This window comes from Cynocephalus volans, chromosome 12 (genome assembly GCF_027409185.1).
Source record: "Cynocephalus volans isolate mCynVol1 chromosome 12, mCynVol1.pri, whole genome shotgun sequence".
In the NCBI taxonomy this organism is placed as follows: domain Eukaryota; kingdom Metazoa; phylum Chordata; class Mammalia; order Dermoptera; family Cynocephalidae; genus Cynocephalus; species Cynocephalus volans.
Genome location: NC_084471.1, coordinates 110,997,944 through 111,069,726, shown reverse-complemented (window position 1 = coordinate 111,069,726; position 71,783 = coordinate 110,997,944).

Here is a 71,783-nt window from a genome sequence, read left to right as displayed (position 1 = left end):
TCAATCCGGTTTTATCCGGTTTAAACCGGTTTAAGCCGGTTCAATCCGGTTTTATCCAGTTTAAACCGGTTCTATCCGGTTCTATCCGGTTGAAACCAGTTTAAACCGGTTCAATCCAGTTTTATCCGGTTTAAACCGGTTTAAGCTGGTTCAATCCGGTTTTATCCGGTTTAAACCGGTTCAATCTTGTTTTATCCGGTTTAAACCGGTTGAAACCAGTTCAATCCGGTTTTATCTGGTTTAGACCAGTTCAAACCGGTTCAATCCGGTTTTATCCAGTTTAAACCGGTTCTATCCGGATCTATCCGGTTGAAACCAGTTTAAACCGGTTCAATCCGGTTTTATCCGGTTTAAACCGGTTTTATCCGGTTTAGACCAGTTTAAACCTGTTCAATCCGGTTTTAATCAGCTTAAACCGGTTCAATCTGGTTTTATCCAGTTTAAACCGCTTTAAAACGGTTTTATCCGGTTTTATCCGGTTTAAACGAGTTTGAACCGGTTCAATCCGGTTTTATCCGGTTTCAACCGGTTCAATCCGGTTTAAACCGGTTTAAGCCGGTTCAATCCTGTTTTATCCAGTTTAAACCGGTTCTATCCGGTCCTATCTGGTTGAAACCAGTTTAAACCGGTTCAATCCGGTTTTATCCGGTTTAAACCGGTTCAATCCGGTTTTATCCGGTTTAAACCGGTTCAATCCGGTTTTATCCGGTTTAAACCGGTTCATTCCGGTTTTATCCGGTTAAAACCGGTTTGAAACGGTTCGATCCGGTTTTATCCGGTTTAAACTGGTTCAGTCCGATTTTATCCGGTTTAAACCAGTTCCTTCCAGTTTTATCCGGTTTAAACTGGTTTGAACCGGTTCAATCCAGTTTTATCCGGTTTAAACCAGTTCACTCCGGTTTTATCCGGTTTAAACCGGTTTGTACCGTTTCAATCCGGTTTTATCCGGTTTAAACCGGTTTAAGCTGGTTCAATCCGGTTTTATCCAGTTTAAACCGGTTCTATCCAGTTCTATCTGGTTGAAACCAGTTTAAACCAGTTCACTCCGGCTTTATCCGGTTTAAAACGGTTTGTACCGTTTCAATCCGGTTTTATCCGGTTTAAACCGGTTTTAAACCGGTTCAATCGGTTTTATCCAGTTTAAACCAGTTCTATCCGGTTTAAACCAGTTTAATCCAGTTCAATCCGGTTTTATCCGGTTTAAACCGGTCCTATCGGGTTTAAACAGGTTTAGGCCGGTTCATTCCGGTTTTATCAGTTTTAAACCGGTTTAAACTGCTTCAATCCGTTTATATTCGGTTTAAACCGGTTACAACCGGTTCAATCCGGTTTTCTCCGGTTTAAACTGGTTTAAGCCGGTTCCACCCGGTTTTCTCCGGTTTTAACCGGCTTTAACCGGTTCAATCCGCTTTTATCCAGTTTAAACCGGTTCTATCTGGTTCTATCCGGTTGAAACCGGTTTAAACCGGTTCAATCCGGTTTTATACGGTTTAAACCGGTTCATTCCGGTTTCATCCGGTTTGAACCGGTTTAATCCGGTTTAAACCAGTTCAATCCGGTTTTAAACGGTTTAAACCGGTTCTATCCGGTTCAATCTGGTTTAAACCGGTTTAAACCGGTTCTATCCGTTTTTATCCGGTTTAAACCGGTACAATCCGTTTTTTCCAGTTTAAACCGGTTTAAACCAGTTCATTCCAGTTTTATCCGGTTTAAACCGGTTCAATCCGGTTTAAACCGTTTCAATCTGGTTTTATCCGGTTTGAACCGGTTTAAACCGCTTCAATCCGTTTTTATCCGGTTTAAACCGGTTCTATCCGGTTCTTTCCGGTTGAAACCAGTTTCAACCGGTTCAATCGGTTTTATCCAGTTTAAACCGGTTCAATCCGCTTTTCCAGTTTAAACCGGTTTAAACCAGTTCATTCCGCTTTTATCCGGTTTAAACCGGTTCAATCCGGTTTTAACCGTTTCAATCTGGTTTTATCCAGTTTGAACCGGTTTAAACCGCTTCAATCCGTTTTTATCCGGTTTAAACCGGTTCTATCCGGATCTATCCGGTTGAAACTGGTTTAAACCGGTTCAATCTGGTTTTATCCAGTTTAAACCGGTTTTAACTGATTCAATCCGGTTTATCCAGTATAAACTGGTTTAATCCGGTTCAATCCGGTTTTATCCGCTTTAAACCGGTTTAAACCGGTTCAATCGGTTTTTATCTGGTTTAAACCGGAATAAACCGGTTCTATCCGATTTTATCCATTTTAAACCGGTTCAATCCGTTTTTTCCGGTTTAAACCAGTTTAAACCAGTTCATTCTGGTTTTATCCGGTTTTAGCCGGATCAATCCGGTTTAAACCGTTTCAATCTGATTTTATCCGGTTTTAACCGTTTTAAACCGCTTCAATCCTGTTTTATCCGGTTTAAACCGGTTCTGTCCAGTTCTATCCAGTTGAAACCGGTTTAAACCGGTTCAATCCGGTTTTATCCAGTTTAAACCAGTTCAATCCGGTTTTATCCGGTTTAAACCGGTTTAAACCGGTTCAATCCGGTTTTATCCAGTTTAAACCGGTTCAATCCGGTTTTATCCAGTTTAAACCGGTTCAATCCGTTTTTCCAGTTTAAACCGGTTTAAACCAGTTCATTCCGCTTTTATCCGGTTTAAACCGGTTCAATCCGGTTTAAACCGTTTCAATCTGGTTTTATCCGGTTTGAACCGGTTTAAACCGCTTCAATCCGTTTTTATCCGGTTTCAACCGGTTCTATCCGGTTCTATCCGGTTGAAACCGGTTTAAACCGGTTCAATCTGCTTTTATCCAGTTTAAAGCGGTTTTAACCGATTCAATCCGGTTTATCCAGTATAAACTGGTTTAATCCGGTTCAATCCGGTTTTATCCGCTTTAAACCGGTTTAAACCGGTTCAATCGGTTTTTATCTGGTTTAAACCGGAATAAACCGGTTCTATCCGGTTTTATCCATTTTAAACCGGTTCAATCCGTTTTTTCCGGTTTAAACCAGTTTAAACCAGTTCATTCCGGTTTTATCCGGTTTTAGCCAGATCAATCCGGTTTAAACCGTTTCAATCTGATTTTATCCGGTTTTAACCGTTTTAAACCGCTTCAATCCGGTTTTATCCGGTTTAAACCGATTCTATCCAGTTCTATCCAGTTGAAACCGGTTTAAACCGGTTCAATCCGGTTTTATCCGGTTTAAACCAGTTCAATCCGGTTTTATCCGGTTTAAACCGGTTTAAACCGGTTCAATCCGGTTTTATCCAGTTTAAACCGGTTCTATCCGGTTCTATCCGGTTGAAACCAGTTTAAACCGGTTCAATCCGATTTTATCCGGTTTAAACCGGTTCAATCCGATTTTATCCGGTTTAAACCGGTTCATTCCGGTTTTATCCGTTTAAAACCGGTTTGAAACGGTTCAATCCGGTTTTATCCGGTTTAAACCGGTTCAATCCGTTTTTATCCGGTTTAAACCAGTTCACTCCGGTTTTATCCGGTTTAAACCGGTTTGAACCGATTCAATCCGGTTTTATCTGTTTTAAACCGGTTCAATCTGGTTTTATCCTGTTGAAACCGGTTTTATCCGGTTTAGACCGGTTTAAACCAGTTCAAACCGGTTTTAATCGGCTTAAACCAGTTCAATCCCGTTTTATCCTGTTTAAACCGGTTTAAACCCTTTCAATCCGTTTTTATCCGGTTTCAACCGGTTTACAGCAGTTCAATCCGGATTTATCCGGTTTATACCGTTTCTATCCGGTTCTATCCGTTTTAAACCGCTTTAAACCAGTTCATTCCGGTTTTATCCGGATTAAACCTGTTTGAACCGGTTCAATCCGGTCTTATCCGGTTTAAACCGGTTTAAGCCGGTTCAATTCGGTTTTATCCGGTTTAAACTGGTTCAATCAGGTTTTATCCGGTTAAAACCGGTTTAAGCCGGTTCAATCCGGTTTTATCCCGTTTAAACCGGTTCTATCCGGTTCTATCCGGTTGAAACCATTTTAAACCGGTTCAATCCGGTTTTATCCTGTTTAAACCGGTTTAAGCTGGTTCAATCCAGTTTTATCCGGTTTAAACCGGTTCAATCTTGTTATATCCGGTTTAAACCGTTTGAAACCAGTTCAATCCGGTTTTATCTGGTTTAGACCAGTTCAAACCGGTTCAATCCAGTTTTATCCAGTTTAAACCAGTTCTATCCATTTCTATCTGGTTTAAACCGGTTTAAACTGGTTCAATCCGGTTTTATCCGGTTTAAACTGGTTCTATCCGTTTTAAACCGGTTTAAAACAGTTCATTCCGGTTTTATCCGGTTTTAACTGGTTTAAGCTGGTTCAATCCGGTTTTATCCGGTTTAAACCGGTTTAAGCCGGTTCAATCCGGTTTTATCTGGTTTAAACCGGTTTAAGCCGGTTCAATCCGGTTTTATCCGGTTTAAACTGGTTCTATTCGTTTCCATCTGGTTTAAAAGGGTTTAAACTGGTTCAATCCGGTTTTATACGTTTTAAACCAGTTCAATCTGATTTTATCCGGTTTAAACTGGTTTAATTTGGTTTTATCCGGTTTCAACCGGTTTGAACCGGTTCAATCCGGTTTTATCCGGTCTAAACCGGTTTAAACCGGGTCAATCCGGTTTTATCCGGTTTAAACCTCTTCAATCCGGTTTTCTCCAGTTTAAACCGGTTTATACCAGTTCAATCCGGTTTTATCCGCTTTAAACCGGTTTAAACCGGTTCAATCGGTTTTTATCTGGTTTAAACCGGATTAAACCGGTTCTATCCGGTTTTATCCATTTTAAACCGGTTCAATCCGTTTTTTCCGGTTTAAACCGGTTTAAACCAGTTCATTCCGGTTTTATCCGGTTTAAGCCGGATCAATCCGGTTTAATCCGTTTCAATCTGGTTTTATCCGGTTTTAACCGGTTTAAACCGCTTCAATCCGGTTTTATCCGGTTTAAACCGCTTCTATCCAGTTCTATCCGGTTGAAACTGGTTTAAACCGGTTCAATCCGGTTTTATCCGGTTTAAACCAGTTCAATCCTGTTTTATCCGGTTTAAACCGGTTTAAACCGGTTCAATCCGGTTTTATCCGGTTTAAACCGGTTCTATCCGGTTCTATCCGGTTCTATCCGGTTTGAACCGGTTCAATCCAGTTTTATCCGGTTTAAACCGGTTTAAGCATGTTCAATCCGGTTTTATCCAGTTTAAACCGGTTCTATCCGGTTCTATCCGGTTGAAAGCAGTTTAAACCGGTTCAATCTGGTTTTATCCGGTTTAAACCGGTTCAATCCGATTTTATCCGGTTTAAACCGGTTCATTCCGGTTTTATCCGGTTAAGACCAGTTTGAAACGGTTCAATCCAGTTTTATCCGGTTTAAACCGGTTCATTCCGGTTTTATCCGTTTAAAACCGGTTTGAAACGGTTCAATCCGGTTTTATCCGGTTTAAACCGGTTCAATCCGGTTTTATCCGGTTTAAACGGGTTCAATCCGGTTTAAACCGGTTCAATCAGGTTTTATCCGGTTTGAACCGGTTTAAACCGCTTCAATCCGTTTTTATCCAGTTTAAACCGGTTCTATCCGTTTCTATCCGGTTGAAACCGGTTTAAACCGGTTCAATCTCTTTTTATCCAGTTTAAACCGGTTTTAACCGATTCAATCCGGTTTATCCAGTATAAACTGGTTTAATCCGGTTCAATCCGGTTTTATCCGCTTTAAACCGGTTTAAACCGGTTCAATCGGTTTTTATCTGGTTTAAACCGGATTAAACCGGTTCTATCCGGTTTTATCCATTTTAAACCGGTTCAATCCGTTTTATCCGGTTTAAACCGGTTTCAACCAGTTCATTCCGGTTTTATCCGGTTTAAGCCGGATCAATCCGGTTTAAACCGTTTCAATCTGATTTTATCCTGTTTAAACCGGTTTAAACCGCTTCAATCCGGTTTTATCTGGTTTAAACCGGTTCTATCCAGTTCTATCCGGTTGAAACCGGTTTAAACCGGTTCAATCCGGTTTTATCCGGTTTAAACCAGTTCAATCCGATTTTATCCGGTTTAAACCGGTTCAATCCGGTTTTATCCGGTTTAAACCGGTTCAATCCGATTTTATCCGGTTTAAACCGGTTCATTCCGGTTTTATCCGGTTAAAACCGGTTTGAAACGTTTCAATCCGGTTTTATCAGGTTTAAACCGGTTTAAACCGGTTCAATCCGGTTTTATCTCGTTTAAACCGGTTCTATCCGTTTCTATCCTGTTTAAATCAGTTTAAACCGGTTCTATCCTTTTCTATCCTGTTTTAACCGGTTAAACCAGTTCAATCCGGTTTTATCCAGTTTAAACCGGTTCTATTCGTTTCCATCTGGTGTAAAAGGGTTTAAAATGGTTCAATCCGGTTTTATCCGGTTTCAACCTCTTCAATCCGGTTTTCTCCAGTTTAAACCGGTTTATACCAGTTCAATCCAGTTTTATCCGCTTTAAACCGGTTCTATCCGGTTCTATCCGGTTTAAACCAGTTCTATCCGGTTCTATCTGGTTTAATCCGGTTTAAAGCGGTTCAATCCGGTTTTATCCGGTTTAAACCGGATAAATCCGGTTTTATCCGGTTTAAACCGGTTTTATCCGTTTTAAACCGGTTTAATCCAGTTCAATCCGGTTTTATCCGGTTTAAACCGTTTCTATCCGGTTCTATCCGTTTTAAACCGGTTTAAACCAGTTCATTCTGGTTTTATCAGGTTTAAACCGGTTTGAACCGGTTTGAACCGGTTCAATCCGGTTTAAACCAGTTTAAGCCGGTTCAATCCTGTTTTATCTGGTTTAAACCGGTTCAATATGATTTTATGCGGTTTAAACCAGTTTGAACCGGTTCAATCCGGTTTAATCCGGTTTAAACCGGTTTAAGCCAGTTCAATCCAGTTTTATCCAGTTTAAACCGGTTCTATCCGGTTCTATCCGGTTGAAACCAGTTTAAACCAGTTCAATCCGGTTTTATCCGGTTTAAACCAGTTCAATCCTGTTTTATCCGGTTTAAACCGTTTCTATCCTGTTCTATAGAGTTGAAACCGGTTTAAACCGGTTCATTCCGGTTTTATCCTGTTTGAACCGGTTCAGTCTGGTTTTATCCGGTTTAAACCGGTTTAAAACGGTTCAATCCGATTTTATCCGGTTTAAACCGGTTCTATGCTGTTTATACCAGTTTAAGCCTGTTCAATCGGGTTTTATCCAGTTTAGACCTGTTTAAGCTGGTTCATTCCGGTTTTATCCAGTTTAAACCGGTTCTATCCGGTTCTACCCGGTTGAAACCAGTTTAAACTGGTTCAATCCGGTTTTATCCAGTTTAAACCTGTTTGAACCGGTTCAATCCGGTTTTATCCGGTTTAAACCGGTTTAAGCCGGTTCAATCCGGTTTTATCCAGTTTAAACCGGTTCTATCCGGTTCTATCCGGTTGAAACCAGTTTAAACCGGTTCAATCCAGTTTTATCCGGTTTAAACCGGTTTAAGCTGGTTCAATCCGGTTTTATCCGGTTTAAACCGGTTCAATCTTGTTTTATCCGGTTTAAACCGGTTGAAACCAGTTCAATCCGGTTTTATCTGGTTTAGACCAGTTCAAACCGGTTCAATCCGGTTTTATCCAGTTTAAACCGGTTCTATCCGGATCTATCCGGTTGAAACCAGTTTAAACCGGTTCAATCCGGTTTTATCCGGTTTAAACCGGTTTTATCCGGTTTAGACCAGTTTAAACCTGTTCAATCCGGTTTTAATCAGCTTAAACCGGTTCAATCTGGTTTTATCCAGTTTAAACCGCTTTAAAACGGTTTTATCCGGTTTTATCCGGTTTAAACGAGTTTGAACCGGTTCAATCCGGTTTTATCCGGTTTCAACCGGTTCAATCCGGTTTAAACCGGTTTAAGCCGGTTCAATCCTGTTTTATCCAGTTTAAACCGGTTCTATCCGGTCCTATCTGGTTGAAACCAGTTTAAACCGGTTCAATCCGGTTTTATCCGGTTTAAACCGGTTCAATCCGGTTTTATCCGGTTTAAACCGGTTCAATCCGGTTTTATCCGGTTTAAACCGGTTCATTCCGGTTTTATCCGGTTAAAACCGGTTTGAAACGGTTCGATCCGGTTTTATCCGGTTTAAACTGGTTCAGTCCGATTTTATCCGGTTTAAACCAGTTCCTTCCAGTTTTATCCGGTTTAAACTGGTTTGAACCGGTTCAATCCAGTTTTATCCGGTTTAAACCAGTTCACTCCGGTTTTATCCGGTTTAAACCGGTTTGTACCGTTTCAATCCGGTTTTATCCGGTTTAAACCGGTTTAAGCTGGTTCAATCCGGTTTTATCCAGTTTAAACCGGTTCTATCCAGTTCTATCTGGTTGAAACCAGTTTAAACCAGTTCACTCCGGCTTTATCCGGTTTAAAACGGTTTGTACCGTTTCAATCCGGTTTTATCCGGTTTAAACCGGTTTAAACCGGTTCAATCGGTTTTATCCAGTTTAAACCAGTTCTATCCGGTTTAAACCAGTTTAATCCAGTTCAATCCGGTTTTATCCGGTTTAAACCGGTCCTATCGGGTTTAAACAGGTTTAGGCCGGTTCATTCCGGTTTTATCAGTTTTAAACCGGTTTAAACTGCTTCAATCCGTTTATATTCGGTTTAAACCGGTTACAACCGGTTCAATCCGGTTTTCTCCGGTTTAAACTGGTTTAAGCCGGTTCCACCCGGTTTTCTCCGGTTTTAACCGGCTTTAACCGGTTCAATCCGCTTTTATCCAGTTTAAACCGGTTCTATCTGGTTCTATCCGGTTGAAACCGGTTTAAACCGGTTCAATCCGGTTTTATACGGTTTAAACCGGTTCATTCCGGTTTCATCCGGTTTGAACCGGTTTAATCCGGTTTAAACCAGTTCAATCCGGTTTTAAACGGTTTAAACCGGTTCTATCCGGTTCAATCTGGTTTAAACCGGTTTAAACCGGTTCTATCCGTTTTTATCCGGTTTAAACCGGTACAATCCGTTTTTTCCAGTTTAAACCGGTTTAAACCAGTTCATTCCAGTTTTATCCGGTTTAAACCGGTTCAATCCGGTTTAAACCGTTTCAATCTGGTTTTATCCGGTTTGAACCGGTTTAAACCGCTTCAATCCGTTTTTATCCGGTTTAAACCGGTTCTATCCGGTTCTTTCCGGTTGAAACCAGTTTCAACCGGTTCAATCGGTTTTATCCAGTTTAAACCGGTTCAATCCGCTTTTCCAGTTTAAACCGGTTTAAACCAGTTCATTCCGCTTTTATCCGGTTTAAACCGGTTCAATCCGGTTTTAACCGTTTCAATCTGGTTTTATCCAGTTTGAACCGGTTTAAACCGCTTCAATCCGTTTTTATCCGGTTTAAACCGGTTCTATCCGGATCTATCCGGTTGAAACCGGTTTAAACCGGTTCAATCTGGTTTTATCCAGTTTAAACCGGTTTTAACTGATTCAATCCGGTTTATCCAGTATAAACTGGTTTAATCCGGTTCAATCCGGTTTTATCCGCTTTAAACCGGTTTAAACCGGTTCAATCGGTTTTTATCTGGTTTAAACCGGAATAAACCGGTTCTATCCGATTTTATCCATTTTAAACCGGTTCAATCCGTTTTTTCCGGTTTAAACCAGTTTAAACCAGTTCATTCTGGTTTTATCCGGTTTTAGCCGGATCAATCCGGTTTAAACCGTTTCAATCTGATTTTATCCGGTTTTAACCGTTTTAAACCGCTTCAATCCTGTTTTATCCGGTTTAAACCGGTTCTGTCCAGTTCTATCCAGTTGAAACCGGTTTAAACCGGTTCAATCCGGTTTTATCCAGTTTAAACCAGTTCAATCCGGTTTTATCCGGTTTAAACCGGTTTAAACCGGTTCAATCCGGTTTTATCCAGTTTAAACCGGTTCTATCCGGTTCTATCCGGTTGAAACCAGTTTAAACCGGTTCAATCCGATTTTATCCGGTTTAAACCGGTTCAATCCGATTTTATCCTGTTTAAACCGGTTCATTCCGGTTTTATTCGTTTAAAACCGGTTTGAAACGGTTCAATCCGGTTTTATCCGGTTTAAACCGGTTCAATCCGTTTTTATCCGGTTTAAACCAGTTCACTCCGGTTTTCTCCGGTTTAAACCGGTTTGAACCGGTTCAATCCGGTTTTATCTGTTTTAAAACCGGTTCAATCTGGTTTTATCCTGTTGAAACCGGTTTTATCCGGTTTAGACCGGTTTAAACCAGTTCAAACCGGTTTTAATCGGCTTAAACCAGTTCAATCCGTTTTTATCCTGTTTAAACCGGTTTAAACCCTTTCAATCCGTTTTTATCCGGTTTCAACCGGTTTACAGCAGTTCAATCCGGTTTTATCCGGTTTATACCGTTTCTATCCGGTTCTATCCGTTTTAAACCGCTTTAAACCAGTTCATTCCGGTTTTATCCGGATTAAACCTGTTTGAACCGGTTCAATCCGGTCTTATCCGGTTTAAACCGGTTTAAGCCGGTTCAATTCGGTTTTATCCGGTTTAAACTGGTTCAATCAGGTTTTATCCTGTTTAAACCGGTTTAAGCCGGTTCAATCCGGTTTTATCCAGTTTAAACTGGTTCTATCCGGTTCTATCCAGTTGAAACCATTTTAAACCGGTTCAATCCGGTTTTATCCGGTTTAACCGGTTTAAGCTGGTTCAATCCAGTTTTATCCGGTTTAAACCGGTTCAATCTTGTTATATCCGGTTTAAACCGTTTGAAACCAGTTCAATCCGGTTTTATCTAGTTTAGACCAGTTCAAACCGGTTCAATCCGGTTTTATCCAGTTTAAACCAGTTCTATCCATTTCTATCTGGTTTAAACCGGTTTAAACTGGTTCAATCCGGTTTTATCCGGTTTAAACTGGTTCTATCCGTTTTAAACCGGTTTAAAACAGTTCATTCCGGTTTTACCCGGTTTAAACCGGTTTAAGCCGGTTCAATCCGGTTTTATCTGGTTTAAACCGGTTTAAGCCGGTTCAATCCGGTTTTATCTGGTTTAAACCGGTTTAAACCGGGTCAATCCGGTTTTATCCGGTTTAAACCTCTTCAATCCGGTTTTCTCCAGTTTAAACCGGTTTATACCAGTTCAATACGGTTTTATCCGCTTTAAACCGGTTTAAACCGGTTCAATCGTTTTTTATCTGGTTTAAACCGGATTAAACCGGTTCTATCCAGTTTTATCCATTTTAAACCGGTTCAATCTGTTTTTTCCGGTTTAAACCGGTTTAAACCAGTTCATTCCGGTTTTATCCGGTTTAAGCCGGATCAATACGGTTTAAACCGTTTCAATCCGGTTTTATCCGGTTTAAACCGGTTCTATCCAGTTCTATCCGGTTGAAACTTTTTTAAACCGGTTCAATCCGGTTTTATCCGGTTTAAACCAGTTCAATCCTGTTTTATCCGGTTTAAACCGGTTTAAACCGGTTCAATCCGGTTTTATCCGGTTTAAACCGGTTCTATCCGGTTCTATCCGGTTCTATCCTGTTTGAACCGGTTCAATCCGGTTTTATCCGGTTTAAACCAGTTTAAGCCGGTTCAATCCTGTTTTATCCAGTTTAAACCGGTTCTATCCGGTTCTATCCGGTTGAAAGCAGTTTAAACCGGTTCAATCTGGTTTTATCCGGTTTAAACCGGTTCAATCCGATTTTATCCGGTTTAAACCGGTTCATTCCGGTTTTATCCGGTTAAGACCGGTTTGAAACGGTTCAATCCTGTTTTATCCGGTTTAAACCGGTTCATTCCGGTTTTATCCGTTTAAAACCGGGTTGAAACGGTTCAATCCGGTTTTATCCGATTTAAACCGGTTCAATCCGTTTTTATCCGGTTTAAACCAGTTCACTCCGGTTTTCTCCGGTTTAAACCGGTTTGAACCGGTTCAATCCAGTTTTATCTGGTTTAAACCGGTTCAATCTGGTTTTATCCTTTTGAAACCGGTTTTATCCGGTTTAGACTGGTTTAAACCAGTTCAATCCGGTTTTAATCGGCTTAAACTGGTTCAATCTGGTTTTATCCGGTTTAAACCACTTTAAAACCGTTTAATCCGGTTTTATCCGGTTTAAGCCGGTTTGAACCGGTTCAATCCGGTTTTATCTGTTTTAAACCGGTTCAATCTGGTTTTATCCTGTTGAAACCGGTTTTATCCGGTTTAGACCGGTTTAAACCAGTTCAAACCGGTTTTAATCGGCTTAAACCAGTTCATCCGGTTTTATCCTGTTTAAACCGGTTTAAACCCTTTCAATCCGTTTTTATCCGGTTTCAACCGGTTTACAGCAGTTCAATCTGGTTTTATCCGGTTTATACCGTTTCTATCCGGTTCTATCCGTTTTAAACCGCTTTAAACCAGTTCATTCCGGTTTTATCCGGATTAAACCTGTTTGAACCGGTTCAATCCGGTCTTATCCGGTTTAAACCGGTTTAAGCCGGTTCAATTCGGTTTTATCCGGTTTAAACTGGTTCAATCAGGTATTATCCGGTTTAAACCGGTTTAAGCCGGTTCAATCCGGTTTTATCCAGTTTAAACCGGTTCTATCCGGTTCTATCCGGTTGAGACCATTTTAAACCGGTTCAATCTGGTTTTATCCTGTTTAAACCGGTTTAAGCTGGTTCAATCCAGTTTTATCCGGTTTAAACCGGTTCAATCTTGTTATATCCGGTTTAAACCGTTTGAAACCAGTTCAATCCGGTTTTATCTGGTTTAGACCAGTTCAAACCGGTTCAATCCGGTTTTATCCAGTTTAAACCAGTTCTATCCATTTCTATCTGGTTTAAACCGGTTTAAACTGGTTCAATCCGGTTTTATCCGGTTTAAACTGGTTCTATCCGTTTTAAACCGGTTTAAAACAGTTCATTCCGGTTTTATCCGGTTTAAACCGGTTTAAGCCGGTTCAATCCGGTTTTATCTGGTTTAAACCGGTTTAAGCCGGTTCAATCCGGTTTTATCCGGTTTAAACTGGTTCTATTCGTTTCCATCTGGTTTAAAAGGGTTTAAGCCGGTTCAATCCGGTTTTATCCAGTTTAAACCGGTTCTATCCGGTTCTATCCGGTTGAAAGCAGTTTAAACCGGTTCAATCTGGTTTTATCCGGTTTAAACCGGTTCAATCCGATTTTATCCGGTTTAAACCGGTTCATTCCGGTTTTATCCGGTTAAGACCGGTTTGAAACGGTTCAATCCTGTTTTATCCGGTTTAAACCGGTTCATTCCGGTTTTATCCATTTAAAACCGGTTTGAAACGGTTCAATCCGGTTTTATCTGGTTTAAACCGGTTCAATCCGTTTTTATCCGGTTTAAACCAGTTCACTCCGGTTTTCTCCATTTTAAACCGGTTTGAACCGGTTTAATCCAGTTTTATCTGGTTTAAACCGGTTCAATCTGGTTTTATCCTTTTGAAACCGGTTTTTTCCGGTTTAGACCGGTTTAAACCAGTTCAATCCGGTTTTAATCGGCTTAAACTGGTTCAATCTGGTTTTATCCGGTTTAAACCACTTTAAAACGGTTTAATCCGGTTTTATCCGGTTTAAACCAGTTTGAACCGGTTCAATCCGGTTTTATCCGGTTTAAACCGGTTTAAACCGGTTCAATCCGGTTTTATCTCGTTTAGACCGGTTCTATCCGGTTCTATCCTTTTTAAATCGGATTAAACTGGTTCTGTCCTGTTCTATCCTGTTTTATCTGGATTAAACCAGTTCAATCCGGTTTTATCCGGTTTAAACCGGTTCTATCCGTTTCTATCTGGTTTAAACGGGTTTAAACTGGTTCAATCCGGTTTTATCCGTTTTAAACCGGTTCAATCTGATTTTATCCGGTTTAAACTGTTTCAATTTGGTTTTATCCGGTTTAAACCGTTTTGAACCAGTTCAATGCGGTTTTATCCGGTTTAAACCGGTTTAAACTGGGTCAATCCGGTTTTATCCAGTTTAAACCTGTTCTATCCGGTTCTATCCGGTTGAAACCGGTTTAAAGCGGTTCAATCCGGTTTTATCCGGTTTAAACCAGTTCAATCCGGTTTTATCCGGTTTCAACCGGTTTACAGCGGTTCAATCCGGTTTTATCCGGTTTATACCGTTTCTATCCGGTTCTATCCTTTTTAAACCGGTTTAAACCAGTTCATTCCGGTTTTATCCGGTTTAAACCTGTTTGAACCGGTTCAATCTGGTCATATCCGGTTTAAACCGGTTTAAGCCGGTTCAATCCGGTTTTATCCGGTTTAAACCGGTTCAATCAGGTTTTATCCGGTTTAAACCGGTTTAAGCCGGTTCAATCCGGTTTTATCCAGTTTAAACCGGTTCTATCCGGTTCTATCCGGTTGAAACCATTTTAAACCGGTTCAATCCGGTTTTATCCGGTTTCAACCGGTTTAAGCTGGTTCAATCCGGTTTTATCCGGTTTAAACCGGTTCAATCTTGTTTTATCCGGTTTAAACCGTTTGAAACCAGTTCAATCCGGTTTTATCTGGTTTAAACCGGTTTAAACCGGTTCAATCCGGTTTTATCCAGTTTAAACCGGTTCTATCCGGTTCTATCCGGTTGAAACCAGATTAAACCGGTTCAATCCGATTTTATCCGTTTTAAACCGGTTCAATCCGATTTTATCCGGTTTAAACCGGTTCATTCCGGTTTTATCCATTTAAAACCGGTTTGAAACGGTTCAATCCGGTTTTATCCGGTTTAAACCGGTTCAATCCGTTTTTATCCGGTTTAAACCAGTTCACTCCGGTTTTATCCGGTTTAAACCGGTTTGAACCGGTTCAATCCGGTTTTATCTGTTTTAAACCGGTTCAATCTGGTTTTATCCTGTTGAAACCGGTTTTATCCGGTTTAGACCGGTTTAAACCAGTTCAAACCGGTTTTAATCGGCTTAAACCAGTTCAATCCGGTTTTATCCTGTTTAAACCGGTTTAAACCCTTTCAATCCGTTTTTATCCGGTTTCAACCGGTTTACAGCAGTTCAATCCGGTCTTATCCGGTTTAAACCGGTTTAAGCCGGTTCAATTCGGTTTTATCCGGTTTAAACTGGTTCAATCAGGTTTTATCCGGTTCTATCCGTTTTAAACCGCTTTAAACCAGTTCATTCCGGTTTTATCCGGATTAAACCTGTTTGAACCGGTTCAATCCGGTCTTATCCGGTTTAAACCGGTTTAAGCTGGTTCAATTCGGTTGTATCCGGTTTAAACCGGTTCTATCCGGTTCTATCCGGTTGAATCCATTTTAAACCGGTTCAATCCGGTTTTATCCGGTTTAAACCGGTTTAAGCTGGTTCAATCCAGTTTTATCCGGTTTAAACCGGTTCAATCTTGTTATATCCGGTTTAAACCGTTTGAAACCAGTTCAATCCGGTTCTATCTGGTTTAGACCAGTTCAAACCGGTTCAATCCGGTTTTATCCAGTTTAAACCAGTTCTATCCATTTCTATCTGGTTTAAACCGGTTTAAACTGGTTCAATCCGGTTTTATCCGGTTTAAACTGGTTCTATCCGTTTTAAACCGGTTTAAAACAGTTCATTCCGGTTTTATCCGGTTTAAACCAGTTTAAGCCGGTTCAATCCGGTTTTATCCGGTTTAAACTGGTTCTATTCGTTTCCATCTGGTTTAAAAGGGTTTAAACTGGTTCAATCCGGTTTTATACGTTTTAAACCAGTTCAATCTGATTTTATCCGGTTTAAACTGGTTCAATTTGGTTTTATCCGGTTTCAACCGGTTTGAACCGGTTCAATCCGGTTTTATCCGGTTTAAACCGGTTTAAACCGGGTCAATCCGGTTTTATCCGGTTTAAACCTCTTCAATCCGGTTTTCTCCAGTTTAAACCGGTTTATACCAGTTCAATCCGGTTTTATCCGCTTTAAACCGGTTTAAACCGGTTCAATCGGTTTTTATCTGGTTTAAACCGGATTAAACCGGTTCTATCCGGTTTTATCCATTTTAAACCGGTTCAATCCGTTTTTTCCGGTTTAAACCGGTTTAAACCAGTTCATTCCGGTTTTATCCGGTTTAAGCCGGATCAATCCGGTTTAAACCGTTTCAATCTGGTTTTATCCGGTTTTAACCGGTTTAAACCGCTTCAATCCGGTTTTATCCGGTTTAAACCGGTTCTATCCAGTTCTATCCGGTTGAAACTGGTTTAAACCGGTTCAATCCGGTTTTATCCGGTTTAAACCAGTTCAATCCTGTTTTATCCGGTTTAAACCGGTTTAAACCGGTTCAATCCGGTTTTATCCGGTTTAAACCGGTTCTATCCGGTTCTATCCGGTTCTATCCGGTTTGAACCGGTTCAATCCGGTTTTATCCGGTTTAAACCGGTTTAAGCAGGTTCAATCCGGTTTTATCCAGTTTAAACCGGTTCTATCCGGTTCTATCCGGTTGAAAGCAGTTTAAACCGGTTCAATCTGGTTTTATCCGGTTTAAACCGGTTCAATCCGATTTTATCCGGTTTAAACCGGTTCATTCCGGTTTTATCCGGTTAAGACCGGTTTGAAACGGTTCAATCCTGTTTTATCCGGTTTAAACCGGTTCATTCCGGTTTTATCCTTTTGAAACCGGTTTTATCCGGTTTAAACCGGTTCAATCCGTTTTTATCCGGTTTAAACCAGTTCACTCCGGTTTTCTCCGGTTTAAAACGGTTTGAACCGGTTCAATCCAGTTTTATCTGGTTTAAACCGGTTCAATCTGGTTTTATCCTTTTGAAACCGGTTTTATCTGGTTTAGACCGGTTTAAACCAGTTCAATCCTGTTTTAATCGGCTTAAACTGGTTCAATCTGGTTTTATCCGGTTTAAACCACTTTAAAACGGTTTAATCCGGTTTTATCCGGTTTAAGCCGGTTTGAACCGGTTCAATCCGGTTTTATCTGTTTTAAACCGGTTCAATCTGGTTTTATCCTGTTGAAACCGGTTTTATCCGGTTTAGACCGGTTTAAACCAGTTCAAACCGGTTTTAATCGGCTTAAACTAGTTCAATCCGCTTTTATCCTGTTTAAACCGGTTTAAACCCTTTCAATCCGTTTTTATCCGGTTTCAACCGGTTTACAGCAGTTCAATCCGGTTTTATCCGGTTTATACCGTTTCTATCCGGTTCTATCCGTTTTAAACCGCTTTAAACCAGTTCATTCCGGTTTTATCCGGATTAAACCTGTTTGAACCGGTTCAATCCGGTCTTATCCGGTTTAAACCGGTTTAAGCCGGTTCAATTCGGTTTTATCCGGTTTGAACTGGTTCAATCCGGTTTTATCCAGTTTAAACCGGTTCTATCCGGTTCTATCCGGTTGAAACCATTTTAAACCGGTTCAATCCGGTTTTATCCGGTTTAAACCGGTTTAAGCTGGTTCAATCCAGTTTTATCCGGTTTAAACCGGTTCAATCTTGTTATATCCGGTTTAAACCGTTTGAAACCAGTTCAATCCGGTTTTATCTGGTTTAGACCAGTTCAAACCGGTTCAATCCGGTTTTATCCAGTTTAAACCAGTTCTATCCATTTCTATCTGGTTTAAACCGGTTTAAACTGGTTCAATCCGGTTTTATCCGGTTTAAACTGGTTCTATCCGTTTTAAACCGGTTTAAAACAGTTCATTCCGGTTTTATCCGGTTTAAACCGGTTTAAGCCGGTTCAATCCGGTTTTATCTGGTTTAAACCGTTTAAGCCGGTTCAATCCGGTTTTATCCGGTTTAAACTGGTTCTATTCGTTTCCATCTGGTTTAAAAGGGTTTAAACTGGTTCAATCCGGTTTTATACGTTTTAAACCAGTTCAATCTGATTTTATCCGGTTTAAACTGGTTCAATTTGGTTTTATCCGGTTTCAACCGGTTTGAACCGGTTCAATCCGGTTTTATCCGGTTTAAACCGGTTTAAACCGGGTCAATCCGGTTTTATCGGGTTTAAACCTCTTCAATCCGGTTTTCTCCAGTTTAAACCGGTTTATACCAGTTCAATCCGGTTTTATCCGCTTTAAACCGGTTTAAACCGGTTCAATCGGTTTTTATCTGGTTTAAACCGGATTAAACCGGTTCTATCCGGTTTTATCCATTTTAAACCGGTTCAATCCGTTTTTTCCGGTTTAAACCGGTTTAAACCAGTTCATTCCGGTTTTATCCGGTTTAAGCCGGATCAATCCGGTTTAAACCGTTTCAATCTGGTTTTATCCGGTTTTAACCGGTTTAAACCGCTTCAATCCGGTTTTATCCGGTTTAAACCGGTTCTATCCAGTTCTATCCGGTTGAAACTGGTTTAAACCGGTTCAATCCGGTTTTATCCGGTTTAAACCAGTTCAATCCTGTTTTATCCGGTTTAAACCGGTTTAAAACCGGTTCAATCCGGTTTTATCCGGTTTAAACCGGTTCTATCCGGTTCTATCCGGTTCTATCCGGTTTGAACCGGTTCAATCCGGTTTTATCCGGTTTAAACCGGTTTAAGCCGGTTCAATCCGGTTTTATCCAGTTTAAACCGGTTCTATCCGGTTCTATCCGGTTGAAAGCAGTTTAAACCGGTTCAATCTGGTTTTATCCGGTTTAAACCGGTTCAATCCGATTTTATCCGGTTTAAACCGGTTCATTCCGGTTTTCTCCGGTTAAGACCGGTTTGAAACGGTTCAATCCTGTTTTATCCGGTTTAAACTGGTTCATTCCGGTTTTATCCGTTTAAAACCGGTTTGAAACGGTTCAATCCGGTTTTATCCGGTTTAAACCGGTTCAATCCGTTTTTATCCGGTTTAAACCAGTTCACTCCGGTTTTCTCCGGTTTAAACCGGTTTGAACCGGTTCAATCCAGTTTTATCTGGTTTAAACCGGTTCAATCTGGTTTTATCCTTTTGAAACCGGTTTTATCCGGTTTAGACCGGTTTAAACCAGTTCAATCCGGTTTTAATCGGCTTAAAGTGGTTCAATCTGGTTTTATCCGGTTTAAACCACTTTAAAACGGTTTAATCCGGTTTTATCCGGTTTAAGCCGGTTTGAACCGGTTCAATCCGGTTTTATCTGTTTTAAACCAGTTCAATCTGGTTTTATCCTGTTGAAACCGGTTTTATCCGGTTTAGACCGGTTTAAACCAGTTCAAACCGGTTTTAATCGGCTTAAACCAGTTCATCCGGTTTTATCCTGTTTAAACCGGTTTAAACCCTTTCAATCCGTTTTTATCCGGTTTCAACCGGTTTACAGCAGTTCAATCCGGTTTTATCCGGTTTATACCGTTTCTATCCGGTTCTATCCGTTTTAAACCGCTTTAAACCAGTTCATTCCGGTTTTATCCGGATTAAACCTGTTTGAACCGGTTCAATCCGGTCTTATCCGGTTTAAACCGGTTTAAGCCGGTTCAATTCGGTTTTATCCGGTTTAAACTGGTTCAATCAGGTTTTATCCGGTTTAAACCGGTTTAAGCCGGTTCAATACGGTTTTATCCAGTTTAAACCGGTTCTATCCGGTTCTATCCGGTTGAGACCATTTTAAACCGGTTCAATCCGGTTTTATCCTGTTTAAACCGGTTTAAGCTGGTTCAATCCAGTTTTATCCGGTTTAAACCGGTTCAATCTTGTTATATCCGGTTTAAACCGTTTGAAACCAGTTCAATCCGGTTTTATCTGGTTTAGACCAGTTCAAACCGGTTCAATCCGGTTTTATCCAGTTTAAACCAGTTCTATCCATTTCTATCTGGTTTAAACCGGTTTAAACTGGTTCAATCCGGTTTTATCCGGTTTAAACTTGTTCTATCCGTTTTAAACCGGTTTAAAACAGTTCATTCCGGTTTTATCCGGTTTAAACCGGTTTAAGCCGGTTCAATCCGGTTTTATCTGGTTTAAACCGGTTTAAGCCGGTTCAATCCGGTTTTATCCGGTTTAAACTGGTTCTATTCGTTTCCATCTGGTTTAAAAGGGTTTAAACTGGTTCAATCCGGTTTTATACGTTTTAAACCAGTTCAATCTGATTTTATCCGGTTTAAACTGGTTCAATTTGGTTTTATCCGGTTTCAACCGGTTTGAACCGGTTCAATCCGGTTTTATCCAGTTTAAACCAGTTCTATCCATTTCTATCTGGTTTAAACGGGTTTAAACTGGTTCAATCCGGTTTTATCCGTTTTAAACCGGTTCAATCTGATTTTATCCGGTTTAAACTGTTTCAATTTGGTTTTATCCGGTTTAAACCGTTTTGAACCAGTTCAATGCGGTTTTATCCGGTTTAAACCGGTTTAAACTGGGTCAATCCGGTTTTATCCAGTTTAAACCTGTTCTATCCGGTTCTATCCGGTTGAAACCGGTTTAAAGCGGTTCAATCCGGTTTTATCCGGTTTAAACCAGTTCAATCCGGTTTTATCCGGTTTCAACCGGTTTACAGCGGTTCAATCCGGTTTTATCCGGTTTATACCGTTTCTATCCGGTTCTATCCTTTTTAAACCGGTTTAAACCAGTTCATTCCGGTTTTATCCGGTTTAAACCTGTTTGAACCGGTTCAATCTGGTCATATCCGGTTTAAACCGGTTTAAGCCGGTTCAATCCGGTTTTATCCGGTTTAAACCGGTTCAATCAGGTTTTATCCGGTTTAAACCGGTTTAAGCCGGTTCAATCCGGTTTTATCCAGTTTAAACCGGTTCTATCCGGTTCTATCCGGTTGAAACCATTTTAAACCGGTTCAATCCGGTTTTATCCGGTTTCAACCGGTTTAAGCTGGTTCAATCCGGTTTTATCCGGTTTAAACCGGTTCAATCTTGTTTTATCCGGTTTAAACCGTTTGAAACCAGTTCAATCCGGTTTTATCTGGTTTAAACCGGTTTAAACCGGTTCAATCCGGTTTTATCCAGTTTAAACCGTTTCTATCCGGTTCTATCCGGTTGAAACCAGATTAAACCGGTTCAATCCGATTTTATCCGTTTTAAACCGGTTCAATCCGATTTTATCCGGTTTAAACCGGTTCATTCCGGTTTTATCCATTTAAAACCGGTTTGAAACGGTTCAATCCGGTTTTATCCGGTTTAAACCGGTTCAATCCGTTTTTATCCGGTTTAAACCAGTTCACTCCGGTTTTATCCGGTTTAAACCGGTTTGAACCGGTTCAATCCGGTTTTATCTGTTTTAAACCGGTTCAATCTGGTTTTATCCTGTTGAAACCGGTTTTATCCGGTTTAGACCGGTTTAAACCAGTTCAAACCGGTTTTAATCGGCTTAAACCAGTTCAATCCGGTTTTATCCTGTTTAAACCGGTTTAAACCCTTTCAATCCGTTTTTATCCGGTTTCAACCGGTTTACAGCAGTTCAATCCGGTCTTATCCGGTTTAAACCGGTTTAAGCCGGTTCAATTCGGTTTTATCCGGTTTAAACTGGTTCAATCAGGTTTTATCCGGTTCTATCCGTTTTAAACCACTTTAAACCAGTTCATTCCGGTTTTATCCGGATTAAACCTGTTTGAACCGGTTCAATCCGGTCTTATCCGGTTTAAACCGGTTTAAGCTGGTTCAATTCGGTTTTATCCGGTTTAAACCGGTTCTATCCGGTTCTATCCGGTTGAATCCATTTTAAACCGGTTCAATCCGGTTTTATCCGGTTTAAACCGGTTTAAGCTGGTTCAATCCAGTTTTATCCGGTTTAAACCGGTTCAATCTTGTTATATCCGGTTTAAACCGTTTGAAACCAGTTCAATCCGGTTCTATCTGGTTTAGACCAGTTCAAACCGGTTCAATCCGGTTTTATCCAGTTTAAACCAGTTCTATCCATTTCTATCTGGTTTAAACCGGTTTAAACTGGTTCTATCCGTTTTAAACCGGTTTAAAACAGTTCATTCCGGTTTTATCCGGTTTAAACCAGTTTAAGCCGGTTCAATCCGGTTTTATCCGGTTTAAACTGGTTCTATTCGTTTCCATCTGGTTTAAAAGGGTTTAAACTGGTTCAATCCGGTTTTATACGTTTTAAACCAGTTCAATCTGATTTTATCCGGTTTAAACTGGTTCAATTTGGTTTTATCCGGTTTCAACCGGTTTGAACCGGTTCAATCCGGTTTTATCCGGTTTAAACCGGTTTAAACCGGGTCAATCCGGTTTTATCCGGTTTAAACCTCTTCAATCCGGTTTTCTCCAGTTTAAACCGGTTTATACCAGTTCAATCCGGTTTTATCCGCTTTAAACCGGTTTAAACCGGTTCAATCGGTTTTTATCTGGTTTAAACCGGATTAAACCGGTTCTATCCGGTTTTATCCATTTTAAACCGGTTCAATCCGTTTTTTCCGGTTTAAACCGGTTTAAACCAGTTCATTCCGGTTTTATCCGGTTTAAGCCGGATCAATCCGGTTTAAACCGTTTCAATCTGGTTTTATCCGGTTTTAACCGGTTTAAACCGCTTCAATCCGGTTTTATCCGGTTTAAACCGGTTCTATCCAGTTCTATCCGGTTGAAACTGGTTTAAACCGGTTCAATCCGGTTTTATCCGGTTTAAACCAGTTCAATCCTGTTTTATCCGGTTTAAACCGGTTCAATCCGGTTTTATCCGGTTTAAACCGGTTCTATCCGGTTCTATCCGGTTCTATCCGGTTTGAACCGGTTCAATCCGGTTTTATCCGGTTTAAACCGGTTTAAGCAGGTTCAATCCGGTTTTATCCAGTTTAAACCGGTTCTATCCGGTTCTATCCGGTTGAAAGCAGTTTAAACCGGTTCAATCTGGTTTTATCCGGTTTAAACCGGTTCAATCCGATTTTATCCGGTTTAAACCGGTTCATTCCGGTTTTATCCGGTTAAGACCGGTTTGAAACGGTTCAATCCTGTTTTATCCGGTTTAAACCGGTTCATTCCGGTTTTATCCTTTTGAAACCGGTTTTATCCGGTTTAAACCGGTTCAATCCGTTTTTATCCGGTTTAAACCAGTTCACTCCGGTTTTCTCCGGTTTAAAACGGTTTGAACCGGTTCAATCCAGTTTTATCTGGTTTAAACCGGTTCAATCTGGTTTTATCCTTTTGAAACCGGTTTTATCTGGTTTAGACCGGTTTAAACCAGTTCAATCCTGTTTTAATCGGCTTAAACTGGTTCAATCTGGTTTTATCCGGTTTAAACCACTTTAAAACGGTTTAATCCGGTTTTATCCGGTTTAAGCCGGTTTGAACCGGTTCAATCCGGTTTTATCTGTTTTAAACCGGTTCAATCTGGTTTTATCCTGTTGAAACCGGTTTTATCCGGTTTAGACCGGTTTAAACCAGTTCAAACCGGTTTTAATCGGCTTAAACTAGTTCAATCCGCTTTTATCCTGTTTAAACCGGTTTAAACCCTTTCAATCCGTTTTTATCCGGTTTCAACCGGTTTACAGCAGTTCAATCCGGTTTTATCCGGTTTATACCGTTTCTATCCGGTTCTATCCGTTTTAAACCGCTTTAAACCAGTTCATTCCGGTTTTATCCGGATTAAACCTGTTTGAACCGGTTCAATCCGGTCTTATCCGGTTTAAACCGGTTTAAGCCGGTTCAATTCGGTTTTATCCGGTTTGAACTGGTTCAATCAGGTTTTATCCTGTTTAAACCGGTTTAAGCCGGTTCAATCCGGTTTTATCCAGTTTAAACCGGTTCTATCCGGTTCTATCCGGTTGAAACCATTTTAAACCGGTTCAATCCGGTTTTATCCGGTTTAAACCGGTTTAAGCTGGTTCAATCCAGTTATATCCGGTTTAAACCGGTTCAATCTTGTTATATCCGGTTTAAACCGTTTGAAACCAGTTCAATCCGGTTTTATCTGGTTTAGACCAGTTCAAACCGGTTCAATCCGGTTTTATCCAGTTTAAACCAGTTCTATCCATTTCTATCTGGTTTAAACCGGTTTAAACTGGTTCAATCCGGTTTTATCCGGTTTAAACTGGTTCTATCCGTTTTAAACCGGTTTAAAACAGTTCATTCCGGTTTTATCCGGTTTAAACCGGTTTAAGCCGGTTCAATCCGGTTTTATCTGGTTTAAACCGGTTTAAGCCGGTTCAATCCGGTTTTATCCGGTTTAAACTGGTTCTATTCGTTTCCATCTGGTTTAAAAGGGTTTAAACTGGTTCAATCCGGTTTTATACGTTTTAAACCAGTTCAATCTGATTTTATCCGGTTTAAACTGGTTCAATTTGGTTTTATCCGGTTTCAACCGGTTTGAACCGGTTCAATCCGGTTTTATCCGGTTTAAACCGGTTTAAACCGGGTCAATCCGGTTTTATCGGGTTTAAACCTCTTCAATCCGGTTTTCTCCAGTTTAAACCGGTTTATACCAGTTCAATCCGGTTTTATCCGCTTTAAACCGGTTTAAACCGGTTCAATCGGTTTTTATCTGGTTTAAACCGGATTAAACCGGTTCTATCCGGTTTTATCCATTTTAAACCGGTTCAATCCGTTTTTTCCGGTTTAAACCGGTTTAAACCAGTTCATTCCGGTTTTATCCGGTTTAAGCCGGATCAATCCGGTTTAAACCGTTTCAATCTGGTTTTATCCGGTTTTAACCGGTTTAAACCGCTTCAATCCGGTTTTATCCGGTTTAAACCGGTTCTATCCAGTTCTATCCGGTTGAAACTGGTTTAAACCGGTTCAATCCGGTTTTATCCGGTTTAAACCAGTTCAATCCTGTTTTATCCGGTTTAAACCGGTTCAATCCGGTTTTATCCGGTTTAAACCGGTTCTATCCGGTTCTATCCGGTTCTATCCGGTTTGAACCGGTTCAATCCGGTTTTATCCGGTTTAAACCGGTTTAAGCAGGTTCAATCCGGTTTTATCCAGTTTAAACCGGTTCTATCCGGTTCTATCCGGTTGAAAGCAGTTTAAACCGGTTCAATCTGGTTTTATCCGGTTTAAACCGGTTCAATCCGATTTTATCCGGTTTAAACCGGTTCATTCCGGTTTTATCCGGTTAAGACCGGTTTGAAACGGTTCAATCCTGTTTTATCCGGTTTAAACCGGTTCATTCCGGTTTTATCCTTTTGAAACCGGTTTTATCCGGTTTAAACCGGTTCAATCCGTTTTTATCCGGTTTAAACCAGTTCACTCCGGTTTTCTCCGGTTTAAAACGGTTTGAACCGGTTCAATCCAGTTTTATCTGGTTTAAACCGGTTCAATCTGGTTTTATCCTTTTGAAACCGGTTTTATCTGGTTTAGACCGGTTTAAACCAGTTCAATCCTGTTTTAATCGGCTTAAACTGGTTCAATCTGGTTTTATCCGGTTTAAACCACTTTAAAACGGTTTAATCCGGTTTTATCCGGTTTAAGCCGGTTTGAACCGGTTCAATCCGGTTTTATCTGTTTTAAACCGGTTCAATCTGGTTTTATCCTGTTGAAACCGGTTTTATCCGGTTTAGACCGGTTTAAACCAGTTCAAACCGGTTTTAATCGGCTTAAACTAGTTCAATCCGCTTTTATCCTGTTTAAACCGGTTTAAACCCTTTCAATCCGTTTTTATCCGGTTTCAACCGGTTTACAGCAGTTCAATCCGGTTTTATCCGGTTTATACCGTTTCTATCCGGTTCTATCCGTTTTAAACCGCTTTAAACCAGTTCATTCCGGTTTTATCCGGATTAAACCTGTTTGAACCGGTTCAATCCGGTCTTATCCGGTTTAAACCGGTTTAAGCCGGTTCAATTCGGTTTTATCCGGTTTGAACTGGTTCAATCAGGTTTTATCCTGTTTAAACCGGTTTAAGCCGGTTCAATCCGGTTTTATCCAGTTTAAACCGGTTCTATCCGGTTCTATCCGGTTGAAACCATTTTAAACCGGTTCAATCCGGTTTTATCCGGTTTAAACCGGTTTAAGCTGGTTCAATCCAGTTATATCCGGTTTAAACCGGTTCAATCTTGTTATATCCGGTTTAAACCGTTTGAAACCAGTTCAATCCGGTTTTATCTGGTTTAGACCAGTTCAAACCGGTTCAATCCGGTTTTATCCAGTTTAAACCAGTTCTATCCATTTCTATCTGGTTTAAACCGGTTTAAACTGGTTCAATCCGGTTTTATCCGGTTTAAACTGGTTCTATCCGTTTTAAACCGGTTTAAAACAGTTCATTCCGGTTTTATCCGGTTTAAACCGGTTTAAGCCGGTTCAATCCGGTTTTATCTGGTTTAAACCGGTTTAAGCCGGTTCAATCCGGTTTTATCCGGTTTAAACTGGTTCTATTCGTTTCCATCTGGTTTAAAAGGGTTTAAACTGGTTCAATCCGGTTTTATACGTTTTAAACCAGTTCAATCTGATTTTATCCGGTTTAAACTGGTTCAATTTGGTTTTATCCGGTTTCAACCGGTTTGAACCGGTTCAATCCGGTTTTATCCGGTTTAAACCGGTTTAAACCGGGTCAATCCGGTTTTATCGGGTTTAAACCTCTTCAATCCGGTTTTCTCCAGTTTAAACCGGTTTATACCAGTTCAATCCGGTTTTATCCGCTTTAAACCGGTTTAAACCGGTTCAATCGGTTTTTATCTGGTTTAAACCGGATTAAACCGGTTCTATCCGGTTTTATCCATTTTAAACCGGTTCAATCCGTTTTTTCCGGTTTAAACCGGTTTAAACCAGTTCATTCCGGTTTTATCCGGTTTAAGCCGGATCAATCCGGTTTAAACCGTTTCAATCTGGTTTTATCCGGTTTTAACCGGTTTAAACCGCTTCAATCCGGTTTTATCCGGTTTAAACCGGTTCTATCCAGTTCTATCCGGTTGAAACTGGTTTAAACCGGTTCAATCCGGTTTTATCCGGTTTAAACCAGTTCAATCCTGTTTTATCCGGTTTAAACCGGTTTAAACCGGTTCAATCCGGTTTTATCCGGTTTAAACCGGTTCTATCCGGTTCTATCCGGTTCTATCCGGTTTGAACCGGTTCAATCCGGTTTTATCCGGTTTAAACCGGTTTAAGCCGGTTCAATCCGGTTTTATCCAGTTTAAACCGGTTCTATCCGGTTCTATCCGGTTGAAAGCAGTTTAAACCGGTTCAATCTGGTTTTATCCGGTTTAAACCGGTTCAATCCGATTTTATCCGGTTTAAACCGGTTCATTCCGGTTTTCTCCGGTTAAGACCGGTTTGAAACGGTTCAATCCTGTTTTATCCGGTTTAAACTGGTTCATTCCGGTTTTATCCGTTTAAAACCGGTTTGAAACGGTTCAATCCGGTTTTATCCGGTTTAAACCGGTTCAATCCGTTTTTATCCGGTTTAAACCAGTTCACTCCGGTTTTCTCCGGTTTAAACCGGTTTGAACCGGTTCAATCCAGTTTTATCTGGTTTAAACCGGTTCAATCTGGTTTTATCCTTTTGAAACCGGTTTTATCCGGTTTAGACCGGTTTAAACCAGTTCAATCCGGTTTTAATCGGCTTAAACTGGTTCAATCTGGTTTTATCCGGTTTAAACCACTTTAAAACGGTTTAATCCGGTTTTATCCGGTTTAAGCCGGTTTGAACCGGTTCAATCCGGTTTTATCTGTTTTAAACCGGTTCAATCTGGTTTTATCCTGTTGAAACCGGTTTTATCCGGTTTAGACCGGTTTAAACCAGTTCAAACCGGTTTTAATCGGCTTAAACCAGTTCATCCGGTTTTATCCTGTTTAAACCGGTTTAAACCCTTTCAATCCGTTTTTATCCGGTTTCAACCGGTTTACAGCAGTTCAATCCGGTTTTATCCGGTTTATACCGTTTCTATCCGGTTCTATCCGTTTTAAACCGCTTTAAACCAGTTCATTCCGGTTTTATCCGGATTAAACCTGTTTGAACCGGTTCAATCCGGTCTTATCCGGTTTAAACCGGTTTAAGCCGGTTCAATTCGGTTTTATCCGGTTTAAACTGGTTCAATCAGGTTTTATCCGGTTTAAACCGGTTTAAGCCGGTTCAATTCGGTTTTATCCAGTTTAAACCGGTTCTATCCGGTTCTATCCGGTTGAGACCATTTTAAACCGGTTCAATCCGGTTTTATCCTGTTTAAACCGGTTTAAGCTGGTTCAATCCAGTTTTATCCGGTTTAAACTGGTTCAATCTTGTTATATCCGGTTTAAACCGTTTGAAACCAGTTCAATCCGGTTTTATCTGGTTTAGACCAGTTCAAACCGGTTCAATCCGGTTTTATCCAGTTTAAACCAGTTCTATCCATTTCTATCTGGTTTAAACCGGTTTAAACTGGTTCAATCCGGTTTTATCCGGTTTAAACTTGTTCTATCCGTTTTAAACCGGTTTAAAACAGTTCATTCCGGTTTTATCCGGTTTAAACCGGTTTAAGCCGGTTCAATCCGGTTTTATCTGGTTTAAACCGGTTTAAGCCGGTTCAATCCGGTTTTATCCGGTTTAAACTGGTTCTATTCGTTTCCATCTGGTTTAAAAGGGTTTAAACTGGTTCAATCCGGTTTTATACGTTTTAAACCAGTTCAATCTGATTTTATCCGGTTTAAACTGGTTCAATTTGGTTTTATCCGGTTTCAACCGGTTTGAACCGGTTCAATCCGGTTTTATCCAGTTTAAACCAGTTCTATCCATTTCTATCTGGTTTAAACCGGTTTAAACTGGTTCAATCCGGTTTTATCCGGTTTAAACTTGTTCTATCCGTTTTAAACCGGTTTAAAACAGTTCATTCCGGTTTTATCCGGTTTAAACCGGTTTAAGCCGGTTCAATCCGGTTTTATCTGGTTTAAACCGGTTTAAGCCGGTTCAATCCGGTTTTATCCGGTTTAAACTGGTTCTATTCATTTCCATCTGGTTTAAAAGGGTTTAAACTGGTTCAATCCGGTTTTATACGTTTTAAACCAGTTCAATCTGATTTTATCCGGTTTAAACTGGTTCAATTTGGTTTTATCCGGTTTCAACCGGTTTAAACCGGGTCAATCCCGTTTTATCCGGTTTAAACCTCTTCAATCCGGTTTTCTCCAGTTTAAACCGGTTTATACCAGTTCAATCCGGTTTTATCCACTTTAAACCGGTTTAAACCGGTTCAATTGGTTTTTATCTGGTTTAAACCAGATTAAACCGGTTCTATCCGGTTTTATCCATTTTAAACCGGTTCAATCCGTTTTTTCCGGTTTAAACCGGTTTAAACCAGTTCATTCCGGTTTTATCCGGTTTAAGCCGGATCAATCCGGTTTAAACCGTTTCAATCTGGTTTTATCCGGTTTTAACCGGTTTAAACCGCTTCAATCCGGTTTTATCCGGTTTAAACCGGTTCTATCCAGTTCTATCCGGTTGAAACTGGTTTAAACCGGTTCAATCCGGTTTTATCCGGTTTAAACCGGTTCTATCCGGTTCTATCCGGTTCTATCCGGTTTGAACCGGTTCAATCCGGTTTTATCCATTTTAAACCGGTTTAAGCCGGTTCAATCCGGTTTTATCCAGTTTAAACCGGTTCTATCCGGTTCTATCCGGTTGAAAGCAGTTTAAACCGGTTCAATCTGGTTTTATCCGGTTTAAACCGGTTCAATCCGATTTTATCCGGTTTAAACCGGTTCATTCCGGTTTTATCCGGTTAAGACCGGTTTGAAACGGTTCAATCCTGTTTTATCCGGTTTAAACCGGTTCATTCCGGTTTTATCCGTTTAAAACCGGTTTGAAACGGTTCAATCCGGTTTTATCCGGTTTAAACCGGTTCAATCCGTTTTTATCCGGTTTAAACCAGTTCACTCCGGTTTTCTCCGTTTTAAACCAGTTTGAACCGGTTCAATCCAGTTTTATCTGGTTTAAACCGGTTCAATCTGGTTTTATCCTTTTGAAACCGGTTTTATCCGGTTTAGACCGGTTTAAACCAGTTCAATCCGGTTTTAATCGGCTTAAACTGGTTCAATCTGGTTTTATCCGGTTTAAACCACTTTAAAACGGTTTAATCCGGTTTTATCCGGTTTAAACCAGTTTGAACCGGTTCAATCCGGTTTTATCCGGTTTAAACCGGTTTAAACCGGTTCAATCCGGTTTTATCTCGTTTAGACCGGTTCTATCCGGTTCTATCCTTTTTAAATCGGATTAAACTGGTTCTGTCCTGTTCTATCCTGTTTTAACTGGATTAAACCAGTTCAATCCGGTTTTATCCGGGTTAAACTGGTTCTATCCGTTTCTATCTGGTTTAAACGGGTTTAAACTGGTTCAATCCGGTATTATCCGTTTTAAACCGGTTCAATCTGATTTTATCCGGTTTAAACTGTTTCAATTTGGTTTTATCCGGTTTAAACCGTTTTGAACCGGTTCAATGCGGTTTTATCCGGTTTAAACCGGTTTAAACTGGGTCAATCCGGTTTTATCCAGTTTAATCCGGTTCTATCCGGTTCTATCCGGTTGAAACCGGTTTAAAGCGGTTCAATCCGGTTTTATCCGGTTTAAACCAGTTCAATCCGGTTTTATCCGGTTTCAACCGGTTTACAGCGGTTCAATCCGGTTTTATCCGGTTTATACCGTTTCTATCCGGTTCTATCCTTTTTAAACCGGTTTAAACCAGTTCATTCCGGTTTTATCCGGTTTAAACCTGTTTGAACCGGTTCAATCTGGTCATATCCGGTTTAAACCGGTTTAAGCCGGTTCAATCCGGTTTTATCCGGTTTAAACCGGTTCAATCAGGTTTTATCCGGTTTAAACCAGTTTAAGCCGGTTCAATCCGGTTTTATCCAGTTTAAACCGGTTCTATCCGGTTCTATCCTGTTGAAACCATTTTAAACCGGTTCAATCCGGTTTTATCCGGTTTCAACCGGTTTAAGCTGGTTCAATCCGGTTTTATCCGGTTTAAACCGGTTCAATCTTGTTTTATCCGGTTTAAACCGTTTGAAACCAGTTCAATCCGGTTTTATCTGGTTTAAACCGGTTTAAACCGTTTCAATCCGGTTTTATCCAGTTTAAACCGGTTCTATCCGGTTCTATCCGGTTGAAACCAGTTTAAACCGGTTCAATCCGATTTTATCTGGTTTAAACCGGTTCAATCCGATTTTATCCGGTTTAAACCAGTTCATTCCGGTTTTATCCGTTTAAAACCGGTTTGAAACGGTTCAATCCGGTTTTATCCGGTTTAAACCGGTTCAATCCGTTTTTATCCGGTTTAAACCAGTTCACTCCGGTTTTATCCGGTTTAAACCGGTTTGAACCGGTTCAATCCGGTTTTATCTGTTTTAAACCGGTTCAATCTGGTTTTATCCTGTTGAAACCGGTTTTATCCGGTTTAGACCGGTTTAAACCAGTTCAAACCGGTTTTAATCGGCTTAAACCAGTTCAATCCGGTTTTATCCTGTTTAAACCGGTTTAAACCCTTTCAATCCGTTTTTATCCGGTTTCAACCGGTTTACAGCAGTTCAATCCGGTTTTATCCGGTTTATACCGTTTCTATCCGGTTCTATCCGTTTTAAACCGCTTTAAACCAGTTCATTCCGGTTTTATCCGGATTAAACCTGTTTGAACCGGTTCAATCCGGTCTTATCCGGTTTAAACCGGTTTAAGCCGGTTCAATTCGGTTTTATCCGGTTTAAACTGGTTCAATCAGGTTTTATCCGGTTAAAACCGGTTTAAGCCGGTTCAATCCGGTTTTATCCAATTTAAACCGGTTCTATCCGGTTCTATCCAGTTGAAACCATTTTAAACCGGTTCAATCCGGTTTTATCCGGTTTAAACCGGTTTAAGCTGGTTCAATCCAGTTTTATCCGGTTTAAACCGGTTCAATCTTGTTATATCCGGTTTAAACCGGTTGAAACCAGTTCAATCCGGTTTTATCTGGTTTAGACCAGTTCAAACCAGTTCAATCCGGTTTTATCCAGTTTAAACCAGTTCTATCCATTTCTATCTGGTTTAAACCGGTTTAAACTGGTTCAATCCGTTTTTATCCGGTTTAAACTGGTTCTATCCGTTTTAAACCGGTTTAAAACAGTTCATTCCGGTTTTATCCGGTTTAAACCGGTTTAAGCCGGTTCAATCCGGTTTTATCCGGTTTAAACTGGTTCTATTCGTTTCCATCTGGTTTAAAAGGGTTTAAACTGGTTCAATCCGGTTTTATACGTTTTAAACCAGTTCAATCTGATTTTATCCGGTTTAAACTGGTTCAATTTGGTTTTATCCGGTTTCAACCGGTTTGAACCGGTTCAATCCGGTTTTATCCGGTTTAAACCGGTTTAAACCGGGTCAATCCGGTTTTATCCGGTTTAAACCTCTTCAATCCGGTTTTCTCCAGTTTAAACCGGTTTATACCAGTTCAATCCGGTTTTATCCGCTTTAAACCGGTTTAAACCGGTTCAATCGGTTTTTATCTGGTTTAAACAGGATTAAACCGGTTCAATCCGTTTTTTCCGGTTTAAACCGGTTTAAACCAGTTCATTCCGGTTTTATCTGGTTTAAGCCGGATCAATCTGGTTTAAACCGTTTCAATCTGGTTTTATCCGGTTTTAACCGGTTTAAACCGCTTCAATCCGGTTTTATCCGGTTTAAACCGGTTCTATCCAGTTCTATCCGGTTGAAACTGGTTTAAACCGGTTCAATCCGGTTTTATCCGGTTTAAACCAGTTCAATCCTGTTTTATCCGGTTTAAACCGGTTTAAACCGGTTCAATCCGGTTTTATCCGGTTTAAACCGGTTCTATCCGGTTCTATCCGGTTTGAAGCGGTTCAATCCGGTTTTATCCAGTTTAAACCGGTTTAAGCCGGTTCAATCCGGTTTTATCCAGTTTAAACCGGTTCTATCCGGTTCTATCCGGTTGAAAGCAGTTTAAACCGGTTCAATCTGGTTTCATCCGGTTTAAACCGGTTCATTCCGATTTTATCCGGTTTAAACCGGTTCATTCCGGTTTTATCTGGTTAAGACCGGTTTGAAACGGTTCAATCCTGTTTTATCCGGTTTAAACCGGTTCATTCCGGTTTTATCCGTTTTAAACTGGTTTGAAACGGTTCAATCCGGTTTTATCCGGTTTAAACCGGTTCAATCCGTTTTTATCCGGTTTAAACCAGTTCACTCCGGTTTTCTCCGGTTTAATCCGGTTTGAACCGGTTCAATCCAGTTTTATCTGGTTTAAACCGGTTCAATCTGGTTTTATCCTTTTGAAACCGGTTTTATCCGGTTTAGACCGGTTTAAACCAGTTCAATCCGGTTTTAATCGGCTTAAACTTGTTCAATCTGGTTTTATCCGGTTTAAACCGCTTTAAAACGGTTTAATCCGGTTTTATCCGGTTTAAACCAGTTTGAACCGGTTCAATCCGGTTTTATCCGGTTTAAACCGGTTCAATCTTGTTTTATCCGGTTTAAACCGTTTGAAACCAGTTCAATCCGGTTTTATCTGGTTTAGACCAGTTCAAACCGGTTCAATGCGGTTTTATCCAGTTTAAACCAGTTCTATCCATTTCTATCTGGTTTAAACCGGTTTAAACTGGTTCAATCCAGTTTTATCCGGTTTAAACCGGTTCTATCCGTTTTAAACCGGTTTAAAACAGTTCATTCCGGTTTTATCCGGTTTAAACCGATTTAAGCCGGTTCAATCCGGTTTTATCTGGTTTAAACCGGTTTAAGCCTGTTCAATCCGGTTTTATCCAGTTTAAACTGGTTCTATTCGTTTCCATTTGGTTTAAAAGGGTTTAAACTGGTTCAATCCGGTTTTATACGTTTTAAACCAGTTTAATCTGATTTTATCCGGTTTAAACTGGTTCAATTTGGTTTGATCCGGTTTCAACCGGTTTGAACCGGTTCAATCCGGTTTTATCTGGTTTAAACTGGTTTAAACCGGGTCAATCCGGTTTTATCCAGTTTAAACCTCTTCAATCCGGTTTTCTCCAGTTTAAACCGGTTTATACCAGTTCAATCCGGTTTTATCCGCTTTAAACCGTTTTAAACCAGTTGAATCGGTTTTTATCTGGTTTAAACCGGATTAAACCGGTTCTATCTGGTTTTATCCATTTTAAACCGGTTCAATCCGTTTTTTCCGGTTTAAACCAGTTCACTCCGGTTTTCTCCATTTTAAACCGGTTTGAACCGGTTCAATCCAGTTTTATCTGGTTTAAACCGGTTCAATCCGTTTTTATCCGGTTTAAACCAGTTCACTCCGGTTTTCTCCATTTTAAACCGGTTTGAACCGGTTCAATCCAGTTTTATCTGGTTTAAACCGGTTCAATCTGGTTTTATCCTTTTGAAACCGGTTTTTTCCGGTTTAGACCGGTTTAAACCAGTTCAATCCGGTTTTAATCGGCTTAAACTGGTTCAATCTGGTTTTATCCGGTTTAAACCACTTTAAAACGGTTTAATCCGGTTTTATCCGGTTTAAACCAGTTTGAACCGGTTCAATCCGGTTTTATCCGGTTTAAACCGGTTTAAACCGGTTCAATCCGGTTTTATCTCGTTTAGACCGGTTCTATCCGGTTCTATCCTTTTTAAATCGGATTAAACTGGTTCTGTCCTGTTCTATCCTGTTTTATCTGGATTAAACCAGTTCAATCCGGTTTTATCCGGTTTAAACCGGTTCTATCCGTTTCTATCTGGTTTAAACGGGTTTAAACTGGTTCAATCCGGTTTTATCCGTTTTAAACCGGTTCAATCTGATTTTATCCGGTTTAAACTGTTTCAATTTGGTTTTATCCGGTTTAAACCGTTTTGAACCAGTTCAATGCGGTTTTATCCGGTTTAAACCGGTTTAAACTGGGTCAATCCGGTTTTATCCAGTTTAAACCTGTTCTATCCGGTTCTATCCGGTTGAAACCGGTTTAAAGCGGTTCAATCCGGTTTTATCCGGTTTAAACCAGTTCAATCCGGTTTTATCCGGTTTCAACCGGTTTACAGCGGTTCAATCCGGTTTTATCCGGTTTATACCGTTTCTATCCGGTTCTATCCTTTTTAAACCGGTTTAAACCAGTTCATTCCGGTTTTATCCGGTTTAAACCTGTTTGAACCGGTTCAATCTGGTCATATCCGGTTTAAACCGGTTTAAGCCGGTTCATTCCGGTTTTATCCGGTTTAAACCGGTTCAATCAGGTTTTATCCGGTTTAAACCGGTTTAAGCCGGTTCAATCCGGTTTTATCCAGTTTAAACCGGTTCTATCCGGTTCTATCCGGTTGAAACCATTTTAAACCGGTTCAATCCGGTTTTATCCGGTTTCAACCGGTTTAAGCTGGTTCAATCCGGTTTTATCCGGTTTAAACCGGTTCAATCTTGTTTTATCCGGTTTAAACCGTTTGAAACCAGTTCAATCCGGTTTTATCTGGTTTAAACCGGTTTAAACCGGTTCAATCCGGTTTTATCCAGTTTAAACCGGTTCTATCCGGTTCTATCCGGTTGAAACCAGATTAAACCGGTTCAATCCGATTTTATCCGTTTTAAACCGGTTCAATCCGATTTTATCCGGTTTAAACCGGTTCATTCCGGTTTTATCCATTTAAAACCGGTTTGAAACGGTTCAATCCGGTTTTATCCGGTTTAAACCGGTTCAATCCGTTTTTATCCGGTTTAAACCAGTTCACTCCGGTTTTATCCGGTTTAAACCGGTTTGAACCGGTTCAATCCGGTTTTATCTGTTTTAAACCGGTTCAATCTGGTTTTATCCTGTTGAAACCGGTTTTATCCGGTTTAGACCGGTTTAAACCAGTTCAAACCGGTTTTAATCGGCTTAAACCAGTTCAATCCGGTTTTATCCTGTTTAAACCGGTTTAAACCCTTTCAATCCGTTTTTATCCGGTTTCAACCGGTTTACAGCAGTTCAATCCGGTCTTATCCGGTTTAAACCGGTTTAAGCCGGTTCAATTCGGTTTTATCCGGTTTAAACTGGTTCAATCAGGTTTTATCCGGTTCTATCCGTTTTAAACCGCTTTAAACCAGTTCATTCCGGTTTTATCCGGATTAAAGCTGTTTGAACCGGTTCAATCCGGTCTTATCCGGTTTAAACCGGTTTAAGCTGGTTCAATTCGGTTTTATCCGGTTTAAACCGGTTCTATCCGGTTCTATCCGGTTGAATCCATTTTAAACCGGTTCAATCCGGTTTTATCCGGTTTAAACCGGTTTAAGCTGGTTCAATCCAGTTTTATCCGGTTTAAACCGGTTCAATCTTGTTATATCCGGTTTAAACCGTTTGAAACCAGTTCAATCCGGTTCTATCTGGTTTAGACCAGTTCAAACCGGTTCAATCCGGTTTTATCCAGTTTAAACCAGTTCTATCCATTTCTATCTGGTTTAAACCGGTTTAAACTGGTTCAATCCGGTTTTATCCGGTTTAAACTGGTTCTATCCGTTTTAAACCGGTTTAAAACAGTTCATTCCGGTTTTATCCGGTTTAAACCAGTTTAAGCCGGTTCAATCCGGTTTTATCCGGTTTAAACTGGTTCTATTCGTTTCCATCTGGTTTAAAAGGGTTTAAACTGGTTCAATCCGGTTTTATACGTTTTAAACCAGTTCAATCTGATTTTATCCGGTTTAAACTGGTTCAATTTGGTTTTATCCGGTTTCAACCGGTTTGAACCGGTTCAATCCGGTTTTATCCGGTTTAAACCGGTTTAAACCGGGTCAATCCGGTTTTATCCGGTTTAAACCTCTTCAATCCGGTTTTCTCCAGTTTAAACCGGTTTATACCAGTTCAATCCGGTTTTATCCGCTTTAAACCGGTTTAAACCGGTTCAATCGGTTTTTATCTGGTTTAAACCGGATTAAACCGGTTCTATCCGGTTTTATCCATTTTAAACCGGTTCAATCCGTTTTTTCCGGTTTAAACCGGTTTAAACCAGTTCATTCCTGTTTTATCCGGTTTAAGCCGGATCAATCCGGTTTAAACCGTTTCAATCTGGTTTTATCCGGTTTTAACCGGTTTAAACCGCTTCAATCCGGTTTTATCCGGTTTAAACCGGTTCTATCCAGTTCTATCCGGTTGAAACTGGTTTAAACCGGTTCAATCCGGTTTTATCCGGTTTAAACCAGTTCAATCCTGTTTTATCCGGTTTAAACCGGTTTAAACCGGTTCAATCCGGTTTTATCCGGTTTAAACCGGTTCTATCCGGTTCTATCCGGTTCTATCCGGTTTGAACCGGTTCAATCCGGTTTTATCCGGTTTAAACCGGTTTAAGCAGGTTCAATCCGGTTTTATCCAGTTTAAACCGGTTCTATCCGGTTCTATCCGGTTGAAAGCAGTTTAAACCGGTTCAATCTGGTTTTATCCGGTTTAAACCGGTTCAATCCGATTTTATCCGGTTTAAACCGGTTCATTCCGGTTTTATCCGGTTAAGACCGGTTTGAAACGGTTCAATCCTGTTTTATCCGGTTTAAACCGGTTCATTCCGGTTTTATCCTTTTGAAACCGGTTTTATCCGGTTTAAACCGGTTCAATCCGTTTTTATCCGGTTTAAACCAGTTCACTCCGGTTTTCTCCGGTTTAAAACGGTTTGAACCGGTTCAATCCAGTTTTATCTGGTTTAAACCGGTTCAATCTGGTTTTATCCTTTTGAAACCGGTTTTATCTGGTTTAGACCGGTTTAAACCAGTTCAATCCTGTTTTAATCGGCTTAAACTGGTTCAATCTGGTTTTATCCGGTTTAAACCACTTTAAAACGGTTTAATCCGGTTTTATCCGGTTTAAGCCGGTTTGAACCGGTTCAATCCGGTTTTATCTGTTTTAAACCGGTTCAATCTGGTTTTATCCTGTTGAAACCGGTTTTATCCGGTTTAGACCGGTTTAAACCAGTTCAAACCGGTTTTAATCGGCTTAAACTAGTTCAATCCGCTTTTATCCTGTTTAAACCGGTTTAAACCCTTTCAATCCGTTTTTATCCGGTTTCAACCGGTTTACAGCAGTTCAATCCGGTTTTATCCGGTTTATACCGTTTCTATCCGGTTCTATCCGTTTTAAACCGCTTTAAACCAGTTCATTCCGGTTTTATCCGGATTAAACCTGTTTGAACCGGTTCAATCCGGTCTTATCCGGTTTAAACCGGTTTAAGCCGGTTCAATTCGGTTTTATCCGGTTTGAACTGGTTCAATCAGGTTTTATCCTGTTTAAACCGGTTTAAGCCGGTTCAATCCGGTTTTATCCAGTTTAAACCGGTTCTATCCGGTTCTATCCGGTTGAAACCATTTTAAACCGGTTCAATCCGGTTTTATCCGGTTTAAACCGGTTTAAGCTGGTTCAATCCAGTTTTATCCGGTTTAAACCGGTTCAATCTTGTTATATCCGGTTTAAACCGTTTGAAACCAGTTCAATCCGGTTTTATCTGGTTTAGACCAGTTCAAACCGGTTCAATCCGGTTTTATCCAGTTTAAACCAGTTCTATCCATTTCTATCTGGTTTAAACCGGTTTAAACTGGTTCAATCCGGTTTTATCCGGTTTAAACTGGTTCTATCCGTTTTAAACCGGTTTAAAACAGTTCATTCCGGTTTTATCCGGTTTAAACCGGTTTAAGCCGGTTCAATCCGGTTTTATCTGGTTTAAACCGGTTTAAGCCGGTTCAATCCGGTTTTATCCGGTTTAAACTGGTTCTATTCGTTTCCATCTGGTTTAAAAGGGTTTAAACTGGTTCAATCCGGTTTTATACGTTTTAAACCAGTTCAATCTGATTTTATCCTTTTTAAACTGGTTCAATTTGGTTTTATCCGGTTTCAACCGGTTTGAACCGGTTCAATCCGGTTTTATCCGGTTTAAACCGGTTTAAACCGGGTCAATCCGGTTTTATCGGGTTTAAACCTCTTCAATCCGGTTTTCTCCAGTTTAAACCGGTTTATACCAGTTCAATCCGGTTTTATCCGCTTTAAACCGGTTTAAACCGGTTCAATCGGTTTTTATCTGGTTTAAACCGGATTAAACCGGTTCTATCCGGTTTTATCCATTTTAAACCGGTTCAATCCGTTTTTTCCGGTTTAAACCGGTTTAAACCAGTTCATTCCGGTTTTATCCGGTTTAAGCCGGATCAATCCGGTTTAAACCGTTTCAATCTGGTTTTATCCGGTTTTAACCGGTTTAAACCGCTTCAATCCGGTTTTATCCGGTTTAAACCGGTTCTATCCAGTTCTATCCGGTTGAAACTGGTTTAAACCGGTTCAATCCGGTTTTATCCGGTTTAAACCAGTTCAATCCTGTTTTATCCGGTTTAAACCGGTTTAAACCGGTTCAATCCGGTTTTATCCGGTTTAAACCGGTTCTATCCGGTTCTATCCGGTTCTATCCGGTTTGAACCGGTTCAATCCGGTTTTATCCGGTTTAAACCGGTTTAAGCCGGTTCAATCCGGTTTTATCCAGTTTAAACCGGTTCTATCCGGTTCTATCCGGTTGAAAGCAGTTTAAACCGGTTCAATCTGGTTTTATCCGGTTTAAACCGGTTCAATCCGATTTTATCCGGTTTAAACCGGTTCATTCCGGTTTTCTCCGGTTAAGACCGGTTTGAAACGGTTCAATCCTGTTTTATCCGGTTTAAACTGGTTCATTCCGGTTTTATCCGTTTAAAACCGGTTTGAAACGGTTCAATCCGGTTTTATCCGGTTTAAACCGGTTCAATCCGTTTTTATCCGGTTTAAACCAGTTCACTCCGGTTTTCTCCGGTTTAAACCGGTTTGAACCGGTTCAATCCAGTTTTATCTGGTTTAAACCGGTTCAATCTGGTTTTATCCTTTTGAAACCGGTTTTATCCGGTTTAGACCGGTTTAAACCAGTTCAATCCGGTTTTAATCGGCTTAAACTGGTTCAATCTGGTTTTATCCGGTTTAAACCACTTTAAAACGGTTTAATCCGGTTTTATCCGGTTTAAGCCGGTTTGAACCGGTTCAATCCGGTTTTATCTGTTTTAAACCGGTTCAATCTGGTTTTATCCTGTTGAAACCGGTTTTATCCGGTTTAGACCGGTTTAAACCAGTTCAAACCGGTTTTAATCGGCTTAAACCAGTTCATCCGGTTTTATCCTGTTTAAACCGGTTTAAACCCTTTCAATCCGTTTTTATCCGGTTTCAACCGGTTTACAGCAGTTCAATCCGGTTTTATCCGGTTTATACCGTTTCTATCCGGTTCTATCCGTTTTAAACCGCTTTAAACCAGTTCATTCCGGTTTTATCCGGATTAAACCTGTTTGAACCGGTTCAATCCGGTCTTATCCGGTTTAAACCGGTTTAAGCCGGTTCAATTCGGTTTTATCCGGTTTAAACTGGTTCAATCAGGTTTTATCCGGTTTAAACCGGTTTAAGCCGGTTCAATCCGGTTTTATCCAGTTTAAACCGGTTCTATCCGGTTCTATCCGGTTGAGACCATTTTAAACCGGTTCAATCCGGTTTTATCCTGTTTAAACCGGTTTAAGCTGGTTCAATCCAGTTTTATCCGGTTTAAACCGGTTCAATCTTGTTATATCCGGTTTAAACCGTTTGAAACCAGTTCAATCCGGTTTTATCTGGTTTAGACCAGTTCAAACCGGTTCAATCCGGTTTTATCCAGTTTAAACCAGTTCTATCCATTTCTATCTGGTTTAAACCGGTTTAAACTGGTTCAATCCGGTTTTATCCGGTTTAAACTTGTTCTATCCGTTTTAAACCGGTTTAAAACAGTTCATTCCGGTTTTATCCGGTTTAAACCGGTTTAAGCCGGTTCAATCCGGTTTTATCTGGTTTAAACCGGTTTAAGCCGGTTCAATCCGGTTTTATCCGGTTTAAACTGGTTCTATTCGTTTCCATCTGGTTTAAAAGGGTTTAACTGGTTCAATCCGGTTTTATACGTTTTAAACCAGTTCAATCTGATTTTATCCGGTTTAAACTGGTTCAATTTGGTTTTATCCGGTTTCAACCGGTTTGAACCGGTTCAATCCGGTTTTATCCAGTTTAAACCAGTTCTATCCATTTCTATCTGGTTTAAACCGGTTTAAACTGGTTCAATCCGGTTTTATCCGGTTTAAACTTGTTCTATCCGTTTTAAACCGGTTTAAAACAGTTCATTCCGGTTTTATCCGGTTTAAAACCGGTTTAAGCCGGTTCAATCCGGTTTTATCTGGTTTAAACCGGTTTAAGCCGGTTCAATCCGGTTTTATCCGGTTTAAAACTGGTTCTATTCATTTCCATCTGGTTTAAAAGGGTTTAAACTGGTTCAATCCGGTTTTATACGTTTTAAACCAGTTCAATCTGATTTTATCCGGTTTAAACTGGTTCAATTTGGTTTTATCGGTTTCAACCGGTTTAAACCGGGTCAATCCCGTTTTATCCGGTTTAAACCTCTTCAATCCGGTTTTCTCCAGTTTAAACCGGTTTATACCAGTTCAATCCGGTTTTATCCACTTTAAACCGGTTTAAACCGGTTCAATTGGTTTTTATCTGGTTTAAACCAGATTAAACCGGTTCTATCCGGTTTTATCCATTTTAAACCGGTTCAATCCGTTTTTTCCGGTTTAAACCGGTTTAAACCAGTTCATTCCGGTTTTATCCGGTTTAAGCCGGATCAATCCGGTTTAAACCGTTTCAATCTGGTTTTATCCGGTTTTAACCGGTTTAAACCGCTTCAATCCGGTTTTATCCGGTTTAAACCGGTTCTATCCAGTTCTATCCGGTTGAAACTGGTTTAAACCGGTTCAATCCGGTTTTATCCGGTTTAAACCGGTTCTATCCGGTTCTATCCGGTTCTATCCGGTTTGAACCGGTTCAATCCGGTTTTATCCATTTTAAACCGGTTTAAGCCGGTTCAATCCGGTTTTATCCAGTTTAAACCGGTTCTATCCGGTTCTATCCGGTTGAAAGCAGTTTAAACCGGTTCAATCTGGTTTTATCCGGTTTAAACCGGTTCAATCCGATTTTATCCGGTTTAAACCGGTTCATTCCGGTTTTATCCGGTTAAGACCGGTTTGAAACGGTTCAATCCTGTTTTATCCGGTTTAAACCGGTTCATTCCGGTTTTATCCGTTTAAAAACCGTTTGAAACGGTTCAATCCGGTTTTATCCGGTTTAAACCGGTTCAATCCGTTTTTATCCGGTTTAAACCAGTTCACTCCGGTTTTCTCCGTTTTAAACCAGTTTGAACCGGTTCAATCCAGTTTTATCTGGTTTAAACCGGTTCAATCTGGTTTTATCCTTTTGAAACCGGTTTTATCCGGTTTAGACCGGTTTAAACCAGTTCAATCCGGTTTTAATCGGCTTAAACTGGTTCAATCTGGTTTTATCCGGTTTAAACCACTTTAAAACGGTTTAATCCGGTTTTATCCGGTTTAAACCAGTTTGAACCGGTTCAATCCGGTTTTATCCGGTTTAAACCGGTTTAAACCGGTTCAATCCGGTTTTATCTCGTTTAGACCGGTTCTATCCGGTTCTATCCTTTTTAAATCGGATTAAACTGGTTCTGTCCTGTTCTATCCTGTTTTAACTGGATTAAACCAGTTCAATCCGGTTTTATCCGGGTTAAACTGGTTCTATCCGTTTCTATCTGGTTTAAACGGGTTTAAACTGGTTCAATCCGGTATTATCCGTTTTAAACCGGTTCAATCTGATTTTATCCGGTTTAAACTGTTTCAATTTGGTTTTATCCGGTTTAAACCGTTTTGAACCGGTTCAATGCGGTTTTATCCGGTTTAAACCGGTTTAAACTGGGTCAATCCGGTTTTATCCAGTTTAATCCGGTTCTATCCGGTTCTATCCGGTTGAAACCAGTTTAAAGCGGTTCAATCCGGTTTTATCCGGTTTAAACCAGTTCAATCCGGTTTTATCCGGTTTCAACCGGTTTACAGCGGTTCAATCCGGTTTTATCCGGTTTATACCGTTTCTATCCGGTTCTATCCTTTTTAAACCGGTTTAAACCAGTTCATTCCGGTTTTATCCGGTTTAAACCTGTTTGAACCGGTTCAATCTGGTCATATCCGGTTTAAACCGGTTTAAGCCGGTTCAATCCGGTTTTATCCGGTTTAAACCGGTTCAATCAGGTTTTATCCGGTTTAAACCAGTTTAAGCCGGTTCAATCCGGTTTTATCCAGTTTAAACCGGTTCTATCCGGTTCTATCCTGTTGAAACCATTTTAAACCGGTTCAATCCGGTTTTATCCGGTTTCAACCGGTTTTAAGCTGGTTCAATCCGGTTTTATCCGGTTTAAACCGGTTCAATCTTGTTTTATCCGGTTTAAACCGTTTGAAACCAGTTCAATCCGGTTTTATCTGGTTTAAACCGGTTTAAACCGTTTCAATCCGGTTTTATCCAGTTTAAACCGGTTCTATCCGGTTCTATCCGGTTGAAACCAGTTTAAACCGGTTCAATCCGATTTTATCTGGTTTAAACCGGTTCAATCCGATTTTATCCGGTTTAAACCGGTTCATTCCGGTTTTATCCGTTTAAAACCGGTTTGAAACGGTTCAATCCGGTTTTATCCGGTTTAAACCGGTTCAATCCGTTTTTATCCGGTTTAAACCAGTTCACTCCGGTTTTATCCGGTTTAAACCGGTTTGAACCGGTTCAATCCGGTTTTATCTGTTTTAAACCGGTTCAATCTGGTTTTATCCTGTTGAAACCGGTTTTATCCGGTTTAGACCGGTTTAAAACCAGTTCAAACCGGTTTTAATCGGCTTAAACCAGTTCAATCCGGTTTTATCCTGTTTAAACCGGTTTAAACCCTTTCAATCCGTTTTTATCCGGTTTCAACCGGTTTACAGCAGTTCAATCCGGTTTATACCGTTTCTATCCGGTTCTATCCGTTTTAAACCGCTTTAAACCAGTTCATTCCGGTTTTATCCGGATTAAACCTGTTTGAACCGGTTCAATCCGGTCTTATCCGGTTTAAACCGGTTTAAGCCGGTTCAATTCGGTTTTATCCGGTTTAAACTGGTTCAATCAGGTTTTATCCGGTTAAAACCGGTTTAAGCCGGTTCAATCCGGTTTTATCCAGTTTAAACCGGTTCTATCCGGTTCTATCCAGTTGAAACCATTTTAAACCGGTTCAATCCGGTTTTATCCGGTTTAAACCGGTTTAAGCTGGTTCAATCCAGTTTTATCCGGTTTAAAACCGGTTCAATCTTGTTATATCCGGTTTAAACCGGTTGAAACCAGTTCAATCCGGTTTTATCTGGTTTAGACCAGTTCAAACCAGTTCAATCCGGTTTTATCCAGTTTAAACCAGTTCTATCCATTTCTATCTGGTTTAAACCGGTTTAAACTGGTTCAATCCGTTTTTATCCGGTTTAAACTGGTTCTATCCGTTTTAAACCGGTTTAAAACAGTTCATTCCGGTTTTATCCGGTTTAAACCGGTTTAAGCCGGTTCAATCCGGTTTTATCCGGTTTAAACTGGTTCTATTCGTTTCCATCTGGTTTAAAAGGGTTTAAACTGGTTCAATCCGGTTTTATACGTTTTAAACCAGTTCAATCTGATTTTATCCGGTTTAAACTGGTTCAATTTGGTTTTATCCGGTTTCAACCGGTTTGAACCGGTTCAATCCGGTTTTATCCGGTTTAAACCGGTTTAAACCGGGTCAATCCGGTTTTATCCGGTTTAAACCTCTTCAATCCGGTTTTCTCCAGTTTAAACCGGTTTATACCAGTTCAATCCGGTTTTATCCGCTTTAAACCGGTTTAAACCGGTTCAATCGGTTTTTATCTGGTTTAAACAGGATTAAACCGGTTCAATCCGTTTTTTCCGGTTTAAACCGGTTTAAACCAGTTCATTCCGGTTTTATCTGGTTTAAGCCGGATCAATCTGGTTTAAACCGTTTCAATCTGGTTTTATCCGGTTTTAACCGGTTTAAACCGCTTCAATCCGGTTTTATCCGGTTTAAACCGGTTCTATCCAGTTCTATCCGGTTGAAACTGGTTTAAACCGGTTCAATCCGGTTTTATCCGGTTTAAACCAGTTCAATCCTGTTTTATCCGGTTTAAACCGGTTTAAACCGGTTCAATCCGGTTTTATCCGGTTTAAACCGGTTCTATCCGGTTCTATCCGGTTTGAAGCGGTTCAATCCGGTTTTATCCAGTTTAAACCGGTTTAAGCCGGTTCAATCCGGTTTTATCCAGTTTAAACCGGTTCTATCCGGTTCTATCCGGTTGAAAGCAGTTTAAACCGGTTCAATCTGGTTTCATCCGGTTTAAACCGGTTCAATCCGATTTTATCCGGTTTAAACCGGTTCATTCCGGTTTTATCTGGTTAAGACCGGTTTGAAACGGTTCAATCCTGTTTTATCCGGTTTAAACCGGTTCATTCCGGTTTTATCCGTTTTAAACTGGTTTGAAACGGTTCAATCCGGTTTTATCCGGTTTAAACCGGTTCAATCCGTTTTTATCCGGTTTAAACCAGTTCACTCCGGTTTTCTCCGGTTTAATCCGGTTTGAACCGGTTCAATCCAGTTTTATCTGGTTTAAACCGGTTCAATCTGGTTTTATCCTTTTGAAACCGGTTTTATCCGGTTTAGACCGGTTTAAACCAGTTCAATCCGGTTTTAATCGGCTTAAACTTGTTCAATCTGGTTTTATCCGGTTTAAACCGCTTTAAAACGGTTTAATCCGGTTTTATCCGGTTTAAACCAGTTTGAACCGGTTCAATCCGGTTTTATCCGGTTTAAACCGGTTCAATCTTGTTTTATCCGGTTTAAACCGTTTGAAACCAGTTCAATCCGGTTTTATCTGGTTTAGACCAGTTCAAACCGGTTCAATGCGGTTTTATCCAGTTTAAACCAGTTCTATCCATTTCTATCTGGTTTAAACCGGTTTAAACTGGTTCAATCCAGTTTTATCCGGTTTAAACCGGTTCTATCCGTTTTAAACCGGTTTAAAACAGTTCATTCCGGTTTTATCCGGTTTAAACCGATTTAAGCCGGTTCAATCCGGTTTTATCTGGTTTAAACCGGTTTAAGCCTGTTCAATCCGGTTTTATCCAGTTTAAACTGGTTCTATTCGTTTCCATTTGGTTTAAAAGGGTTTAAACTGGTTCAATCCGGTTTTATACGTTTTAAACCAGTTTAATCTGATTTTATCCGGTTTAAACTGGTTCAATTTGGTTTGATCCGGTTTCAACCGGTTTGAACCGGTTCAATCCGGTTTTATCTGGTTTAAACTGGTTTAAACCGGGTCAATCCGGTTTTATCCAGTTTAAACCTCTTCAATCCGGTTTTCTCCAGTTTAAACCGGTTTATACCAGTTCAATCCGGTTTTATCCGCTTTAAACCGTTTTAAACCGGTTGAATCGGTTTTTATCTGGTTTAAACCGGATTAAACCGGTTCTATCTGGTTTTATCCATTTTAAACCGGTTCAATCCGTTTTTTCCGGTTTAAACCAGTTCACTCCGGTTTTCTCCATTTTAAACCGGTTTGAACCGGTTCAATCCAGTTTTATCTGGTTTAAACCGGTTCAATCCGTTTTTATCCGGTTTAAACCAGTTCACTCCGGTTTTCTCCATTTTAAACCGGTTTGAACCGGTTCAATCCAGTTTTATCTGGTTTAAACCGGTTCAATCTGGTTTTATCCTTTTGAAACCGGTTTTTTCCGGTTTAGACCGGTTTAAACCAGTTCAATCCGGTTTTAATCGGCTTAAACTGGTTCAATCTGGTTTTATCCGGTTTAAACCACTTTAAAACGGTTTAATCCGGTTTTATCCGGTTTAAACCAGTTTGAACCGGTTCAATCCGGTTTTATCCGGTTTAAACCGGTTTAAACCGGTTCAATCCGGTTTTATCTCGTTTAGACCGGTTCTATCCGGTTCTATCCTTTTTAAATCGGATTAAACTGGTTCTGTCCTGTTCTATCCTGTTTTATCTGGATTAAACCAGTTCAATCCGGTTTTATCCGGTTTAAACCGGTTCTATCCGTTTCTATCTGGTTTAAACGGGTTTAAACTGGTTCAATCCGGTTTTATCCGTTTTAAACCGGTTCAATCTGATTTTATCCGGTTTAAACTGTTTCAATTTGGTTTTATCCGGTTTAAACCGTTTTGAACCAGTTCAATGCGGTTTTATCCGGTTTAAACCGGTTTAAACTGGGTCAATCCGGTTTTATCCAGTTTAAACCTGTTCTATCCGGTTCTATCCGGTTGAAACCGGTTTAAAGCGGTTCAATCCGGTTTTATCCGGTTTAAACCAGTTCAATCCGGTTTTATCCGGTTTCAACCGGTTTACAGCGGTTCAATCCGGTTTTATCCGGTTTATACCGTTTCTATCCGGTTCTATCCTTTTTAAACCGGTTTAAACCAGTTCATTCCGGTTTTATCCGGTTTAAACCTGTTTGAACCGGTTCAATCTGGTCATATCCGGTTTAAACCGGTTTAAGCCGGTTCATTCCGGTTTTATCCGGTTTAAACCGGTTCAATCAGGTTTTATCCGGTTTAAACCGGTTTAAGCCGGTTCAATCCGGTTTTATCCAGTTTAAACCGGTTCTATCCGGTTCTATCCGGTTGAAACCATTTTAAACCGGTTCAATCCGGTTTTATCCGGTTTCAACCGGTTTAAGCTGGTTCAATCCGGTTTTATCCGGTTTAAACCGGTTCAATCTTGTTTTATCCGGTTTAAACCGTTTGAAACCAGTTCAATCCGGTTTTATCTGGTTTAAACCGGTTTAAACCGGTTCAATCCGGTTTTATCCAGTTTAAACCGGTTCTATCCGGTTCTATCCGGTTGAAACCAGATTAAACCGGTTCAATCCGATTTTATCCGTTTTAAACCGGTTCAATCCGATTTTATCCGGTTTAAACCGGTTCATTCCGGTTTTATCCATTTAAAACCGGTTTGAAACGGTTCAATCCGGTTTTATCCGGTTTAAACCGGTTCAATCCGTTTTTATCCGGTTTAAACCAGTTCACTCCGGTTTTATCCGGTTTAAACCGGTTTGAACCGGTTCAATCCGGTTTTATCTGTTTTAAACCGGTTCAATCTGGTTTTATCCTGTTGAAACCGGTTTTATCCGGTTTAGACCGGTTTAAACCAGTTCAAACCGGTTTTAATCGGCTTAAACCAGTTCAATCCGGTTTTATCCTGTTTAAACCGGTTTAAACCCTTTCAATCCGTTTTTATCCGGTTTCAACCGGTTTACAGCAGTTCAATCCGGTCTTATCCGGTTTAAACCGGTTTAAGCCGGTTCAATTCGGTTTTATCCGGTTTAAACTGGTTCAATCAGGTTTTATCCGGTTCTATCCGTTTTAAACCGCTTTAAACCAGTTCATTCCGGTTTTATCCGGATTAAAGCTGTTTGAACCGGTTCAATCCGGTCTTATCCGGTTTAAACCGGTTTAAGCTGGTTCAATTCGGTTTTATCCGGTTTAAACCGGTTCTATCCGGTTCTATCCGGTTGAATCCATTTTAAACCGGTTCAATCCGGTTTTATCCGGTTTAAACCGGTTTAAGCTGGTTCAATCCAGTTTTATCCGGTTTAAACCGGTTCAATCTTGTTATATCCGGTTTAAACCGTTTGAAACCAGTTCAATCCGGTTCTATCTGGTTTAGACCAGTTCAAACCGGTTCAATCCGGTTTTATCCAGTTTAAACCAGTTCTATCCATTTCTATCTGGTTTAAACCGGTTTAAACTGGTTCAATCCGGTTTTATCCGGTTTAAACTGGTTCTATCCGTTTTAAACCGGTTTAAAACAGTTCATTCCGGTTTTATCCGGTTTAAACCAGTTTAAGCCGGTTCAATCCGGTTTTATCCGGTTTAAACTGGTTCTATTCGTTTCCATCTGGTTTAAAAGGGTTTAAACTGGTTCAATCCGGTTTTATACGTTTTAAACCAGTTCAATCTGATTTTATCCGGTTTAAACTGGTTCAATTTGGTTTTATCCGGTTTCAACCGGTTTGAACCGGTTCAATCCGGTTTTATCCGGTTTAAACCGGTTTAAACCGGGTCAATCCGGTTTTATCCGGTTTAAACCTCTTCAATCCGGTTTTCTCCAGTTTAAACCGGTTTATACCAGTTCAATCCGGTTTTATCCGCTTTAAACCGGTTTAAACCGGTTCAATCGGTTTTTATCTGGTTTAAACCGGATTAAACCGGTTCTATCCGGTTTTATCCATTTTAAACCGGTTCAATCCGTTTTTTCCGGTTTAAACCGGTTTAAACCAGTTCATTCCTGTTTTATCCGGTTTAAGCCGGATCAATCCGGTTTAAACCGTTTCAATCTGGTTTTATCCGGTTTTAACCGGTTTAAACCGCTTCAATCCGGTTTTATCCGGTTTAAACCGGTTCTATCCAGTTCTATCCGGTTGAAACTGGTTTAAACCGGTTCAATCCGGTTTTATCCGGTTTAAACCAGTTCAATCCTGTTTTATCCGGTTTAAACCAGTTTAAACCGGTTCAATCCGGTTTTATCCGGTTTAAACCGGTTCTATCCGGTTCTATCCGGTTCTATCCGGTTTGAACCGGTTCAATCCGGTTTTATCCGGTTTAAACCGGTTTAAGCAGGTTCAATCCGGTTTTATCCAGTTTAAACCGGTTCTATCCGGTTCTATCCGGTTGAAAGCAGTTTAAACCGGTTCAATCTGGTTTTATCCGGTTTAAACCGGTTCAATCCGATTTTATCCGGTTTAAACCGGTTCATTCCGGTTTTATCCGGTTAAGACCGGTTTGAAACGGTTCAATCCTGTTTTATCCGGTTTAAACCGGTTCATTCCGGTTTTATCCTTTTGAAACCGGTTTTATCCGGTTTAAACCGGTTCAATCCGTTTTTATCCGGTTTAAACCAGTTCACTCCGGTTTTCTCCGGTTTAAAACGGTTTGAACCGGTTCAATCCAGTTTTATCTGGTTTAAACCGGTTCAATCTGGTTTTATCCTTTTGAAACCGGTTTTATCTGGTTTAGACCGGTTTAAACCAGTTCAATCCTGTTTTAATCGGCTTAAACTGGTTCAATCTGGTTTTATCCGGTTTAAACCACTTTAAAACGGTTTAATCCGGTTTTATCCGGTTTAAGCCGGTTTGAACCGGTTCAATCCGGTTTTATCTGTTTTAAACCGGTTCAATCTGGTTTTATCCTGTTGAAACCGGTTTTATCCGGTTTAGACCGGTTTAAACCAGTTCAAACCGGTTTTAATCGGCTTAAACTAGTTCAATCCGCTTTTATCCTGTTTAAACCGGTTTAAACCCTTTCAATCCGTTTTTATCCGGTTTCAACCGGTTTACAGCAGTTCAATCCGGTTTTATCCGGTTTATACCGTTTCTATCCGGTTCTATCCGTTTTAAACCGCTTTAAACCAGTTCATTCCGGTTTTATCCGGATTAAACCTGTTTGAACCGGTTCAATCCGGTCTTATCCGGTTTAAACCGGTTTAAGCCGGTTCAATTCGGTTTTATCCGGTTTGAACTGGTTCAATCAGGTTTTATCCTGTTTAAACCGGTTTAAGCCGGTTCAATCCGGTTTTATCCAGTTTAAACCGGTTCTATCCGGTTCTATCCGGTTGAAACCATTTTAAACCGGTTCAATCCGGTTTTATCCGGTTTAAACCGGTTTAAGCTGGTTCAATCCAGTTTTATCCGGTTTAAACCGGTTCAATCTTGTTATATCCGGTTTAAACCGTTTGAAACCAGTTCAATCCGGTTTTATCTGGTTTAGACCAGTTCAAACCGGTTCAATCCGGTTTTATCCAGTTTAAACCAGTTCTATCCATTTCTATCTGGTTTAAACCGGTTTAAACTGGTTCAATCCGGTTTTATCCGGTTTAAACTGGTTCTATCCGTTTTAAACCGGTTTAAAACAGTTCATTCCGGTTTTATCCGGTTTAAACCGGTTTAAGCCGGTTCAATCCGGTTTTATCTGGTTTAAACCGGTTTAAGCCGGTTCAATCCGGTTTTATCCGGTTTAAACTGGTTCTATTCGTTTCCATCTGGTTTAAAAGGGTTTAAACTGGTTCAATCCGGTTTTATACGTTTTAAACCAGTTCAATCTGATTTTATCCGGTTTAAACTGGTTCAATTTGGTTTTATCCGGTTTCAACCGGTTTGAACCGGTTCAATCCGGTTTTATCCGGTTTAAACCGGTTTAAACCGGGTCAATCCGGTTTTATCGGGTTTAAACCTCTTCAATCCGGTTTTCTCCAGTTTAAACCGGTTTATACCAGTTCAATCCGGTTTTATCCGCTTTAAACCGGTTTAAACCGGTTCAATCGGTTTTTATCTGGTTTAAACCGGATTAAACCGGTTCTATCCGGTTTTATCCATTTTAAACCGGTTCAATCCGTTTTTTCCGGTTTAAACCGGTTTAAACCAGTTCATTCCGGTTTTATCCGGTTTAAGCCGGATCAATCCGGTTTAAACCGTTTCAATCTGGTTTTATCCGGTTTTAACCGGTTTAAACCGCTTCAATCCGGTTTTATCCGGTTTAAACCGGTTCTATCCAGTTCTATCCGGTTGAAACTGGTTTAAACCGGTTCAATCCGGTTTTATCCGGTTTAAACCAGTTCAATCCTGTTTTATCCGGTTTAAACCGGTTTAAACCGGTTCAATCCGGTTTTATCCGGTTTAAACCGGTTCTATCCGGTTCTATCCGGTTCTATCCGGTTTGAACCGGTTCAATCCGGTTTTATCCGGTTTAAACCGGTTTAAGCCGGTTCAATCCGGTTTTATCCAGTTTAAACCGGTTCTATCCGGTTCTATCCGGTTGAAAGCAGTTTAAACCGGTTCAATCTGGTTTTATCCGGTTTAAACCGGTTCAATCCGATTTTATCCGGTTTAAACCGGTTCATTCCGGTTTTCTCCGGTTAAGACCGGTTTGAAACGGTTCAATCCTGTTTTATCCGGTTTAAACTGGTTCATTCCGGTTTTATCCGTTTAAAACCGGTTTGAAACGGTTCAATCCGGTTTTATCCGGTTTAAACCGGTTCAATCCGTTTTTATCCGGTTTAAACCAGTTCACTCCGGTTTTCTCCGGTTTAAACCGGTTTGAACCGGTTCAATCCAGTTTTATCTGGTTTAAACCGGTTCAATCTGGTTTTATCCTTTTGAAACCGGTTTTATCCGGTTTAGACCGGTTTAAACCAGTTCAATCCGGTTTTAATCGGCTTAAACTGGTTCAATCTGGTTTTATCCGGTTTAAACCACTTTAAAACGGTTTAATCCGGTTTTATCCGGTTTAAGCCGGTTTGAACCGGTTCAATCCGGTTTTATCTGTTTTAAACCGGTTCAATCTGGTTTTATCCTGTTGAAACCGGTTTTATCCGGTTTAGACCGGTTTAAACCAGTTCAAACCGGTTTTAATCGGCTTAAACCAGTTCATCCGGTTTTATCCTGTTTAAACCGGTTTAAACCCTTTCAATCCGTTTTTATCCGGTTTCAACCGGTTTACAGCAGTTCAATCCGGTTTTATCCGGTTTATACCGTTTCTATCCGGTTCTATCCGTTTTAAACCGCTTTAAACCAGTTCATTCCGGTTTTATCCGGATTAAACCTGTTTGAACCGGTTCAATCCGGTCTTATCCGGTTTAAACCGGTTTAAGCCGGTTCAATTCGGTTTTATCCGGTTTAAACTGGTTCAATCAGGTTTTATCCGGTTTAAACCGGTTTAAGCCGGTTCAATCCGGTTTTATCCAGTTTAAACCGGTTCTATCCGGTTCTATCCGGTTGAGACCATTTTAAACCGGTTCAATCCGGTTTTATCCTGTTTAAACCGGTTTAAGCTGGTTCAATCCAGTTTTATCCGGTTTAAACCGGTTCAATCTTGTTATATCCGGTTTAAACCGTTTGAAACCAGTTCAATCCGGTTTTATCTGGTTTAGACCAGTTCAAACCGGTTCAATCCGGTTTTATCCAGTTTAAACCAGTTCTATCCATTTCTATCTGGTTTAAACCGGTTTAAACTGGTTCAATCCGGTTTTATCCGGTTTAAACTTGTTCTATCCGTTTTAAACCGGTTTAAAACAGTTCATTCCGGTTTTATCCGGTTTAAACCGGTTTAAGCCGGTTCAATCCGGTTTTATCTGGTTTAAACCGGTTTAAGCCGGTTCAATCCGGTTTTATCCGGTTTAAACTGGTTCTATTCGTTTCCATCTGGTTTAAAAGGGTTTAAACTGGTTCAATCCGGTTTTATACGTTTTAAACCAGTTCAATCTGATTTTATCCGGTTTAAACTGGTTCAATTTGGTTTTATCCGGTTTCAACCGGTTTGAACCGGTTCAATCCGGTTTTATCCAGTTTAAACCAGTTCTATCCATTTCTATCTGGTTTAAACCGGTTTAAACTGGTTCAATCCGGTTTTATCCGGTTTAAACTTGTTCTATCCGTTTTAAACCGGTTTAAAACAGTTCATTCCGGTTTTATCCGGTTTAAACCGGTTTAAGCCGGTTCAATCCGGTTTTATCTGGTTTAAACCGGTTTAAGCCGGTTCAATCCGGTTTTATCCGGTTTAAACTGGTTCTATTCATTTCCATCTGGTTTAAAAGGGTTTAAACTGGTTCAATCCGGTTTTATACGTTTTAAACCAGTTCAATCTGATTTTATCCGGTTTAAACTGGTTCAATTTGGTTTTATCCGGTTTCAACCGGTTTAAACCGGGTCAATCCCGTTTTATCCGGTTTAAACCTCTTCAATCCGGTTTTCTCCAGTTTAAACCGGTTTATACCAGTTCAATCCGGTTTTATCCACTTTAAACCGGTTTAAACCGGTTCAATTGGTTTTTATCTGGTTTAAACCAGATTAAACCGGTTCTATCCGGTTTTATCCATTTTAAACCGGTTCAATCCGTTTTTTCCGGTTTAAACCGGTTTAAACCAGTTCATTCCGGTTTTATCCGGTTTAAGCCGGATCAATCCGGTTTAAACCGTTTCAATCTGGTTTTATCCGGTTTTAACCGGTTTAAACCGCTTCAATCCGGTTTTATCCGGTTTAAACCGGTTCTATCCAGTTCTATCCGGTTGAAACTGGTTTAAACCGGTTCAATCCGGTTTTATCCGGTTTAAACCGGTTCTATCCGGTTCTATCCGGTTCTATCCGGTTTGAACCGGTTCAATCCGGTTTTATCCATTTTAAACCGGTTTAAGCCGGTTCAATCCGGTTTTATCCAGTTTAAACCGGTTCTATCCGGTTCTATCCGGTTGAAAGCAGTTTAAACCGGTTCAATCTGGTTTTATCCGGTTTAAACCGGTTCAATCCGATTTTATCCGGTTTAAACCGGTTCATTCCGGTTTTATCCGGTTAAGACCGGTTTGAAACGGTTCAATCCTGTTTTATCCGGTTTAAACCGGTTCATTCCGGTTTTATCCGTTTAAAACCGGTTTGAAACGGTTCAATCCGGTTTTATCCGGTTTAAACCGGTTCAATCCGTTTTTATCCGGTTTAAACCAGTTCACTCCGGTTTTCTCCGTTTTAAACCGGTTTGAACCGGTTCAATCCAGTTTTATCTGGTTTAAACCGGTTCAATCTGGTTTTATCCTTTTGAAACCGGTTTTATCCGGTTTAGACCGGTTTAAACCAGTTCAATCCGGTTTTAATCGGCTTAAACTGGTTCAATCTGGTTTTATCCGGTTTAAACCACTTTAAAACGGTTTAATCCGGTTTTATCCGGTTTAAACCAGTTTGAACCGGTTCAATCCGGTTTTATCCGGTTTAAACCGGTTTAAACCGGTTCAATCCGGTTTTATCTCGTTTAGACCGGTTCTATCCGGTTCTATCCTTTTTAAATCGGATTAAACTGGTTCTGTCCTGTTCTATCCTGTTTTAACTGGATTAAACCAGTTCAATCCGGTTTTATCCGGGTTAAACCGGTTCTATCCGTTTCTATCTGGTTTAAACGGGTTTAAACTGGTTCAATCCGGTATTATCCGTTTTAAACCGGTTCAATCTGATTTTATCCGGTTTAAACTGTTTCAATTTGGTTTTATCCGGTTTAAACCGTTTTGAACCGGTTCAATGCGGTTTTATCCGGTTTAAACCGGTTTAAACTGGGTCAATCCGGTTTTATCCAGTTTAATCCGGTTCTATCCGGTTCTATCCGGTTGAAACCGGTTTAAAGCGGTTCAATCCGGTTTTGTCCGGTTTAAACCAGTTCAATCCGGTTTTATCCGGTTTCAACCGGTTTACAGCGGTTCAATCCGGTTTTATCCGGTTTATACCGTTTCTATCCGGTTCTATCCTTTTTAAACCGGTTTAAACCAGTTCATTCCGGTTTTATCCGGTTTAAACCTGTTTGAACCGGTTCAATCTGGTCATATCCGGTTTAAACCGGTTTAAGCCGGTTCAATCCGGTTTTATCCGGTTTAAACCGGTTCAATCAGGTTTTATCCGGTTTAAACCGGTTTAAGCCGGTTCAATCCGGTTTTATCCAGTTTAAACCGGTTCTATCCGGTTCTATCCTGTTGAAACCATTTTAAACCGGTTCAATCCGGTTTTATCCGGTTTCAACCGGTTTAAGCTGGTTCAATCCGGTTTTATCCGGTTTAAACCGGTTCAATCTTGTTTTATCCGGTTTAAACCGTTTGAAACCAGTTCAATCCGGTTTTATCTGGTTTAAACCGGTTTAAACCGTTTCAATCCGGTTTTATCCAGTTTAAACCGGTTCTATCCGGTTCTATCCGGTTGAAACCAGTTTAAACCGGTTCAATCCGATTTTATCCGGTTTAAACCGGTTCAATCCGATTTTATCCGGTTTAAACCGGTTCATTCCGGTTTTATCCGTTTAAAACCGGTTTGAAACGGTTCAATCCGGTTTTATCCGGTTTAAACCGGTTCAATCCGTTTTTATCCGGTTTAAACCAGTTCACTCCGGTTTTATCCGGTTTAAACCGGTTTGAACCGGTTCAATCCGGTTTTATCTGTTTTAAACCGGTTCAATCTGGTTTTATCCTGTTGAAACCGGTTTTATCCGGTTTAGACCGGTTTAAACCAGTTCAAACCGGTTTTAATCGGCTTAAACCAGTTCAATCCGTTTTTATCCTGTTTAAACCGGTTTAAACCGGTTCAATCCGGTTTTATCTCGTTTAAACCGGTTCTATCCGGTTCTATCCTGTTTAAATCGGTTTAAACCGGTTCTATCCTGTTCTATCCTGTTTTAACCGGTTAAACCAGTTCAATCCGGTTTTATCCGGTTTAAACCGGTTCTATCCGGTTCTATACAGTTGAAACCGGTTTAAACCGGTTCAATCCGGTTTTATCCTGTTTAAACCGGTTTAAACCGGTTCAATCCGGTTTTATCTCGTTTAAACCGGTTCTATCCGGTTCTATCCTGTTTAAATCGGTTTAAACCGGTTCTATCCTGTTCTATCCTGTTTAAACCGGTTTAAACTGGTTCAATCCGGTTTTATCTGGTTTAAACGGATTCTATCCGGTTTAAACCAGTTCTATCCAGTTTAAACAGGTTTAAGCCTGTTCAATCCGGTTTTATCCAGTTTAAACTGGTTCAATCCAGTTTTATCCGGTTTAAACCGGTTCTATCCGTTTTAAACCGGTTTAAAACAGTTCATTCCGGTTTTATCCGGTTTAAACCGATTTAAGCCGGTTCAATCCGGTTTTATCTGGTTTAAACCGGTTTAAGCCTGTTCAATCCGGTTTTATCCAGTTTAAACTGGTTCTATTCGTTTCCATTTGGTTTAAAAGGGTTTAAACTGGTTCAATCCGGTTTTATACGTTTTAAACCAGTTTAATCTGATTTTATCCGGTTTAAACTGGTTCAATTTGGTTTGATCCGGTTTCAACCGGTTTGAACCGGTTCAATCCGGTTTTATCTGGTTTAAACCGGTTCATTCCGGTTTTATCTGGTTAAGACCGGTTTGAAACGGTTCAATCCTGTTTTATCCGGTTTAAACCGGTTCATTCCGGTTTTATCCGTTTTAAACTGGTTTGAAACGGTTCAATCCGGTTTTATCCGGTTTAAACCGGTTCAATCCGTTTTTATCCGGTTTAAACCAGTTCACTCCGGTTTTCTCCGGTTTAATCCGGTTTGAACCGGTTCAATCCAGTTTTATCTGGTTTAAACCGGTTCAATCTGGTTTTATCCTTTTGAAACCGGTTTTATCCGGTTTAGACCGGTTTAAACCAGTTCAATCCGGTTTTAATCGGCTTAAACTGGTTCAATCTGGTTTTATCCGGTTTAAACCGCTTTAAAACGGTTTAATCCGGTTTTATCCGGTTTAAACCAGTTTGAACCGGTTCAATCCGGTTTTATCCGGTTTAAACCGGTTCAATCTTGTTTTATCCGGTTTAAACCGTTTGAAACCAGTTCAATCCGGTTTTATCTGGTTTAGACCAGTTCAAACCGGTTCAATGCGGTTTTATCCAGTTTAAACCAGTTCTATCCATTTCTATCTGGTTTAAACCGGTTTAAACTGGTTCAATCCAGTTTTATCCGGTTTAAACCGGTTCTATCCGTTTTAAACCGGTTTAAAACAGTTCATTCCGGTTTTATCCGGTTTAAACCGATTTAAGCCGGTTCAATCCGGTTTTATCTGGTTTAAACCGGTTTAAGCCTGTTCAATCCGGTTTTATCCAGTTTAAACTGGTTCTATTCGTTTCCATTTGGTTTAAAAGGGTTTAAACTGGTTCAATCCGGTTTTATACGTTTTAAACCAGTTTAATCTGATTTTATCCGGTTTAAACTGGTTCAATTTGGTTTGATCCGGTTTCAACCGGTTTGAACCGGTTCAATCCGGTTTTATCTGGTTTAAACTGGTTTAAACCGGGTCAATCCGGTTTTATCCAGTTTAAACCTCTTCAATCCGGTTTTCTCCAGTTTAAACCGGTTTATACCAGTTCAATCCGGTTTTATCCGCTTTAAAACCGTTTTAAACCGGTTGAATCGGTTTTTATCTGGTTTAAACCGGATTAAACCGGTTCTATCTGGTTTTATCCATTTTAAACCGGTTCAATCCGTTTTTTCCGGTTTAAACCGGTTTAAACCAGTTCATTCCGGTTTAATCCGGTTTAAACCGGTTTAAGCCAGTTCAATCCAGTTTTATCCAGTTTAAACCGGTTCTATCCGGTTCTATCCGGTTGAAACCAGTTTAAACCGGTTCAATCCGGTTTTATCCGGTTTAAACCAGTTCAATCCTGTTTTATCCGGTTTAAACCGGTTCTATCCGGTTCTATACAGTTGAAACCGGTTTAAACCGGTTCAATCCGTTTTTATCCTGTTTAAACCGGTTTAAACCGGTTCAATCCGGTTTTATCTCGTTTAAACCGGTTCTATCCGGTTCTATCCTGTTTAAATCGGTTTAAACCGGTTCTATCCTGTTCTATCCTGTTTTAACCGGTTAAACCAGTTCAATCCGGTTTTATCCGGTTTAAACCGGTTCTATCCGGTTCTATACAGTTGAAACCGGTTTAAACCGGTTCAATCCGGTTTTATCCTGTTTAAACCGGTTTAAACCGGTTCAATCCGGTTTTATCTCGTTTAAACCGGTTCTATCCGGTTCTATCCTGTTTAAATCGGTTTAAACCGGTTCTATCCTGTTCTATCCTGTTTAAACCGGTTTAAACTGGTTCAATCCGGTTTTATCTGGTTTAAACGGATTCTATCCGGTTTAAACCAGTTCTATCCAGTTTAAACAGGTTTATGCCGGTTCAATCCGGTTTTATCCAGTTTAAACTGGTTCAATCCAGTTTTATCCGGTTTAAACCGGTTCTATCCGTTTTAAACCGGTTTAAAACAGTTCATTCCGGTTTTATCCGGTTTAAACCGATTTAAGCCGGTTCAATCCGGTTTTATCTGGTTTAAACCGGTTTAAGCCTGTTCAATCCGGTTTTATCCAGTTTAAACTTGTTCTATTCGTTTCCATTTGGTTTAAAAGGGTTTAAACTGGTTCAATCCGGTTTTATACGTTTTAAACCAGTTTAATCTGATTTTATCCGGTTTAAACTGGTTCAATTTGGTTTGATCCGGTTTCAACCGGTTTGAACCGGTTCAATCCGGTTTTATCTGGTTTAAACTGGTTTAAACCGGGTCAATCCGGTTTTATCCGGTTTAAACCTCTTCAATCCGGTTTTCTCCAGTTTAAACCGGTTTATACCAGTTCAATCCGGTTTTATCCGCTTTAAACCGTTTTAAACCGGTTGAATCGGTTTTTATCTGGTTTAAACCGGATTAAACCGGTTCTATCTGGTTTTATCCATTTTAAACCGGTTCAATCCGTTTTTTCCGGTTTAAACCGGTTTAAACCAGTTCATTCCGGTTTAATCCGGTTTAAACCGGTTTAAGCCAGTTCAATCCAGTTTTATCCAGTTTAAACCGGTTCTATCCGGTTCTATCCGGTTGAAACCAGTTTAAACCGGTTCAATCCGGTTTTATCCGGTTTAAACCAGTTCAATCCTGTTTTATCCGGTTTAAACCGGTTCTATCCGGTTCTATACAGTTGAAACCGGTTTAAACCGGTTCAATCCGTTTTTATCCTGTTTAAACCGGTTTAAACCGGTTCAATCCGGTTTTATCTCGTTTAAACCGGTTCTATCCGGTTCTATCCTGTTTAAATCGGTTTAAACCGGTTCTATCCTGTTCTATCCTGTTTTAACCGGTTAAACCAGTTCAATCCGGTTTTATCCGGTTTAAACCGGTTCTATCCGGTTCTATACAGTTGAAACCGGTTTAAACCGGTTCAATCCGGTTTTATCCTGTTTAAACCGGTTTAAACCGGTTCAATCCGGTTTTATCTCGTTTAAACCGGTTCTATCCGGTTCTATCCTGTTTAAATCGGTTTAAACCGGTGCTATCCTGTTCTATCCTGTTTAAACCGGTTTAAACTGGTTCAATCCGGTTTTATCTGGTTTAAACGGATTCTATCCGGTTTAAACCAGTTCTATCCAGTTTAAACAGGTTTAAGCCGGTTCAATCCGGTTTTATCCAGTTTAAACCGGTTCAATCCGTTTTTTCCAGTTTAATCCGGTTTAAACCAGTTCATTCCGGTTTTATCCGGTTTAAGCCGGTTCAATCCGGTTTAAACCATTTCAATCTGGTTTTATCCGGTTTGAACTGTTTTAAGCCGCTTCAATCGGGTTTTATCCGGTTTAAACCGGTTCTATCCGGTTCTATCCGGTTGAAACCGGTTTAATCCGGTTCAATCCGGTTTGATCCGGTTTAAACAGGTTCAATCTGGTTTTATCCGGTTTAAACCGGTTTTAACCGATTCAATCCGGTTTATCCAGTGTAAACTGGTTTAATCCGTTTCAATCCGGTTTTCTCCGGTTTAAACCGATTTAAACCGGTTCAATCCGATTTTATCCGGTTGAAACCGTTTCTATGCTCTTTATACCAGTTTAAGCCTGTTCAATCGGGTTTTATACGGTTTAGGCCTGTTTAAGCCGGTTCATTCCAGTTTTATCCAGTTTAAACCGGTTTAAACCCTTTCAATCCGTTTTTATCCGGTTTCAACCGGTTTACACCGGTTCAATCCGGTTTTATCCGGTTGAAACCGTTTCTCTCCACTTCTATCCGTTTTAAACCGGTTTAAACAAGTTCATTCCGGTTTTATCCGGTTTAAACCGGTTTCAACCGGTTCAATCCGGTTTTATCCGGTTTAAACCGGTTTAAGCCAGTTCAATCCGGTTTTATCCGGTTTAAACAGGTTTAATTCTGTTTAAACCGGTTTAAGCTGGTTCAATCCGGTTTAAACCAGTTTGAACCGGTTCAATCCTGTTTTATCCGGTTTAAACCGGTTTAAGCCGGTTCAATCCGGTTTTATCCAGTTTAAACCGGTTCTATCCGGTTCTATCCGGTTGAAACCAGTTTAAACCAGTTCAATCCGGTTTTATCCGGTTTAAACCGGTTTTATCCGGTTTAGACCAGTTTAAACCAGTTCAATCCGGTTTTAATCAGCTTCAACCGGTTCAATCTGGTTTTATCCAGTTTAAACCGCTTTAAAACGGTTTTATCCGGTTTAAACCAGTTTGAACCGGTTCAATCCAGTTTTATCCAGTGTAAACCGGTTCAATCCGGTTTAAACCGGTTTAAGCCGGTTCAATCCTGTTTTATCCAGTTTAAACCGGTTCTATCCGGTTCTATCTGGTTGAAACCAGTTTAAAACTGTTCAATCCGGTTTTATCCGGTTTAAACCGGTTCAATCCGGTTTTATCCGGTTTAAACCGGTTCATTCCGGTTTTATCCAGTTAAAACCGGTTTGAAACGGTTCGATCCGGTTTTATCCGGTTTAAACTGGTTCAGTCCGATTTTATACGGTTTAAACCAGTTCATTCTGGTTTTATCCGGTTTAAACTGGTTTGAACCGGTTCAATCCGGTTTTATCCGTTTTAAACCAGTTCACTCCAGTTTTATCCGGTTTAAACCGGTTTGTACTGGTTCAATCCGGTTTTATCCGGTTTAAACCGGTTTAAGCATGTTCAATCCGGTTTTATCCAGTTTAAACCGGTTCTATCCGGTTCTATCCGGTTGAAAGCAGTTTAAACCAGTTCAATCTGGTTTTATCCGGTTTAAACCGGTTCAATCCGATTTTATCCGGTTTAAACCGGTTCATTCCGGTTTTCTCCGGTTAAGACCGGTTTGAAACGGTTCAATCCTGTTTTATCCGGTTTAAACCAGTTCATTCCGGTTTTATCTGTTTAAAACCGGTTTGAAACGGTTCAATCCGGTTTTATCCGGTTTAAACCGGTTCAATCCGTTTTTATCCGGTTTAAACCAGTTCACTCCGGTTTTCTCCGGTTTAAACCGGTTTGAACCGGTTCAATCCAGTTTTATCTGGTTTAAACCGGTTCAATCTGGTTTTATCCTTTTGAAACCGGTTTTATCCGGTTTAGACCGGTTTAAACCAGTTCAATCCGGTTTTAATCGGCTTAAACTTGTTCAATCTGGTTTTGTCCGGTTTAAACCACTTTAAAACGGTTTAATCCGGTTTTATCCGGTTTAAGCCGGTTTGAACCGGTTCAATCCGGTTTTATCTGTTTTAAACCGGTTCTATCCGGTTCTATCCGGTTGAAACCAGTTTAAACCAGTTCAATCCGGTTTTATCCTGTTGAAACCGGTTTTATCCGGTTTAGACCAGTTTAAACCAGTTCAAACCGGTTTTAATCGGCTTAAACCAGTTCATCCGGTTTTATCCTGTTTAAACCGGTTTAAACCCTTTCAATCCGTTTTTATCCGGTTTCAACCGGTTTACAGCAGTTCAATCCGGTTTTATCCGGTTTATACCGTTTCTATCCGGTTCTATCCGTTTTAAACCGCTTTAAACCAGTTCATTCCGGTTTTATCCGGATTAAACCTGTTTGAACCGGTTCAATCCGGTCTTATCCGGTTTAAACCGGTTTAAGCCGGTTCAATTCGGTTTTATCCGGTTTAAACTGGTTCAATCAGGTTTTATCCGGTTTAAACCGGTTTAAGCCGGTTCAATCCGGTTTTATCCAATTTAAACCGGTTCTATCCGGTTCTATCCGGTTGAAACCATTTTAAACCGGTTCAATCCGGTTTTATCCTGTTTAAACCGGTTTAAGCTGGTTCAATCCAGTTTTATCCGGTTTAAACCGGTTCAATCTTGTTATATCCGGTTTAAACCGTTTGAAACCAGTTCAATCCGGTTTTATCTGGTTTAGACCAGTTCAAACCGGTTCAATCCGGTTTTATCCAGTTTAAACCAGTTCTATCCATTTCTATCTGGTTTAAACCGGTTTAAACTGGTTCAATCCGGTTTTATCCGGTTTAAACTTGTTCTATCCGTTTTAAACCGGTTTAAAACAGTTCATTCCGGTTTTATCTGGTTTAAACCGGTTTAAGCCGGTTCAATCCGGTTTTATCTGGTTTAAACCGGTTTAAGCCGGTTCAATCCGGTTTTATCCGGTTTAAACTGGTTCTATTCGTTTCCATCTGGTTTAAAAGGGTTTAAACTGGTTCAATCCGGTTTTATACGTTTTAAACCAGTTCAATCTGATTTTATCCGGTTTAAACTGGTTCAATTTGGTTTTATCCGGTTTCAACCGGTTTGAACCGGTTCAATCCGGTTTTATCCGGTTTAAACGGGTTTAAACCGGGTCAATCCGGTTTTATCCGGTTTAAACCTCTTCAATCCGATTTTCTCCAGTTTAAACCGGTTTATACCAGTTCAATCCGGTTTTATCCACTTTAAACCGGTTTAAACCGGTTCAATTGGTTTTTATCTGGTTTAAACCAGATTAAACCGGTTCTATCCGGTTTTATCCATTTTAAACCGGTTCAATCCGTTTTTTCCGGTTTAAACCGGTTTAAACCAGTTCATTCCGGTTTTATCCGGTTTAAGCCGGATCAATCCGGTTTAAACCGTTTCAATCTGGTTTTATCCGGTTTTAACCAGTTTAAACCGCTTCAATCCGGTTTTATCCGGTTTAAACCGGTTCTATCCAGTTCTATCCGGTTGAAACTGGTTTAAACCGGTTCAATCCGGTTTTATCCGGTTTAAACCGGTTCTATCCGGTTCTATCCGGTTCTATCCGGTTTGAACCGGTTCAATCCGGTTTTATCCATTTTAAACCGGTTTAAGCCGGTTCAATCCGGTTTTATCCAGTTTAAACCGGTTCTATCCGGTTCTATCCGGTTGAAAGCAGTTTAAACCGGTTCAATCTGGTTTTATCCGGTTTAAACCGGTTCAATCCGATTTTATCCGGTTTAAACCGGTTCATTCCGTTTTTATCCGGTTAAGACCGGTTTGAAACGGTTCAATCCTGTTTTATCCGGTTTAAACCGGTTCATTCCAGTTTTATCCGTTTAAAACCGGTTTGAAACGGTTCAATCCGGTTTTATCCGGTTTAAACCGGTTCAATCCGTTTTTATCCGGTTTAAACCAGTTCACTCCGGTTTTCTCCGTTTTAAACCGGTTTGAACCGGTTCAATCCAGTTTTATCTGGTTTAAACCGGTTCAATCTGGTTTTATCCTTTTGAAACCGGTTTTATCCGGTTTAGACCGGTTTAAACCAGTTCAATCCGGTTTTAATCGGCTTAAACTGGTTCAATCTGGTTTTATCCGGTTTAAACCACTTTAAAACGGTTTAATCCGGTTTTATCCGGTTTAAACCAGTTTGAACCGGTTCAATCCGGTTTTATCCGGTTTAATCCGGTTTAAACCGGTTCAATCCGGTTTTATCTCGTTTAGACCGGTTCTATCCGGTTCTATCCTTTTTAAATCGGATTAAACTGGTTCTGTCCTGTTCTATCCTGTTTTAACTGGATTAAACCAGTTCAATCCGGTTTTATCCGGTTTAAACCGGTTCTATCCGTTTCTATCTGGTTTAAACGGGTTTAAACTGGTTCAGTCCGGTTTTATCCGTTTTAAACCGGTTCAATCTGATTTTATCCGGTTTAAACTGTTTCAATTTGGTTTTATCCGGTTTAAACCGTTTTGAACCGGTTCAATGCGGTTTTATCCGGTTTAAACCGGTTTAAACTGGGTCAATCCGGTTTTATCCAGTTTAAACCTGTTCTATCCGGTTCTATCCGGTTGAAACCGGTTTAAAGCGGTTCAATCCGGTTTTATCCGGTTTAAACCAGTTCAATCCGGTTTTATCCCGTTTCAACCGGTTTACAGCGGTTCAATCCGGTTTTATCCGGTTTATACCGTTTCTATCCGGTTCTATCCTTTTTAAACCGGTTTAAACCAGTTCATTCCGGTTTTATCCGGTTTAAACCTGTTTGAACCGGTTCAATCTGGTCATATCCGGTTTAAACCGGTTTAAGCCGGTTCAATCCGGTTTTATCCGGTTTAAACCAGTTCACTCCGGTTTTATCCGGTTTAAACCGGTTTGAACCGGTTCAATCCGGTTTTATCTGTTTTAAACCGGTTCAATCTGGTTTTATCCTGTTGAAACCGGTTTTATCCGGTTTAGACCGGTTTAAACCAGTTCAAACCGGTTTTAATCGGCTTAAAACAGTTCAATCCGGTTTTATCCTGTTTAAACCGGTTTAAACCCTTTCAATCCGTTTTTATCCGGTTTCAACCGGTTTACAGCAGTTCAATCCGGTTTTATCCGGTTTAAACTGGTTCTATCCGTTTTAAACCGGTTTAAAACAGTTCATTCCGGTTTTATCCGGTTTAAACCGGTTTAAGCCGGTTCAATCCGGTTTTATCTGGTTTAAACCGGTTTAAGCCGGTTCAATCCGGTTTTATCCGGTTTAAACTGGTTCTATTCGTTTCCATCTGGTTTAAAAGGGTTTAAACTGGTTCAATCCGGTTTTATACGTTTTAAACCAGTTCAATCTGATTTTATCCGGTTTAAACTGGTTCAATTTGGTTTTATCCGGTTTCAACCGGTTTGAACCGGTTCAATCCGGTTTTATCCGGTTTAAACCTGTTTAAACCGGGTCAATCCGGTTTTATCCGGTTTAAACCTCTTCAATCCGGTTTTCTCCAGTTTAAACCGGTTTATACCAGTTCAATCCGGTTTTATCCGCTTTAAACCGGTTTAAACCGGTTCAATCGGTTTTTATCTGGTTTAAACAGGATTAAACCGGTTCAATCCGTTTTTTCCGGTTTAAACCGGTTTAAACCAGTTCATTCCGGTTTTATCCGGTTTAAGCCGGATCAATCCGGTTTAAACCGTTTCAATCTGGTTTTATCCGGTTTTAACCGGTTTAAACCGCTTCAATCCGGTTTTATCCGGTTTAAACCGGTTCTATCCAGTTCTATCCGGTTGAAACTGGTTTAAACCGGTTCAATCCGGTTTTATCCGGTTTAAACCAGTTCAATCCTGTTTTATCCGGTTTAAAACCGGTTTAAACCGGTTCAATCCGGTTTTATCCGGTTTAAACCGGTTCTATCCGGTTCTATCCGGTTTGAAGCGGTTCAATCCGGTTTTATCCGGTTTAAACCGGTTTAAGCCGGTTCAATCCGGTTTTATCCAGTTTAAACCGGTTCTATCCGGTTCTATCCGGTTGAAAGCAGTTTAAACCGGTTCAATCTGGTTTTATCCGGTTTAAACCGGTTCAATCCGATTTTATCCGGTTTAAACCGGTTCATTCCGGTTTTATCCGGTTAAGACCGGTTTGAAACGGTTCAATCCTGTTTTATCCGGTTTAAACCGGTTCATTCCGGTTTTATCCGTTTAAAACTGGTTTGAAACGGTTCAATCCGGTTTTATCCGGTTTAAACCGGTTCAATCCGTTTTTATCCGGTTTAAACCAGTTCACTCCGGTTTTCTCCGGTTTAATCCGGTTTGAACCGGTTCAATCCAGTTTTATCTGGTTTAAACCGGTTCAATCTGGTTTTATCCTTTTGAAACCGGTTTTATCCGGTTTAGACCGGTTTAAACCAGTTCAATCCGGTTTTAATCGGCTTAAACTGGTTCAATCTGGTTTTATCCGGTTTAAACCGCTTTAAAACGGTTTAATCCGGTTTTATCCGGTTTAAACCAGTTTGAACCGGTTCAATCCGGTTTTATCCGGTTTAAACCGATTTAAACCAGTTCAATCCGGTTTTATCTCATTTAGACCGGTTCTATCCGGTTCTATCCTTTTTAAATCGGATTAAACTGGTTCTGTCCTGTTCTATCCTGTTTTAACTGGATTAAACCAGTTCAATCCGGTTTTATCCGGTTAAAACCGGTTCTATCCGTTTCTATCTGGTTTAAACGGGTTTAAACTGGTTCAATCCGGTTTTATCCGTTTTAAACCGGTTCAATCTGATTTTATCCGGTTTAAACTGTTTCAATTTGGTTTTATCCGGTTTAAACCGTTTTGAACCGGTTCAATGCGGTTTTATCCGGTTTAAACCGGTTTAAACTGGGTCAATACGGTTTTATCCAGTTTAAACCTATTCTATCCGGTTCTATCCGGTTGAAACCGGTTTAAAGCGGTTCAATCCGGTTTTATCCGGTTTAAACCAGTTCAATCCGGTTTTATCCGGTTTATACCGTTTCTATCCGGTTCTATCCTTTTTAAACCGGTTTAAACCAGTTCATTCCGGTTTTATCCGGTTTAAACCTGTTTGAACCGGTTCAATCTGGTCATATCCGGTTTAAACCGGTTTAAGCCGGTTCAATCCGGTTTTATCCGTTTTAAACCGGTTCAATCAGGTTTTATCCGGTTTAAACCGGTTTAAGCCGGTTCAATCCGGTTTTATCCAGTTTAAACCGGTTCTTTCCGGTTCTATCCGGTTGAAACCATTTTAAACCGGTTCAATCCGGTTTTATCCGTTTTCAACCGGTTTAAGCTGGTTCAATCCGGTTTTATCCGGTTTAAACCGGTTCAATCTTGTTTTATCCGGTTTAAACCATTTGAAACCAGTTCAATCCGGTTTTATCTGGTTTAGACCAGTTCAAACCGGTTCAATGCGGTTTTATCCAGTTTAAACCAGTTCTATCCATTTCTATCTGGTTTAAACCGGTTTAAACTGGTTCAATCCAGTTTTATCCGGTTTAAACCGGTTCTATCCGTTTTAAACCGGTTTAAAACAGTTCATTCCGGTTTTATCCGGTTTAAACCGATTTAAGCCGGTTCAATCCGGTTTTATCTGGTTTAAACCGGTTTAAGCCTGTTCAATCCGGTTTTATCCGGTTTAAACTGGTTCTATTCGTTTCCATCTGGTTTAAAAGGGTTTAAACTGGTTCAATCCGGTTTTATACGTTTTAAACCAGTTCAATCTGATTTTATCCGCTTTAAACTGGTTCAATTTGGTTTTATCCGGTTTCAACCGGTTTGAACCGGTTCAATCCGGTTTTATCCGGTTTAAACCGGTTTAAACCGGGTCAATCCGGTTTTATCCGGTTTAAACCTCTTCAATCCGGTTTTCTCCAGTTTAAACCGGTTTATACCAGTTCAATCCGGTTTTATCCACTTTAAACTGGTTTAAACCGGTTCAATTGGTTTTTATCTGGTTTAAACCAGATTAAACCGGTTCTATCCGGTTTTATCCATTTTAAACCGGTTCAATCCGTTTTTTCCGGTTTAAACCGGTTTAAACCAGTTCATTCCGGTTTTATCCGGTTTAAGCCGGATCAATCCGGTTTAAACCGTTTCAATCTGGTTTTATCCGGTTTTAACCGGTTTAAACCGCTTCAATCCGGTTTTATCCGGTTTAAACCGGTTCTATCCAGTTCTATCCGGTTGAAACTGGTTTAAACCGGTTCAATCCGGTTTTATCCGGTTTAAACCAGTTCAATCCTGTTTTATCCGGTTTAAACCGGTTTAAAACGGTTCAATCCGGTTTTATCCGGTTTAAACCGGTTCTATCCGGTTCTATCTGGTTCTATCCGGTTTGAACCGGTTCAATCCGGTTTTATCCATTTTAAACCGGTTTAAGCCGGTTCAATCCGGTTTTATCCATTTTAAACCGGTTCTATCCGGTTCTATCCGGTTGAAAGCAGTTTAAACCGGTTCAATCTGGTTTTATCCGGTTTAAACCGGTTCAATCCGATTTTATCCGGTTTAAACCGGTTCATTCCGGTTTTATCCGGTTAAGACCGGTTTGAAACGGTTCAATCCTGTTTTATCCGGTTTAAACCGGTTCATTCCGGTTTTATCCGTTTAAAACCGGTTTGAAACGGTTCAATCCGGTTTTATCCGGTTTAAACCGGTTCAATCCGTTTTTATCCGGTTTAAACCAGTTCACTCCGGTTTTCTCCGTTTTAAACCGGTTTGAACCGGTTCATTCCAGTTTTATCTGGTTTAAACCGGTTCAATCTGGTTTTATCCTTTTGAAACCGGTTTTATCCGGTTTAGACCGGTTTAAACCAGTTCAATCCGGTTTTAATCGGCTTAAACTGGTTCAATCTGGTTTTATCCGGTTTAAACCACTTTAAAACGGTTTAATCCGGTTTTATCCGGTTTAAACCAGTTTGAACCGGTTCAATCCGGTTTTATCCGGTTTATACCGTTTCTATCCGGTTCTATCCTTTTTAAACCGGTTTAAACCAGTTCATTCCGGTTTTATCCGGTTTAAACATGTTTGAACCGGTTCAATCTGGTCATATCCGGTTTAAACCGGTTTAAGCCGGTTCAATCCGGTTTTATCCGGTTTAAACCAGTTCAGTCCGGTTTTATCCGGTTTAAACCGGTTTGAACCGGTTCAATCCGGTTTTATCTGTTTTAAACCGGTTCAATCTGGTTTTATCCTGTTGAAACCGGTTTTATCCGGTTTAGACCGGTTTAAACCAGTTCAAACCGGTTTTAATCGGCTTAAACCAGTTCAATCCGGTTTTATCCTGTTTAAACCGGTTTAAACCCTTTCAATCCGTTTTTATCCGGTTTCAACCGGTTTACAGCAGTTCAATCCGGTTTTATCCGGTTTAAACTGGTTCTATCCGTTTTAAACCGGTTTAAAACAGTTCATTCCGGTTTTATCCGGTTTAAACCGGTTTAAGCCGGTTCAATCCGGTTTTATCTGGTTTAAACCGGTTTAAGCCGGTTCAATCCGGTTTTATCCGGTTTAAACTGGTTCTATTCGTTTCCATCTGGTTTAAAAGGGTTTAAACTGGTTCAATCCGGTTTTATACGTTTTAAACCAGTTCAATCTGATTTTATCCGGTTTAAACTGGTTCAATTTGGTTTTATCCGGTTTCAACCGGTTTGAACCGGTTCAATCCGGTTTTATCCGGTTTAAACCGGTTTAAACCGGGTCAATCCGGTTTTATCCGGTTTAAACCTCTTCAATCCGGTTTTCTCCAGTTTAAACCGGTTTATACCAGTTCAATCCGGTTTTATCCGCTTTAAACCGTTTTAAACAGGTTCAATCGGTTTTTATCTGGTTTAAACAGGATTAAACCGGTTCAATCCGTTTTTTCCGGTTTAAACCGGTTTAAACCAGTTCATTCCGGTTTTATCCGGTTTAAGCCGGATCAATCCGGTTTAAACCGTTTCAATCTGGTTTTATCCGGTTTTAACCGGTTTAAACCGCTTCAATCCGGTTTTATCCGGTTTCAACCGGTTCTATCCAGTTCTATCCGGTTGAAACTGGTTTAAACCGGTTCAATCCGGTTTTATCCGGTTTAAACCAGTTCAATCCTGTTTTATCCGGTTTAAACCGGTTTAAACCGGTTCAATCTGGTTTTATCCGGTTTAAACCGGTTCTATCCGGTTCTATCCGGTTTGAAGCGGTTCAATCCGGTTTTATCCGGTTTAAACCGGTTTAAGCCGGTTCAATCCGGTTTTATCCAGTTTAAACCGGTTCTATCCGGTTCTATCCGGTTGAAAGCAGTTTAAACCGGTTCAATCTGGTTTTATCCGGTTTAAACCGGTTCAATCCGATTTTATCCGGTTTAAACCGGTTCATTCCGGTTTTATCCGGTTAAGACCGGTTTGAAACGGTTCAATCCTGTTTTATCCGGTTTAAACCGGTTCATTCCGGTTTTATCCGTTTAAAACTGGTTTGAAACGGTTCAATCCGGTTTTATCCGGTTTAAACCGGTTCAATCCGTTTTTATCCGGTTTAAACCAGTTCACTCCGGTTTTCTCCGGTTTAATCCGGTTTGAACCGGTTCAATCCAGTTTTATCTGGTTTAAACCGGTTCAATCTGGTTTTATCCTTTTGAAACCGGTTTTATCCGGTTTAGACCGGTTTAAACCAGTTCAATCCGGTTTTAATCGGCTTAAACTGGTTCAATCTGGTTTTATCCGGTTTAAACCGCTTTAAAACGGTTTAATCCGGTTTTATCCGGTTTAAACCAGTTTGAACCGGTTCAATCCGGTTTTATCCGGTTTAAACCGGTTTAAACCAGTTCAATCCGGTTTTATCTCATTTAGACCGGTTCTATCCATTTCTATCCTTTTAAAATCGGATTAAACTGGTTCTGTCCTGTTCTATCCTGTTTTAACTGGATTAAACCAGTTCAATCCGGTTTTATCCGGTTAAAACCGGTTCTATCCGTTTCTATCTGGTTTAAACGGGTTTAAACTGGTTCAATCCGGTTTTATCCGTTTTAAACCGGTTCAATCTGATTTTATCCGGTTTAAACTGTTTCAATTAGGTTTTATCCGGTTTAAACCGTTTTGAACCGGTTCAATGCGGTTTTATCCGGTTTAAACCGGTTTAAACTGGGTCAATACGGTTTTATCCAGTTTAAACCTATTCTATCCGGTTCTATCCGGTTGAAACCGGTTTAAAGCGGTTCAATCCGGTTTTATCCGGTTTAAACCAGTTCAATCCGGTTTTATCCGGTTTATACCGTTTCTATCCGGTTCTATCCTTTTTAAACCGGTTTAAACCAGTTCATTCCGGTTTTATCCGGTTTAAACCTGTTTGAACCGGTTCAATCTGGTCATATCCGGTTTAAACCGGTTTAAGCCAGTTCAATCCGGTTTTATCCGGTTTAAACCGGTTCAATCAGGTTTTATCCGGTTTAAACCGGTTTAAGCCGGTTCAATCCGGTTTTATCCAGTTTAAACCGGTTCTATCCGGTTCTATCCGGTTGAAACCATTTTAAACCGGTTCAATCCGGTTTTATCCGGTTTCAACTGGTTTAAGCTGGTTCAATCCGGTTTTATCCGGTTTAAACCGGTTCAATCTTGTTTTATCCGGTTTAAACCGTTTGAAACCAGTTCAATCCGGTTTTATCTGGTTTAGACCAGTTCAAACCGGTTCAATGCGGTTTTATCCAGTTTAAACCAGTTCTATCCATTTCTATCTGGTTTAAACCGGTTTAAACTGGTTCAATCCAGTTTTATCCGGTTTAAACCGGTTCTATCCGTTTTAAACCGGTTTAAAACAGTTCATTCCGGTTTTATCCGGTTTAAACCGATTTAAGCCGGTTCAATCCGGTTTTATCTGGTTTAAACCGGTTTAAGCCTGTTCAATCCGGTTTTATCCGGTTTAAACTGGTTCTATTCGTTTCCATCTGGTTTAAAAGGGTTTAAACTGGTTCAATCCGGTTTTATACGTTTTAAACCAGTTCAATCTGATTTTATCCGGTTTAAACTGGTTCAATTTGGTTTTATCCGGTTTCAACCGGTTTGAACCGGTTCAATCCGGTTTTATCCGGTTTAAACCGGTTTAAACCGGGTCAATCCGGTTTTATCCGGTTTAAACCTCTTCAATCCGGTTTTCTCCAGTTTAAACCGGTTTATACCAGTTCAATCCGGTTTTATCCACTTTAAACCGGTTTAAACCGGTTCAATTGGTTTTTATCTGGTTTAAACCAGATTAAACCGGTTCTATCCGGTTTTATCCATTTTAAACCGGTTCAATCCCTTTTTTCCGGTTTAA